Source organism: Hyla sarda, chromosome 1 (assembly GCF_029499605.1).
Source record: "Hyla sarda isolate aHylSar1 chromosome 1, aHylSar1.hap1, whole genome shotgun sequence".
Lineage (NCBI taxonomy): Eukaryota > Metazoa > Chordata > Amphibia > Anura > Hylidae > Hyla > Hyla sarda.
The window spans coordinates 298,950,799-299,014,497 of NC_079189.1; the positions used below are offsets into that span (position 1 = coordinate 298,950,799).

At 43.2% G+C, this 63,699-nt stretch overlaps 1 protein-coding gene across 4 annotated transcripts; it reads left to right on the plus strand.

Annotated features, from left to right (window-relative positions):
* Nucleotides 1–6,349: 6,349 nt before the first annotated feature.
* Nucleotides 6,350–39,083, plus strand: S1PR4 (sphingosine-1-phosphate receptor 4). Of its 4 annotated transcripts, none has more exons than XM_056552025.1 (3): nt 6,350–6,405; nt 36,846–37,074; nt 37,952–39,083. In XM_056552025.1, exons 2-3 carry the CDS (start codon nt 36,869–36,871, stop codon nt 38,871–38,873), a joined length of 1,128 nt encoding a protein of 375 aa, XP_056408000.1. In that variant the 5' UTR covers nt 6,350–6,405; nt 36,846–36,868; the 3' UTR covers nt 38,874–39,083. The 4 variants fall into 4 exon arrangements, with proteins under 4 accessions (XP_056408000.1, XP_056408001.1, XP_056408002.1 ...); XM_056552026.1 differs by lacking the exon at nt 6,350–6,405 and adding an exon at nt 23,883–24,304; XM_056552027.1 differs by lacking the exon at nt 6,350–6,405 and adding an exon at nt 24,312–24,394.
* Nucleotides 39,084–63,699: the final 24,616 nt, after the last annotated feature.

Below are 63,699 nucleotides of genomic sequence, written 5' to 3' on the forward strand. Positions count from 1 at the left end.
TGCAGGAGCTGGACAAGGTGAGTGACGGGCCAGGATATGCATGCGGGTGCGACCCGCTATGCGAATCCCGGCCCCGCCGGCGGTCGGGGACACAGCGCTCACAGCCGGTGCTTGCGGCCGGAGTGCAGTGTGTAACAGTACCCCCCCCCCCTTTGGTCTCCCCCTCTTTTTATGGCTCAAGAACCTTTTGAGAAGATCCTGATCTAGGATGTTATCCTGTGGTTCCCAAGACCTCTCCTCTGGTCCGAACCCCTCCCAATCTACAAGAAAGAAAAATTTTTCCTCTGATGAGTTTGGAGTCCAGAATTTCTTTGACCGAATATACATCTGTGGTACCCGAGATGGGAGTAGGAGAGACGTCCTTTTTGAAGAAGCGGTTATAGATGACGAGTTTCAAGAGGGGGACGTGAAAATAATTTGGGATCCGAAGGGAGGAAGGGAGATGAAGAGAATAAGTCACTGGATTTAGGCATTTCTTGACTTTGTAAGGACCCAAATAGGGTGGACCCAGTTTGAAACAGGGTACTTTGAAGCGGATGTATTTAGATGATATCTACACTTTGTCCCCGGGTGAGTATTCGGGAGGAGGACGCCTTTTCTTATCCACTTAAAATTTCATACAGGTCATGGCACGAAGAAGGGAGAGACGAGTCTTGCTCCAGATGGAGGAGAAGTTCCGTACAAGTTCATCAGCCATAGAGACACCGGAGGGAGAGGACAAGGGCAAAGGTGGATGAGGATGAAGTCCATAGACTACAAAGAAGGGTGAAGTTCCTGTGGATTCGGTATCCTTATGGTTGTGCGAAAACTCTGCCCAGGGTAGTAGAGCGAACCAGTCATCGTGGCGGGCAGAAACAAAGTGGTGAAGGTAATCTCCCAAGACCTGATTCACCCTCTCAGCTTGACCGTTAGATTGGGGATGATAGGCAGAGGAGAAATTCAGCTTTACTTGAAGATGTGAGCAGAGTGCCCTCCAGAATTTAGAAACGACCTTGACTCCCCGGTCAGAAACAATATGTGTTGGTAATCCAAAGAGATGGAAGATATGGGAAAGGAACTGTTTAGCAAGTTGAGGTGCAGATGGTAAACCAGGCAAGGGCACAAAGTGAGCCATCTTAGAAAATCGGTCCACAACTACCCAGATGACCGCATTGCCGCTAGAAGGAGGAAGGTCTGTAATAAAGTCCATTGCAATGTTAGTCCAGGGCAGGTCAGGAGCAGGTAAAGGATGTAGATCGGCTGGCTTGGCATGTGGTGTTTTGTCCCGGGCACAGATTGAGCAGGAACGAACAAAGTCTATGACATCCCGTTTTAGAGTGGGCCACTAATATTGTCAGGATATTAGTTGCAAGGATTTACGAATACCGGCATGATCAGCCAACAGAGAGGAATGACCCCATTTCAAGATTTGGAGTCTCAGACGAGGAGATACATAAGTCTTCCCAGGGAGTAGATGCTGAATACTTGCTGGTGCTACGGAAATAAGACGATCAGGAGGAACAATATGTGATTCCAGGTCTTGTACTTTAGAAGATTCTTCTCTGCTGGATGGAAATGAATAAAAAAAAGTTAAACCTGGAGAAGAATAGGGACCAGCGAGCCTGTCGAGGGTTGAGGCAATGAGCAGACTGAAGATAGAGTAAATTCTTGTGATCCGTGTAGATGGTTATTGGATGCACTGAGCCCTCTAAGAGATGTCGCCATTCTCCCAAGGCCAACTTAATAGCCAGAAGCTCACGATCTCCTATAGTATAATTTCTCTCCACTGGAGAGAAAGTCTTAGAGAAAAATTTGCAAGTCACAGTCCTGCCCTTGGAAGAGCTTTGTGTCAAGACTTCGCCTGCACCAACTGAAGATAAATCCACCTCCAAAGTAAACGGATCCGGTCTTGACAACACCGAAGCAGAAGCGAAGGCAGACTTTAAGTGCTTGAAGGCTTCTTCGGCCTCTGGAGTCCAGACCTTCGGATTGGCAGTTTTCTTGGTAAGAGACACGATGGGAGCAACCAAGGTGGAATAGTGGGGAATAAACTGCTGGTAATAATTGGCAAAGCCAAGGAAGCGCTGAATTGCTTTCAGACCAGAAGGTTGAGGCCACTCCAGTAAAGCGGATAATTTGTTAGTATGCATTTGAAGTCCTTGACTGGTAACAATATACCCCAGAAACAGTAGACTGGTTTTTTCAAAAGTACACTTTTCAAGTTTTGCATAGAGTTGGTTGTCTCGGAGACGCTGTAAAACTTGACGGAGATGGAGACAATGAGTGTGGAGATTGGGCGAATAGATGAGAATGTCATCCAAATAGACCACACAGGAGTAGAGAAGGTCCCGAAAAATGTCATTGACAAACTCCTGGAAGACTGCTGGACCATTACAAAGTCCGAATGGCATTACAAGGTACTCAAAATGTCTGTCTCGAGTATTAAACGCAGTCTTCCACTCGTCCCCTTCTCTTATACGAATCAAATTATAGGCACCATGAAGATCCAGTTTGGAGAAAATCCTGGCACCTCGCAGCCGATCAAACAACTCTGAGATTAAAGGAAGGGGATAATGATTTTTTACTGTAATTTTATTCAGTCCCCGGTAGTCCATGCAAGGATGCAACGACCAATCTTTTCTTTCCATGAAGAAGAACCCGGCTCCAGTAGAAGAAGAGGATTTCTTGATGAACCCCTTCTGAAGATTCTCCTGGATTTAAGTTGACATGGCCTGGGTTTCAGGAACTGACAAGGGGTAGATTTGGGCCCTGGGAGGTGTGGGGTCAGGCAGTAAATCAATAGGACAATCGTAAGGACAATGTGGAGGCAAGACTTCAGCTTGCTTTTCACTGAAGACATCAGCAAAGTCCTGGAGGAATGAAGGTAACCCTGGCAGAGGACTAGACAAAGATTTCAACTTGGTCACACGTATATGTATATAGTGGTGGTTGCAGTATGGGCCCCAGCGAAGAACTTCTCCAGTTTTCCAATCAAGCTGCGGAGCATGGAGTTGCAAACATGGTAGGCCAAGCAATAGAGGAGAAGTACAATGTGGGAGAACGTAGAAAGACAAGTTCTCCCTATGGGAGACTCCAACTTGCATAGATAATGGTTCTGTGCGATATAGCACGGTACAGTCCAGTCTTTCTCCATTGACCGTAGAGATATACAGTGGTTTTAAGAGGCGGGACACCGGCAGATGATACCTATGGACTAGGGAGGCATCAATAAAGTTTCCTGCTGAGCCAGAGTCAAGGAAAGCCAGAACAGAGATGATCTCTTTAGAAGGCAGAAGAAGCTGGACCGTCATATTTAAGTGTGGAGAGGTGGAACTCATACCTAGGGAGGCCTCTCCCACGAACACTAGGTGCGAGCGTTTTCCTGTGGCTGTGGACGCAGAGGACAATCCTTAAGGAAGTGGTCTGCACTGGCGCAGTATAGGCATAGATTTTGGTTCGTTGGCGAGTTCTTTCCTGCAGGGTCAGGCAAGACCGATCCCCCTGCATAGCCTCCACTGCGGGAGGCAACATAGAAGGTTACGGTGGTTGGTGGAGAACTGGTGCCAGATGAGGAAAGCGCCAAGGTCGTGCAGATACCCTTTCTTGTCGCAGTTCCTCTCGTCACTCAGAGAAACGGATATCAATCCGGGATGCCAATTGTATAAGTTCATTCAGGTTACATGGAAATTCCCGGGCAGTGAGGACATCCTTAATTTGACTTGATAATCCTCTCTTGAAAGTAGCTCAGAGAGCTTCATTATTCCAAGACAACTCCGACGCCAGGGTTCAGAACCGGATGGCATACTCGCCCACAGTGAAGTTGCCCTGGGAAAGACTCAGCAAAGCCGTCTCAGCGAAGGAAGCTCGGGCAGGCAAGAGAGTGCGAAATTCCATAAGGAATGCCTGGAGATTGGTAGTGATAGCATCACTGCGATCCCACCGCGGAGTTGCCAAGGCCCTACCTAATAGGAGACTGATGACGAAGGCTACCTTTGCTTGCTCCGTGGAGAACTGGTCCGCCATGAGTTCAATGTGCATGGAGCACTGCGTCACGAAACCCCAACAGGACTTGGGTTCCCCCTCAAACTTCTCTGGAAGTGACAAACGGAGTTTGGTTCCGGAGGAGACTGCAGCAGCGGGAGGCTGTACTGGAGCTGGAGGAGGCTGTGGCTGTGGGGTTTGCTGCAGAGCAGATAGCAACTGCTGCATCATGGCGGATAGCTGGTTAAGCTGCTGTGCTTGCTGGGCCAACTGCTGTGACTGAAGCACCACGATAGTAGCAAGATCCGTGTTGTCAGCCAGAGGAAACCCAGTGGGATCCATGGCCAGATCTTACTGTAACGGAACTGTATATGGATCCTCTACCTGTGTGGCTGATGACTCGGTCCGTATCGGGGAGCGGAGTCTAAGGTGGCGCTGGTCTTCACCACCCGCTGCAAAGCAGGATGGGCAACCCAGGTCGCTACCCCCGACACAGCTCGACCACACAGGTAACTGGACAAGGAGAGGTACCGAAGGACGAGGCTGTAGCGTAGTCAACGTAGCAGAAGGTCAAGGCAGGCGGCAAAGGTTCGTAGTCAAAAAACTTAGCAGGAAGGTCTGGATACACGGGTATGGCAAAACAGACAATAGGGAATGCTTTCTCTCAGGCAAAAGGCACTGAAGATCGGGCAGGGGGGTGTGGGAAGTGCAACAACTTATAATGTGCTGTCAGGTGCTGTTACTAATTATGGGCGTACTGGCCCTTTAAATTTCAAAGCTCCGGTGCGCACATGCCCTAAGGGACGGGGACGCGCGTGCCGGGGCTGAGAGAGTGAGAGAGCTGCAGGAGCGGGATGAGGTGAGTGACGGGCCGGGATTCGCATACGGGCGCGACCCGCAATGCGAATCCCGGCCCCGCCGGTGGTCGGGGACACTGCGCTCACAGCCGGTGCTTGCAGCCGGAGTGCAGTGTGTAACAGTTTACATACAGCTACATAGCCTTTTTTTTTTTTTTAATAGAAGACCACAGGTCTTCTTTAAGAACAGACAACATGTCAGTGCTCAGTTCTATCCACACAGGAAGGGCTGTAAATTTTTGCACAAGCATAACAGACAGGAATGTTTATATTGAGCTATCTACAGAATATTATAATCTAAACATTAGCTCAATAGCCTTTAAAGGGAATCTGTCAGCTGTATTTGCTCCTAGGAGCTACAGACACCATTGGGTAGCTATTAGATTAAAAAAGCAATCTCTACCTTTCCTGGAGCTGATGGTGGTTGCCAAACCTATAAAACTGCTTTTTATTCCTCAGCAAAGTGTCAAGGAGGCATGGGAAAGCTTTCAAGTGTCCTAGCCTGCCATGACTTCTTGCTCATCCACACCTCCCAACCACTTCTTCACTGACATACAGAGCCCTCTACAGCACTCAAGAAGGGTCTGGAAGGAGGGCAAGTGAAGAGACATGCCAAGCTGTGGCACTAAAGCAGCTAAACTCCACCTCCTTGACACTTAGCTGAGAAATAAAAAGGAAAGCTTATAAGTTTGACAAACACCATCAGTTCCAAAGGTGTGGTTTGCCTGTATAGTAACAGCTATTCAATGGTGTCTGCAGCTCTTAGCAGCACATACAACTGACAGATTCCTTTTAAGGGGTTCACACATAGCATTTTGGTAAGTATTTTTAAAGTAAAACCAGGAGTGGAACCAACAGAGAAAAACTATAAGGGAAAGTCAAGCATCTTTCTGGTCAGTGTTGTATATAGTCTCAACCCCATGGTATAATGTTATGATACATTGAGGGACATGTCGACCACCAATTTTTGCTGTGGTCAACACTAAGCCGTGCATGGAGTGGAGGTTGCTCCGTGCATAAGGAGAGACGGGATGCTGAGCAGAAGATTGCAGGAGTTCCCAACCGATGAACACACAGCGATCAGATACTTATCCCCTATTATGTGGATAGAAGAACTTATGTACAGGAGTTCCCCTTTAACTTCTGATATATTATAGTTAGTTTTATTTATTGGCCACATGTATACAAATATTCAGTTTTGGCCTTGGCATTAGTTTACCAAAGGTAAAGGTAACAGTACCCCTACTAACAATCTATTGATTCATTGTTACAATAAGACTTGTGCATATTGTTAATGCTATTGTTGTTCTTGGGTTTACAATACTTGTATATCTTCACTGTGTTTCCAAAACTTAAAATTACAATACAATCTGAATAATATGTAAAATAAAATGATTTAACATATCAAGCAAAACTTACAGTTGGTTGAGGCAGCTACCAGTACCCCTGCCTTTCCCCTGGGTGGGGTCCATCCTGAAACCTGTGGTAGAGGTTACAATATTTCCTGTCAATAGTGCGAGATGTCAATTAGCTGTCACTTCTTCAGACATCACCTGCATACATGCACACAGTGACCGTCAGATCCCAGGTGAGCAGGGGATTTAGTGGATGTTTATGGGAAGGCTCCTGCAGCCCATCCTGTTCTATAATAACCACTAGATATACAATGGGATGGAGCAAAAACAAATGAATGTATGGCTTGGAAGAACGATCGATAGATAGAGCAGAATATGCAGAATATTTGTATGTATCATAATATGGTGCAAATTTTTATACTTTCTGAGCATTTAGTCTATTGTTGCTAAAGCAAGGATTTGGGTTTTGTGTGCCTCTTATCTTATGATCCATTCCAGGTTTTTCCTTATTGGAACACTTATTAGAAAAGAGACATATACACAAATATTTGGAATAAACTATTTTTTTTCATGGACACATTTTCTCATTTGCAGATAATGTTCTAGTGCATTCTAGTACATGTATTTTCTCAGCTGGACTCTTAGATTGTCTGGGGTTCCCCCATAAATTCTCATGGTACTCTGCTGATAAAGATCAGCACTGGGGAAGAAGTTTATCTCTGAGCAGTTGCAGTTTAGTGTTACCTACTGTCTCAAATTTTGTATATATATTTAGCTTGGGGCAAAATTTATGGTGTTACTCCATGCCTATGAGACTGCTTTTGTGGGAAAACTCTGGCTTTAGACGGTCACTCTTTAACCATCACATTTAACAGGAAAAGTTTGTGCCTGAAATTATTTATGGTAGTTCTTGCAAGCAATGTTTATGAGGGCAGTTTATGCCTGAAACTGTGTATGGGTACATACTAGCAATGTTTTTAGGGGTACTTTGGCTGGTTATGCTTAGGGAGACATAATTAAACTGTTAATGGGGGTAAACTGGCTTTGGTAGTGAGGCACAATCAGGTTGTAATCATGGAAGCATGGCCAGTATTTAAAGTGTACCTGTCATTAAATTTTTTATATAATGAAGATAATACCATTAGTTGTATATTTTTATTATGTATTGGTTAGAAATGTGTATATTTTTGGGTGAAAAAATTCTGTCTTTCAGCTAGGGGAGGGCAGGACAAGCAGGGCTCTATGCAGACTCCTGGCTTGTCAATCAGCCTGCTGCGTGAGCTGGAGGCATGTCACAGAGCCCCACTGCATAGAACCCTGCTTGTCCTCATTGCACAGAGCCCTGCTTGTCCTCAGTGTACACAGCCCTGCTTGTCCTCAGTGTACAGAGCCCTGATTGTCCTCAGTGCACAGAGCCATGCTTGTCCTCATTGCACAGAGCCCTGCTTGTCCTCAGTGTACACAGCCCTGCTTGTCCTCAGTGTACAGAGCCCTGCTTCTCCTCAGTGCACAGAGCCCTGCTTGTCCTCATTGCACAGAGCCCTGCTTGTCCTCAGTGTACATAGCCCTGCTTGTCCTCAGTGTACAGAGCCCTGCTTGTCCTCAGTGCACAGAGCCCTGCTTGTCCTCATTGCACAGAACCCTGCTTGTCCTCAGTGTACACAGCCCTGCTTGTCCTCATTGCACAGAGCCCTGCTTGTCCTCAGTGTATAGAGCCCTGCTTGTCCTCAGTGTACAGAGCCCTTCTTGTCCTCAGTGTACAGAGCCCTGCTTGTCCTCAGTACACAGAGCACTATTTGTCCTCAGTGTACAGAGCCCTGCTTGTCCTCAGTGTATAGAGCCCTGCTTGTCCTCAGTGTACAGGGCCCTGATTGTCCTCAGTGTACAGAGCTCTGCTTGTCCTCAGTGTACAGAGCCCTGCTTGTGCTCACTGCATAGAGCCCTGATTGTCCTCAGTGTACAGAGCCCTGCTTGTCCTCAGTGTACAGAGCTCTGCTTGTCCTCAGTGTACAGAGCCCTGCTTGTCCTCACTGCATAGAGCCCTGATTGTCCTCAGTGTACAGAGCCCTGCTTGTCCTCAGTGTACAGAGCTCGGCTTGTCCTCAGTGTACAGAGCCCTGCTTGTCCTCACTGCATAGAGCCCTGATTGTCCTCAGTGTACAGAGCCCTGCTTCTCCTCAGTGTACAGAGCCCTGCTTGTCCTCACTGCATAGAGCCCTGATTGTCCTCAGTGTACAGAGCCCTGCTTGTCCTCCCTGCACAGAGCCCTGCTTGTCCTCAGTGTACAGAGACCTGCTTGTCCTCCGTGTACAGTGCCCTGCTTGTCCTCAGTGCACAGAGCCCTACTTGTCCTCAGTGTACAGAGCCCTGCTTGTCCTCACTGCACAGAGCCCTGCTTGTCCTCAGTGTACAGAGTCCTGCTTATCCTCACTGCATAGAGCCCTGATTGTCCTCACTGCACAGAGCCCTGCTTGTCCTCAGTGTACATAGCCCTGCTTGTCCTCAGTGTACAGAGCCCTGCTTGTCCTCAGTGCACAGAGCCCTGCTTGTCCTCATTGCACAGAACCCTGCTTGTCCTCAGTGTACACAGCCCTGCTTGTCCTCATTGCACAGAGCCCTGCTTGTCCTCAGTGTATAGAGCCCTGCTTGTCCTCAGTGTACAGAGCCCTTCTTGTCCTCAGTGTACAGAGCCCTGCTTGTCCTCAGTACACAGAGCACTATTTGTCCTCAGTGTACAGAGCCCTGCTTGTCCTCAGTGTATAGAGCCCTGCTTGTCCTCAGTGTACAGGGCCCTGATTGTCCTCAGTGTACAGAGCTCTGCTTGTCCTCAGTGTACAGAGCCCTGCTTGTGCTCACTGCATAGAGCCCTGATTGTCCTCAGTGTACAGAGCCCTGCTTGTCCTCAGTGTACAGAGCTCTGCTTGTCCTCAGTGTACAGAGCCCTGCTTGTCCTCACTGCATAGAGCCCTGATTGTCCTCAGTGTACAGAGCCCTGCTTGTCCTCAGTGTACAGAGCTCGGCTTGTCCTCAGTGTACAGAGCCCTGCTTGTCCTCACTGCATAGAGCCCTGATTGTCCTCAGTGTACAGAGCCCTGCTTCTCCTCAGTGTACAGAGCCCTGCTTGTCCTCACTGCATAGAGCCCTGATTGTCCTCAGTGTACAGAGCCCTGCTTGTCCTCCCTGCACAGAGCCCTGCTTGTCCTCAGTGTACAGAGACCTGCTTGTCCTCCGTGTACAGTGCCCTGCTTGTCCTCAGTGCACAGAGCCCTACTTGTCCTCAGTGTACAGAGCCCTGCTTGTCCTCACTGCACAGAGCCCTGCTTGTCCTCAGTGTACAGAGCCCTGCTTGTCCTCAGTACACAGAGCACTATTTGTCCTCAGTGTACAGAGCCCTGCTTGTCCTCAGTGTATAGAGCCCTGCTTGTCCTCAGTGTACAGGGCCCTGATTGTCCTCAGTGTACAGAGCTCTGCTTGTCCTCAGTGTACAGAGCCCTGCTTGTGCTCACTGCATAGAGCCCTGATTGTCCTCAGTGTACAGAGCCCTGCTTGTCCTCAGTGTACAGAGCTCTGCTTGTCCTCAGTGTACAGAGCCCTGCTTGTCCTCACTGCATAGAGCCCTGATTGTCCTCAGTGTACAGAGCCCTGCTTGTCCTCAGTGTACAGAGCTCGGCTTGTCCTCAGTGTACAGAGCCCTGCTTGTCCTCACTGCATAGAGCCCTGATTGTCCTCAGTGTACAGAGCCCTGCTTCTCCTCAGTGTACAGAGCCCTGCTTGTCCTCACTGCATAGAGCCCTGATTGTCCTCAGTGTACAGAGCCCTGCTTGTCCTCCCTGCACAGAGCCCTGCTTGTCCTCAGTGTACAGAGACCTGCTTGTCCTCCGTGTACAGTGCCCTGCTTGTCCTCAGTGCACAGAGCCCTACTTGTCCTCAGTGTACAGAGCCCTGCTTGTCCTCACTGCACAGAGCCCTGCTTGTCCTCAGTGTACAGAGTCCTGCTTATCCTCACTGCATAGAGCCCTGATTGTCCTCAGTGTACAGAGCCCTGCTTGTCCTCACTGCACAGAGCCCTGCTTGTCCACAGTGTACGGAGCCCTGCTTGTCCTCAGTGTACAGAGCCCTGCTTGTCTTCAGTGACAGAGTCCTTCTTGTCCTCACTGCACAGAGCCCTGCTTGTCCTCACTGCACAGATCCCTTCTTATCCTCAATGTACAGAGACCTGCTTGTCCTCCGTGTACAGTGCCCTGCTTGTCCTCAGTGCACAGAGCCCTACTTGTCCTCAGTGTACAGAGCCCTGCTTGTCCTCAGTGTACAGAGCTCCGCTTGTCCTCAGTGTACAGAGCCCTGCTTGTCCTCACTGCATAGAGCCCTGATTGTTCTCAGTGTACAGAGCCCTGCTTCTCCTCAGTGTACAGAGCCCTGCTTGTCCTCACTGCATAGAGCCCTGATTGTCCTCAGTGTACAGAGCCCTGCTTGTCCTCACTGCCCAGAGCCCTGCTTGTCCTCAGTGTACAGAGACATGCTTGTCCTGACTGCACAGATCCCTTCTTATCCTCAGTGTACAGAGCCCTGCTTGTCCTCCGTGTACAGTGCTCTGCTTGTCCTCAGTGCACAGAGCCCTGCTTGTCCTCACTGCACAGAGCCCTGCTTGTCCTCACTGCATAGAGCCCTGATTGTCCTCAGTGTACAGAGCCCTGCTTGTCCTCACTGCACAGGACCCTGCTTGTCCTCAGCGTACAAAGCCCTGCTTATCCTCAGTATACAGAGCCCTGCTTGTCCTCACTGCATAGAGCCCTGATTGTCCTCAATGTACAGAGCCCTGCTTCTGCTCAGTGTACAGAGCCCTGCTTGTCCTCACGGCATAGAGCCCTGATTGTCCTCAGTGTACAGAGCCCTAATTGTCCTCACTGCACAGATCCCTGCTTGTCCTCACTGCACAGAGCCCTGCTTGTCCTCAGTGTACAGAGTCCTGCTTGTCCTCACTGCACAGAGCCCTGTTTGTCCTCAGTGTACAGAGCCCTGCTTGTCCTCAGTGTACAGATCCCTGCTTGTCTTAAGTGCACAGAACCCTGCTTGTCCTCACTTCACAGAGCTCTGCTTGTCCTCAGTGTACAGAGCCCTGCTTGTCCTCACTTCATAGAGCTCTGCTTGTCCTCAGTGTACAGAGCCCTGCTTGTCCTCAGTGTACAGAGCCCTGCTTGTTCTCAGTGCATAGAGCCCTGCTTATCCTCAGTGCACAGAGCCCTGCTAGTCCTCAGTGTACAGAGCCATGCTTGTCCTCAGTGACAGAGCCCTGCTTATCCTCAGTGCATAGAGCCCTGCTTATCCTCAGTGCATAGAGCCCTGCTTGTCCTCAGTGTACAGAGCCCTGTTTTTCCTCACTGCATAGAGCCCTGATTGTCCTCAGTGTACAGAGCCCTGCTTGTCCTCACTGCACAGAACCCTGCTTGTCCTCAGTGTACAGAGCCCTGCTTGTCCTCAGTGTACAGAGCTCTGCTTGTCCTCAGTGTACAGAGCCCTGCTTGTCCTCACTGCATAGAGCCCTGATTGTCCTCAGTGTACAAAGCCCTGCTTGTCCTCACTGCACAGAGCCCTGCTTGTCCTCAGTGTACAGAGCCGTGCTTGTCCTCAGTGTACAGAGCCCTGCTTGTCCTCAGTGTACAGAGCCCTGCTTGTCTTCAGTGACAGAGTCCTGCTTGTCCTCACTGCACAGAGCCCTGCTTGTCCTCACTGCACAGAGCCCTCTTTGTCCTCACTGTACAGAGCCCTGCTTGTCCTCACTGCACAGAGCCCTGTTTGTCCTCAGTGTACAGAGCCCTGCTTATCCTCAGTGTGCAGAGCACTGCTTGTCCTCAGTGTACAGAGCCCTGCTTGTCCTCAGTGACAGAGCCCTGCTTGTCCTCATTGCACAGAGCCCTGCTTGTCCTCAGTGTACAGAGCCCTGCTTGTCCGCACTGCACAGAGCCCTGCTTGTCCTCAGTATACATAGCCCCTCTTGTCCTCAGTGTACAGAGTCCTGCTTATTCTCAGTGCACAGAGCCCTGCTTGTCCTCAGTGTACAGATCCCTGCTTGTCCTCAGTGTACAGAGCCCTTCTTGTTCTCAGTGCACAGAGCCCTGCTTTTCCTCAGTGCACAGAGCCCTGCTTGTCCTCAGTGCACAGAGCCCTGATTGTCCTCAGTGCACAGAGCCCTGATTGTCCTCACTGCAAAGAGCCCTGCTTGTCCTCTGTTCAGAGCCCAGCTTGTCCACCCACACTTCTAGTAGTTGGACTCCTCACAGAGACACACAGGCAATAGCTGCAGGGACACAAATATACAAATAGTTTTAGCCGATTACATATTACAAATGTACAACATTTTATTTTCTACATTATATAAAATGTTTTTGCTAATGACAGGTACACTATAAAGGCATACATCTATGCCCACATAGATCATTGAAGTGTAGACTCTGATAGTGTCATACTCTAATTTAATATGTTTTTTATGTTCATATGTAGACATGAGCGAATAAAACAAAATTGATTTGGCAGATTCGCCGAATTTTCCGAAAAAATCGGTAAGATCCGAATAAATTTGCGTTGAATCGCTATTAAAAACAGCTATTTCCAGGCTACAGAGAGCCTCTATAGGGGTGTAGAACACTTTGTCTTGTAACACGCATAGGGAGTGTGCTGGGGTAGTGAAACAATACTGTTATTTAGTATGACATGCCAATTACAGGCGTCGCTATTAGAATCACTGCCGCAGAGCGTCTGAATGTGGCAGCAGGGTCTAGAGACCATATGGCGTCAAAACTGAAGACATTAAAGAGATTTTTGAGATGTCAATTGAAGAGTTTAAAGAGATTAACAAGTTTAATGTACCACCAGCAGCATGAGTTCATATGGCGGCACAATCACAGAGCCTGGAGGTGGCAGCAGCATGACGAGACCATATGGCGGCAGAATGACACACCCTGGAGGTGGTGGCAGCCTATGTAGGCCGCAGAGCGGCACAATGACAGAGCCTGGAGGTGGCATTAGCATGTGGAGACCATATGGAGGGAGAATGACACAGCCTAGAGGTGGCGGCAGCATGAGGAGACCATATGGAAGCAGAATAACAGAGCCTGGAGGTGGCGGCAGCCAATTTAGGCCACAGAGCAGCACAATGACAGAGCCTGAAGGTGGCAGCAGCATGAGGAGATCATATGGCGGCACAGTGACAGAGCCGGGAGGTAACAGCAGCATGAAGAGACTATAGGGCGGCAGAATGACAGAGCTTGGAGGTGGAAGCAGCATGAGGAGACTATACGGCGGGACAATCACACAACTTGGAGTTGGCAGCAGAAGCATCAGGAGTCTTGAAAGTGACCCAGTGACAGAGTGGGGCGGTGGGTGGCAAAACCAATACTCGCTGACGAAGGTGGGTGAAAGAAGGAGCACTTGGCATCAGATGTGTGGCATCAGGCGGGTGGCAGGATCAGAATAGTAGCTGAGGCAGGAAGGCAGAAGAAACCGGTCTCTTTTGTCAAAGTGTTGGTGTGCACAAGTAAGTATTGAGGATATGCATTAGCTAAAACTTAACTTTTAATAATATTCTTATGATAAAATAAATAGACCCAAATTTTTTTTTACATCTAACAAAAGGAAAGGTGTGCGAAAAACACCATGTGCCACCTACACCACCAACTATTGATGTGATGCAAAGACCTCTAAAAGGTGGAAGGGAAAAACGTCCATTGTAACAGGTGGGGTTAAAAATTGACGCTGTATGGCCCTACTCTAGCCCTATTAATTCCCTTCTTGGCAAGTGTTACACGCCCTAAAAAAATGCGGCCCCACACAGGAACCTCTCCCTATTTCCACCTAAAAACCCTGGGAAATAGCAAGGTTTTAGGTGGAAATAGGGAGAGATTTCTGTGTGGGGCCGCCCTTTTTAGGGCGAGTAACACTTGCCAAGAAGGGAATTAATAGGGCGAAAGTTAGTTTCTACTTGTTTTTTTTTTGTGGCCCAAAAAAAGCCCAAAAAAAAGTTGCCAGAAAAAACGCCACAGCATTTTCCTGTGTTTTTTGTCTTTGAGTGGAAATTGCATTTTTGGCCTCTTTGACATTTTTTCAAAATTTGTTGGGTACTTAAAAAAAAAACAAATAAAAAAGGTTGCAATCGTGATGGAAAAAAACATATGAAAAAAATTTATATTTTTTTTACAATTTTAATTAATTGTTAATAAAGTGTGTGGTGTTTCACTTTTTTCTCTCTATTTTTTTAATTTTTTAGGTAGTACTACAACTGACTGTTCCATGATGGGAGTAGTAGTACCTGTATTAATATAATAAACATATTGCCCTGGGTGTCACTCCTGACACCCGATGCGATTGTCCATAATATAGCAGAGATGTAGAGCGGCTCTATACAGCGCTCGCATCTCTGCTCTTTACTCCGGCCAGTGATGTGAATAGAACATTACTCATTCATGAGTGGTCAGTGGCCAGATAGTTGCAGCCAATCCCCACTCTAAGAGGGAAATATGAATGAGCGATGTTCTATTCATATGACTGGCCAGCTGAAGTATAGTGCAGAGATGCGAGCACTGTAGAGAGCCGCTCCGTATCTCTGCAATAGATGGGACAATCGCATCGGGTATCTGGAGTGACACCCGCTGTTATCTGTCCTTAACTGCAGGTACTACTACTCCCGACATGCTGGGAGCTGTAGTACCTGCATTAATAGACAGACCGCAGTGAGTGTAACTTCTGATACCTGTTGCGATCTGTCTATTAATGCAGGTACTACAGCTCCCAGCATGGAGCAGAGTGTGCTCCATGTTGGGAGCAGTAGTAACTGCAGTTAAGGGAAGATTACAGCGGATGTCACTTCTGACACCTGCTGGGATCCTCCTGTATAATGTATAGATGCGGCTGGCTGCTCTTCTATGGTCCCCTGCACTGACGTATATATATACCTATTCATATTTCCCACAGAAAGTTGTGATTGGCTGGAACCAAGGCAGTGCAGGGGACAATAGAAGAGCAGCTGGCCGCATCTATCAATTATACAGAAGGATCGCAATGGACCCAGGGCGATCTGTCAATTAGTACAGGTACTACTACTCCCATCATGGAACAGTGTGTTCCCTGCTGGGAGTAGTAGTACTACCTAAAAAATTTAATAAAAAAAGAACATTGTTATTATTGTCAGCTACATTTTTAGTGCCCTGCCTGCCCACATAAATTGATCCCTGTTTTAAAAATTTCTAAAAATTTCGTTATAAAAAAGGTAAATTTCGTTAGATCCATTTTTTTCCATCACTACTGTATCTTTTTTTATTAGATTTTTTTAATGGTACCCTACAAAATATTATTAAAAAAGGTATCTCAATCACTTTTTTGAATCTCAAAAGTCCAAATACGAATAAAACCATCTGCAAAAATGCCAAAGTTAAAACCCACATGTCGTTTTTCTTGGCGTTTTTTTATTCCCATAGACTTCTATGGGAGAAAAATGCCATGATTTCAGGGGGAAAAAATGCCATAGGCTCAAAATGTTGCGACTTTGCGAAACCGCCAAGGAGCTGAAAAACACCAACAAAGAGTGAAAAAATGCCAAAAGGATTTTAAAAATGGCAACTGAAAAACGCAAAGGGGAAAAAGAATTTTGCGATTTCTCATTGATTTACAGCTAACATCTGGCTGCAGTATTTTTTTCAATGAAAAAACGCCATGGGGGCGGTTTTTGAGTTTTTTTTTTGGGGGGGGGGGGGGGGACAAACAAACAAAAAAAAAACAAGTAGAAACTTAGCCTTACAGGGTCAGTTTTTTACCCCCACCTGTTACAATGGACAATACCTTGTTCCCTTCCACCTTTTAGAGGTCTTTGCATCACATCAATACTTGGTGGTGTAGGTGGCACATGGTGTTTTTTGCACACCTTTCCTTTTGTTTCATTTTAAAAACATTTTGGGTCCATATATTTTATCCTCAGAATATTATTAAAAGTTAAGTTTTAGTTAATGCATATCCTCAATACTTACTTGTGGTCTGATGTGGAGGAATTTCTGTATCTGGAGAGCAGCACCTTAAATATTTTTTGCTGCATCCATATTTGTAAAGTGTTGGTGTGGCACCATTGTTAGTCTAGTCTGATGCATCAGGCATTGGTGGGTGGAAATCCTGGCTGATCCACGCCTGATTCCTCTTGACAAAGGTCAGTCTCTCCACAGGCGAGTTCTCCTTGGGGTTACTATGGCCCCCGCAGCACTAAACACCTGCTCTGATGGCACACTGCTGGCTGAGCAGGACAGCTTTTCCAGTGCAAACTCTGCTAGTTGCAGCCACAAATGCAGTTTGGCTGCCCAGAAGTCCAGCGGATTTCTGGGCAGCCAAATGGGGGTTGGTGGGGTCATGCCCAAGTATGCTACCACCTGCTGGTTCAGGTTCTGCTCCAGGTCTACCTACTGTTGAGGAGTTGCTTGACTATGTGGGTGAAGAAAGCTACTCATCAGGGACTGTAGACTCAGGCTGCTTCTGATGGAGCTGGTACTGCTCCTGCCACCCCACCCCTCCCCAGCAGCCATGGCAGTGGAACGTGAGCACAGAGGGCCCCCCCAGTCAGACCTGTGAGAGGATGGATGATGACGCAGATAGGCATTGGCCAACTGACTACATAGGATGTCTCTGTAGTAGGTCAGTTTGACTTCCCTCTCAGTGGGTGTAGAAAAAGGCCCCTATTTTGTGCCGGTAGCGAGGGTCCAACAAGGTGGAGAGCCAAAAGTCATCCCGCTGCCGAATGGTGACAATTTGGCAGTCACTACGCAAGCAAGTGAGCATGCATCGTGCCATTTGTGCAAGTGAATCGGAGGGACTCCCTGCCTCCATCTCATCTGCATACTGCCACAGTGTGTCTGGGTCCTCTGTCTCGCCTTCCTCATCGGCTTTTCTGGCTGCTCCTGCTCCCCCTCTCCTGTCAGATGAGTATAAAAACCACCCAATTCACTACACATTGCTTGTGCTCCACTGTCCCCCTCCTCCTCCTCTTCCAGTTCAGCCCCCACTGGGCTCATGTGGCTGTGAGATGTAGGCACCATGTCTCCAGTGCCCTAGCCAGCCATTGTTTCCACCATCTGTTGTAGGAAACTAAGCAGTGGAGTAACATTGTTCATCCCGTAATCCTGGCAGCTGATAAATTATGTAACTTCCTCAAAGGGCCTCAGCAAACGGCAAGTGTCACATATGAGCTGCCACTGGTTGACATTGAAGTTACACAGGTGAGTACCCCTATCCGCTTGGATCATCAAGAAATTGTTGATGGCCTTTCTGTCTTCGTATAGTCAGTCCAACACATGGAGGGTGGAATTCCAACGGATGGAAACGTCGCATATCAGACTATGTTGGGGGATGCCGTTCTGACGCTGCAACTCACGGAGGGTGTTCTTTGCGGTGTACGAGTGGCTGAAGTGTATGCAAAGTTTCGTTGCCATTGTTAGGAAATGCTTGAACATGTGTGTCATGCAGAGCACATGGCTCAGACTTCTTTGATGCAGCACAGACAAGATGTTCTTCCCTTTGTCGGTCACTATGGTTCCTATTTCCAGTTGTCGCGGAGATAGCCATAATTCGATTTCTTGACGAATCACTTTAAGCAGTTCCACTCCTGTGTTCGCAAAGGCAAAGCAGGTAAAAAAACTGCGTGAAACATCCGTGCCCTGCACACATGGTATACTGGAGGAGCACTGTGACTTGTCCGTGCAGTGGAGGCTGAGGACATGGTGGAGGATGAGGAGGCAGAGTTGGACATTGTTGCAGGACCAACGTCATGACAGTGTGAAGGAGGAAGCAGCGTGATCTGGTGTGGCTGTGCAGGAACCACATTCACCCAGTAGCTGTAAAAGACATGTATTTTTCCTGACCGTAGTTACAGCTCCACGCGTCGGCGCTGCCTAGCACTTTGGTACACACCGACAGGTTCAAGGACTGGCCCACTTTCTGTTCTACATATTTGTGCAGGGCTGGTACTCCACATCACTGATGTCATCCTCAAGTTCCTCGACGGTGTCTGTTTTAGGAGCCTGAACTCTCGCAACACCAACACTCTCGCAAGTTGATCATCCTCGATGTATAGTGGAGCTGAGCCCACAGCATACAATACTTCTCTGGAGGAGGGAACAGCATAGAACAGAGGCAGTTGGAGGACAGGGACTGCTCCTGGGCCATGCCAACTGAGGGTTGAGTCTGAGGAACCCACCGACTGTTGACTGGGGGTGTCAGATATCACTTGTGATGAAGTGGATGACCGAGTTAATCAATCAATGACGGCAAATGGATTGCTGGTCGAAACATGACCGCTAGCTGAGGCGAGCTCAGGCCTTCTCTCTGTGACTCCTGCTGCTACGCGCCAATACTCTGCTGCGACCTCTACCTGTGCCTGATGAATTTAGGCCTCTGTCATTCTGTCACATTTAGGACTGGCACTTCTCTGCTTGTAGAACAGTGGTGTGTACATGTATTTTACTTTTTATAGAGCAATACGCCCCTATACGGCTACAACAGAAACTTGCAGAACACTCAATGTGTGTGTATATATCCCTGCTTTTACACTAACAGGCCACTATACGCTTGAAACAGAAAGCACGTACAACTGCTGGGTGCATATATATTTCACTTATTTTAGGATAATACGCCCCAGTACAGTTGCGCCAGAAATAAGCGTAACAATCTAGTGCGTAAGTCTTTTAGTGCTTTTACACTAACTGCCCTTTTTAGCTTTAACTAGAAAAAATTTAGAACTGCTGAGTGCATATAAATTTCACTTATTTTAGGATAATACGCCTCGTACGGTTGCACCAGAAATAAGCGTAACAATCTAGTGCGTAAAAACGTAGAACTGCTGAGTGCGTATAGATATATATTTCACTTATTTTAGGATAATACGCCCCAGTACGATTGCACTAGAAATAAGCGTAACAATCTTGTGCGTAAGTCTTTAGTGCTTTTACACTAACTGCCCCTATTAGCTTTAAACAGAATAATGTAGAACTGGTGAGTGCAAATATATTTCACTTATTTTAGGATGATACGTCCCAGTACGGTTGCCCCAGAAATAAGCGTAACAATCTAGTGCGTAAGCAAAGACAAAAGGGAAAAAAGAGGGAACGCGCCCCTAGTGTGATATGTTTATAGACAGTGAATAAGTGCAATAAAGGTCACACTTACCACAATGTGTTGCGCTAAGGGCACAACACCATACAGCGTATTAATCAGGTTAGGTTGTCAGCAGCCACGATCCTCCGGTCTATCCTGGTTCACCGGTCCAAATAGCATCAATGAAAAATAGCAAACATGGATCTTTGCAGGCGCATGGACAGCAGTGGATAAAAGTTCATGGAGTCTTCAATTAATATGTTTATTTTACGCACATAAAAGCAACGCGTTTCCTGCCCGTAGCGGGCACTTCATCAGGCAGGTGTGCATGTATACAGGTATCAGAGAAAGCACATTTAAATAGACGGTCCCTACATACAATCAAAAGGTCAAATCAATTAAGCTATTCTGGACAGGATTACGGAGTCCAGGTGAACACAGTTACGTAACAAAAACACCATACAAATGTCTAAACAAACTTATCACAGATAGAGGTATTATAGTCTCTAGTGGATACAGAGACACAGAAAGTTATAAAATCAAGAAAAAAGGAAAATATGATAGCCGCAGAATCTCCAAGCACTGGCTAGCGGACGGGTTTAGGTTCCGGCTGCCCAGTACTAGAGTAGTCTGATTTTATGAATGAGCGACGCTACAGATACTGTAGCGAGGCTGAGAGTGGGCGGGGCCAGTGCATGCACTGGCTGAATATGGATTCATGAATGAACGGCGCTATAGATCCTGTGGCGAAGCCAGTGGTAGGTGGAATAGAAAACACACACTGGCTGGATAGAGAGCAGTGATCATGCGCTAATATTATGTAATAGACTGGAGGAGCACCGCTCACAAGACTGATGATTGGTATTGTTAAATTCAAAACACATGCATCAAACATAAAAACAATAAAGCTGAGAAAAAGATGCTAGCGTGCCATAGGTAGTAGACACAGGGATATTGGTACGTATGTATATGTCTCACTCCATATATATTATATTTCATACCTAATATATATGGAGTGAGACATATACATACGTACCAATATCCCTGTGTCTACTACCCATGGCACCCTAGCATCTTTTTCTCAGCTTTATTGTTTTTATTCTGGTTTATTATTGTTGCCTATGGTTGATGCATGTGTTTTGAATTTAACAGTACCAATCATCAGTCTTGTGAGCTGTGCTCCTCCAGTCTATTACATTAGGCTATAGACTATATTAGATTTTACCACATTAGACCCGATTTTAGATTTTCAATTACCATTACCTGGTTGCTAGGGGTTACTACCCTTTTTATTCATCGGGGTTTGTCTCCGTGTTTCTCACCTGCAACTCTCAGCTTTCTGCCGGCTCCCCTATTACTAGCGGAGCACATGTTTTTTCCATCTATATTTCTCTAATTAATATTAGCGCATGATCACTGCTCTCTATCCAGCCAGTGTGTGTTTTCTATTCCACCTACCACTGGCTTCGCCACAGGATCTATAGCGCCGTTCATTCATGAATCCATATTCAGCCAGTGCATGCACTGCCCCCCCCACTCTCAGCCTCGCTACAGTATCTGTAGCGTCGCTCATTCATAAAATCAGACTACTCTAGTACTGGGCAGCCGGAACCTAAACCCGTCCGCTAGCCAGTGCTTGGAGATTCTGCGGCTATCATATTTTCCTTTTTTCTTGATTTTATAACTTTCTGTGTCTCTGTATCCACTAGAGACTATAATACCTCTATCTGTGATAAGTTTGTTTAGACATTTGTATGGTGTTTTTGTTACGTAACTGTGTTCACCTGGACTCCGTAATCCTGTCCAGAATAGCTTAATTGATTTGACCTTTTGATTGTATGTAGGGACCGTCTATTTAAATGTGCTTTCTCTGATACCTGTATACATGCACACTTGCCTGATGAAGTGCCCGCTACGGGCAGGAAACGCGTTGCTTTTATGTGCGTAAAATAAACATCTATATGTATTGAAGACTCCATGAACTTTTATCCACTGCTGTCCATGCGCCTACAAAGATCCATGTTTGCTATTTTTCATTGATGCAATCTAGTGCGTAAGTCTTTTAGTGCTTTTACATTAACTGCCCCCTATTAGCTTTAACCAGAAAAAAATGTAGAACTGCATTTCTAGTCCGTATATTTTTAACTTTTTTTGTAGAGTAATACACCCCAGTGCGGTTGCCACAGAAAAAAGCGTACTCTCTCTCTCTCGCTCTCTGAACTGTCCCTGCCTGTCTGCCTACCTGCAGTGGTGCGGGCTTGAGGTAAATGGATTCACCCCTGTAAAGATCTGTATTGTCAGTAAAACACAGTGTCTGCTTTCCCAGCAAAAAGTCCCAGAAATTAATATCTTCAGCAATGGCTGCCAAATATATACAGTGGGGATCAAAAGTTTGGGCACCCCAGATAAAAATTTGTATTAATGGAAATAAAGAAGCCAAGGAAAGATGGAAAAATCTCCAAAAGGAATCAAATGACAGATTAGACATTCTTATAATATGTCAACAAAAGTTAGATTTTATTTCCATCATTTACACTTTCAAAATAACAGAAAACAAAAAAATGGCGTCTGCAAAAGTTTGGGCACCCTGCAGAATTTATAGCATGCACTTCCCCCTTTGCAAAGCTGAGACCTGCCAGTGTCATGGATTGTTCCCCATCATCATCTGGGAAGACCAGGGGATGTCAATCTCAAAGGTTTCAAATGCCCAGACTCATCTGACCTTGCCCCAACAATCAGCACCATGGGTTCTTCTAAGCAGTTTGCAAAGCACAAAGGACAAAAAGATGGGGGAAAGAACCTATGTTCTGCACGAATAGTGCTATTCATATTATCATGGTATGGGCCGTGTAGCTATGAATTCCAAACTATAGTATCAAAAACCAAGAGAACACAAAGGAGTAATTTGTTTAAAAAAAAAGTCTGTGTCCAAGAGACACCAATTTTTATTATTTATCAAAAATCAGGAAAAATAACCAATAATCACTCATGATACTTTCCATCCTGTGAATTACTGGAGGAATTCCATTTACTGCTGTTTCTTCATTCAAATATAATTACATTTATCATTGCTATTGTTATGAAACTAGTTTTTAAACCTTTTTTATTTGGTTACCAGGCATGTGATAAATGTGGTTCTAGTGGGGTATTTCATTTCCTTTAGTGGTGAAGGTGGTGGTACTGTGTTCCCCACCATTTAGCATTTTTTCTATGATTTGCACTTTAGCGACTTTTCTCAAAAAGTTGCTAATGATATGTATGTTATCACAGCATAGGTGATTTCATGTTAGTCTACAATGGCACCATTTTTGTATGAATGCATCAAAGTAATGATAAAATCCCCCCACTGTATCTCTCTTCCCTGTACACTCAAGTTCGTCTGCACTGCCATGCACATTTTTGGAAGTCATGCTTGATTAAACGGAAACTGTCATCAGTTTCACACACACTAACCTGTTGGTACAAATATGTAGTGCAGGTGACACTGATGATAATGATACTTACCTGCTCCCAATCCATGGTCCTGTTCCCCCATTATCCTACTTAATCTGGTGGCAGGCTTGGTACGCAGGAGGAGCTTCAGGATCACACTTATGTAATCCCTGCTGTTTCCCCAAGGCTGCTTGCAGACATACCGAGTAAAGAAGCAGCAGCCATGACATCAGAGGGCTCCTGAAGCTCCGCCGTGCACCAAGCCTGCCACCGAAATAAGGAGGATAACAGGTAAACAGGACATCGGATCGGGGGACAGATTCCCTTTAAGGAGAAGGCAAACTTGGGTATGCTGGAAAGAAGGACACAGCACTCCTCCATGTGAATTCATATAATTATAGTACAGTCATAAACAAAGTTTTTCATTAAAGCAATATGGGAAGCATATTTAGAAAAGAAGAAATGTATCTTCAGTACACATCATACTTGACTAAGGCTACGTTTCCAGCAGCAACTAAAGGTATGAGTCCTTCCTTTATATTTCCCATCCCTTTTGGATCCACATCTGGGTTTGGCTCAAAAACTGCTGTGGCACATTTAGGTTAGGTTTCCACACAGGTTTTTTTACTGGCATGTTTTGTAAAACTTCTACTGTAGTTTTTGAACCAAAGACAGAGGTGGATCCATGATGAATATAAATCCTTCCTTTATATTTTCCATGTCTTTGGAATACACTTCTGGCTTTGTTTAAAAAACTACAGTGGCAGTTTTACAAAAAATGCCAGAAAAAAACCTGGAAACCTAGCCTTAAAGAAAAAGTGGAAACACAGCCTAAATCTATTAAGGTAAGCTAGATCATTGTATGGTAACCTTGGGGGATAAAGCCTTGTGGGGTGTAGGGTAGTTAGGGTGTTGCTGTTCAGAATAATAAAGGGAGCTGTTAACCCTTGTCACTCGTGATGCCAGGGTGAGGGTTACATTCTGTAATCTTGATAGGCCTCTTACCACCCTTCCCAAGAGCAATAGGTGAATGCAGAATAAAGGATTGTCCACAACCACTGTTAACTGAAAACTTGCAGGAACTTTTACTGAAGAATTTCTGTACATGCAGCAATAGTAACAGTCCAGATAACAGAGTCTCTATAGATATAGCTGAGCAGCGATTGACAGTTGGTTGGGATCAGATAAGCTCAATTCAGCTTCTCAGAGATTTTGTAGTATAGATCCGCTGGATTTAAGGGTGCGTTTAGGTCCAGTGATCTTGCGGGGAGTAGCGGGGAATTGCTTAGTATAACCGCTTTTTTATAGGCCGAGGCCGCAAGGCTTTGGCCTAGTAAATTGTCTTGTAAGCTGCGGAGGTCCTACCTCATCCAGAATCAGCAACCCAAGAGAGCGAGTAATGGCCGCGGCTCCCTTATATGGGAAGGGGCTGGCCATTTTGGATTGGTCCATAACAACTGTCACTCACCGTTACATTGCATTGTAGGTGAACATGTCCTGAGAACCACCAAAGGTCCTTTAGCAAAACCATAGAGTTCTGACCCTAATCACATGACCCGCAGGTCCTGCTACGCTGAACAGGTAGGCATTTTGATACATACATATTTATACTACTATAGAAGAGGGACCCCGACATTCCTAGGGACTCTGACTATGGGCACCTCTACAAAGGTACAGTATGAAATACGGTATCGGGACACAACAATTGCTTTATAACAGTTATCCAGCTAGACCATATCTGATGGAAATCACTAACACACCAACCTTTGGAATTTTTTTCACACATAAGAGAAAATTGAAAGACTTTGGGGGAGATTTATTAAAATCTGTGCAGAGGAAAAGTTGACCAGTTGCCCATAGCGACCAATCAGATCGCTTCTCTCATTTTTAAAAAGTCTTCTGAAAAATTAAAGAAGAGATTTGATTGGTCACTATGGCAACTGGTCAACTTTTGTTCTGCACAGGTTTTGATAAATCTCCCTCTTTGTTCTAAAAATCCTTCATTACTAGGCAGTCCCACCATATAGGGTGAATGGAACCACTGGAAGACTGGCAGTGCCAACATATCTTGGAAGTTAGATAAAAGAGCTTATATAGGGTAGAAGGACAACTATGCCACCTCATTACTAATTTGAAGTAATTATCCTGTATGAAACATGCATTCAACATCATGTTGGTCAGAAGAATAGCCTTTATTCACTTTTCACCTCATTGTAGGAAAGGAGAAATTTTTAAGAAAAAAGCTCAGTGCAGCAATGTGAATCCCTTAGTGCAGCAGAGGTGCAGTCACTCGATATCTCAAACAATTTACCTTAAAACATTGCTAAATTGACTATATATATATATATATATATATATATATATATATATATATATATTGTTATATTGGTTTAAGGAGGGAAAAGTGGTCTGGGGGTTGGAAATAAAGATAGCAAACCAATCTGAGGATCCAGGTTGATACAGGCCACATTTAAATACTTCATCACATGGCTATACAACAAAGGGGACTGGGTACACATACCCATGTACACACCCATGCCATAGACATTTTTTCCTTATTATTTATCACAGAGATGAAGACCAACACTTACCAGCTCAAAAGTGCCTTTCAAGAAAGCCATGTAAACCTAGTCAAATGCCTTTTTGGCCTCGATTCACACCAGACAAACCTCCATTCCTGTGGTTATGACTTTAAATGCAGTGTTTGCCATTGCCTCCCTATGCCTAATGAATTCCAACTGATCCTTGATGAGCACAGAAGAATTCACTGAGGATAGCAAAGAGCTTGATATCAATAATAATGAAGACTGAGATGACATTAGGGTGTGATATTGGTTTCCTCTCCAGTTTCAGTAGAAAAAAATAAGCATTTTTGAGATTTAGATGCAAAGTGGCAAGTTACGAAAAGACCTTTGACAGGGAAAGGGAAGAGATGAAAGTTTGATAAAACCTATGACTGAACCCATAAGGACCTAGATAGTGCCAAGTATAAAGCCCTAGATAGTACCTTCTCAGTAACTGTCTTCACTTCTCGCTACATGAAATCCTCTTTCAGTGCTCTTTACTTAGAATAATTAGTTAAAATAGCAAACTACACTGAAACAATGCTACAATGAAAAATCATAAATAAATACCGGGATATATATATGTCCCTGGTGGATTGGTATGTAATAGGAATCAGCTAGATTAGGGCTTCATACATGACCTCCTACACACAATGTATAGGCCCCCAGGACCAAGGACAGTACCGAAACGTACGTTGGGGTGGCGTCACTCCTGCTTCACTTCCTTGTATTTTTCACATTTTCTGAAACTTTTTCATTGGGCTTGTATTTTATGCTCGCTCTTTTACATGTTTAGAGACTAGTGTCTGTTTACCTATATGCAATTCATATTTCTGCCCTTGATTTGCACATGGTGTACTATGTTTACATGTGACAGGAGGTAGTGATGCCATTTTGTTCCAGTTCCCCCCTGTGGGAGTTTCTTCCCATGTGTTTTTCATGTCTTATTTTGTAATGAATACAATAAAATTTTAATATTTTTTTTTTTTTTTTATAGTAAATGACTCCAAATGTTCTTTTTGATTATATCTTTACTGAGCATATAGAGTAAACATCCACATAGCAGAGAGCAAAAGTAATCAACTCCTTAACGTTAATAACCTGTAAATTCCACCTTTAGTGGCAATCACCTCTACCAGACATTTCCTCTAATGGAAAATACGATTTTCACACCATTCCTTTCCTGCAAACAGGCTTCAGTTAACCAATATTTCAGAGATGCTTTGTGTGCACAGCCTTCTTCGGTCTTGCCACACCATCTCAATTGGGTTAAAATTATGACTCTGACTTAGCAATGTGCTAAATCTGCTTGCTTTCTTAACTATTTTTTAGTTGATCTACTTCTACACTTTGGGTCATTGTCCAGTGATGCACACAACATATCTTCAGCTTCAGCATTGACTCTTAGCCTTATATTGTCCTGTAAAATGTCTTCCCAGTAGTCTCTAATGTGTGGGCCATAGACCCACACATTGTTCCTGTTGTTTTTATGATTACTTGTAGTCAAACATGTTAATCTGTGTATATTGAGTGACTGTAGCAGTTTGGGTAGTTTGTTGCACAGAGGTAGTCTGAACCTTGCTTTCAACTGCTAGCTGATAGTAGTGAGAAATTGTGTCTTCATCTTGTAAAGGACCTGCACACTTTGGATGTAGCTTCTATCTAAGTGGATATAGAAACCAGATGCAATTTGAGGTCTCTGAGATACTCCTGCCCTGATATTGCTTGTGCGCCTTCATGTTGCAGGTACCTGCTTGAGGCACCTGCAACATGGTAAGGCCATATTACAAAGTCGGGAAAAAAAATTCCTCATACCACCAAGTACTGAAGATCTTGTATGGCTAGCAAAGTGTATGACACTGTCAGGCATGAACAAGCTATCGCGATAGATGTTCAAATGCAGCTAGACTACCTACTGTGGCACCAACTACCTGTATGATAAATATAGCTGGTCCGGTAGTGCATCTCTCCTTGGCAAAAAAAATTTATCTGGATGGTCTGTTACCACTGCAGTGATAAGCAAAATGCCTGAAGGTGTCACATTCATGGGATTCTCTGCCACATCAGAAAACAATGATTAAGATAGACTGGGGATCTAGCTGTGTGATAAGTCACAGTAGGTGATTTAACATAAAAGGCAATTAAAGTAGGACTGGTCAACTGTCTAATGTGTATGGAGTCTATATGACTCTAGTGCAGTAGTCTCCAAACTGTAGTCATCCAGATGTTGCAAAACTACAACTCCCAGCATACTGCAGCATGGACCTTGTGCAGCCCTAAGAAGACATCCAAAAAACTTTGGCACTCCTTTTCCTAAATAAGAAATTCATACAATAAGTATCAGGATAAACATAAAAAAAAACAAAGCAAAAACAGGTCCATACTAAGCTTAACCTCTTAAGGACCCATGACGTACCGGTACGCCATGAGTCCGCTCCCATTCTATCTAACAACGGCCGGGACCCGTGGCTAATAGCACGCACCACTGAACACGGTGCAGCGCGCTATTAACCCTTTAGACGCGGCGTTCAAAGTTGAACGCCGTGTCTAAAGTGGAAGTAAAACTATGCCGGTTAGCTCAGGGGGCTGTTAGGGATCGCCACGGCGAAATCGCGGCATCCCGAACAGCTTACATGACAGCCGGAGGATCCCTACTTGCCTCCATGCTGTCCAATCGCCAAATGACTGCTCAGTGCCAGAGATCCAGGCATGAGCAGTCAAGCGGCAGAATCATTGATCAGTGGTTTCTTATGAGAAACCACTGATCAATGTAAAAGATCAGTGTGTGCAGTGTTATAGGTCCCTATGGGAGCTATAACATTGCAAAAAAAAAAGTGAATAAAGATCATTTAACACCTCCCCTAATAAAAGTTTGAATCACCCCCCTTTTCCCATAAAAAAAAAAAAAACAGTGTAAATAAAAATAAACATATATGGTATCGCCGCGTGCGGAAATGTCCAAATGATAAAAATATATTGTTAATTAAACTGCACGGTCAATGGCGTATGCGCAAAAAAATTCTTGGTCACTTTTTATATAATGAAAAAATGAATAAAAAGCGATCAATAAGTCCTATCTAGAGATGAGCGAACTTACAGTAAATTCGATTGGTCACGAACTTCTCGGCTCGACAGTTGATGACTTATCCCGCGTAAATTAGTTCAGCCTTTAGGTGCTCCGGTGGGCTGGAAAAGGTGGATACAGTCCTAGGAAAGAGTCTCCTAGGACTGTATCCACCTTTTCCAGCCCACCGGAGCACCTGAAAGCTGAACTAATTTATGCAGGAAAAGTCATCAACTGCCGAGCCGAGAAGTTTGTGATGAATCGAATTTACTGTAAGTTCGCTCATCTCTAGTCCTATCAATACAAAAATGGTACCGCTAAAAATTTCAGATCACGGCGCAAAAAATGAGCCCTCATACCGCCCCATACGTGGTAAAATAAAAAAGTTATAGGGGTCAGAATATGACAATTTTAAACATATAAATTTTCCTGCATGTAGTTATGATTTTTTCCAGAAGTACAACAAAATCAAACCTATATAAGTAGGGTATCATTTTAATCGTATGAACCTACAGAATAAAGATAAGGTGTCATTTTTACCGAAAAATGTACTGCGTAGAAACGGAAGCCCCCAAAAGTTACAAAATTGCATTTTTTTAATATTTTGTCTCACAATGATTTTTTTTTCTGTTTTGCCATAGATTGTTGTGTAAAATGACTGATGTCATTACAAAGTAGAATTGGTGGTGCAAAAAATAAGCCATCATATGGATTTTTAGGTGCACAATTGAAAGAGTTATGATTTTTTAAAGGTAAGGAGGAAAAAACGAAAATGCAAAAACGGAAAAACCCTGGGTCCTTAAGGGGTTAATATCAAAACTATACCATGTCTAAATAATTAAATAATACATACAATCCTTAAAGGGGTTATCCCTAAATCTAAAATTGTACCGTACTGTTCTAATAGTGGATAACTAGCTGATTGGCGGGAGTCCTACCACTGGCACCTGCACCTATCATGAGAACCAAGATTAAATACTTACGGAATGAATGAAGTACACCGAGTACTTATGGCAAGTGCTTCATTCATTCTCAATGGGGCTTAGAAAAACCATTAAAAGTAAATAAGATGAGTTTTCCCATCAAAGTTGGCGATAGCATGTTCTGTAATCCTTAAATGGGCAGCAGTTCTGGTTAAACATTGCCACTTCTTCACAATTTTGTCCTGTACAGAAACTTGGCATCTTTTCTTCACTCATCCTGGTTTTCCATTTTTTTTTTTTTCGAAACTCGTTTTTATAAATTTTTCAAGTTTTTAACAAAGAAAAGAAGGGTAGACAAAAGGGACAAAAAAGCATAAAGAATATAACACTGGCATAGGTAATGCACCAAACGTGTGTCAACAATCATAAATCCTTAAGCATTGAATTCGGCTTTGCTCAGAGCAGGTTACTTAAACATCCTGGTTTTCCTTTATCCCCTTTCTGTGTATCGATTTTTGGCACCAGCATTTTATTTTATCTCACCTTTCACGAGTCATTATTTCTTTATTTTTCCATTGACATAACTACATGAGAGCTTAAAGGGGTTATTCGTTAGGGGGATTAATACTATGCCCATTGTGTAGGATATAAAAAAATATACCTCTTCTCACCTCAAGCCAAGCAGCTTGTCCGCTGCAGGTTACCCTTATTAGGAGTTATCACACAGTCCCAGTGGAACCCAGAGCTACTTACCTGCAAGCTTATCATGTACCTAGCCTAAACTAATTTCGAGGCAGTTCACACTACACACTGCAAGTAACCCATAACCAGCATTTTTCAGCCCCTAGACAATAGAAACGGTCACCACCAGCAAGCTGTTTGCTCTACCATGTCACAGGCAGCACTACTGCTTGTCCAGTAAGGGATCAACACTTTAGCACAGGTGAGACCCCTTTGTTCAACTCCACCCAAATCTGTATCTTAAATCTTGACCTTCACTGAGCACAACATAGTACAAAATAGCTATTTCATATGACAGGCTGTAATTTGCATAGTCTGAGAACTGTGAGAACTGTTCATTCACCCCCATACAGACTCTCCAAACCTGCTGTGCAAGGAACTGTAACACTGCTCCATTCTCCTAAATAAGTTGCGTTGTAATTTCTTGCATAGCAGATGGCTGGAGGAACCACTGAGCAAGTAAAGAGCTGACCGGCCATTGATCCCTGCATTCTCCTAAAGGTCAGACTATCACCAATTGTAAATTATGGCATAAACTAGGGATATATCACAACATTATTAGAAACGGACATTCCTTTAACTCATAAATTCTATTCAAGTAGACTGCACAATAATAGTTTCACTATATAAAAGTACAAAATGAAATAATAGTAATACCAGTAATGCGCGATCAGTCATTTGAAGGCTTTGGGAGTAATCTTTGCCATGCTCAGTGAAACTTTACACACTCCACCCTTCCTGTAAGTCTGTCAGTGCAACGCCGAAACCACAAAATAGAGAACTTAAGTTCCACGTGTAGATTAGTGTAATTCTTAAAAAAAAAAAAACTTGACTTTCTGCATAACATAACATGTATTCATAAAGTCTTTATCAATCCATAGCAAGCAGTGGCCTGATGCAGATTACATTTGCAGTAACTAACCTTTACAGCTTAAGTTACTATGTATACTATTTCTATTCTGTACATGCAGAGTGCACAATACACATATTTTCCACCACTTAGCTTAAAGAGGTTTTTTGTGATGTCTGTTATGATATAACAGTTTTATCATTTGGACCCTCTCATTCCTATATCTTCTTTGCAGGTTTTTATAATTCCCAGTGACTTGAATGTGCATATACAGGGTGGGCCATTTGCATGGATACACCTTAATAAAATGGGAATGGTTGGTGATATTAACTTCCTGTTTGTGGCACATTAGTATATGTGAGGGGGGAACTTTTCAAGATGGGTAGTGACCATGGTGGCCATTTTGAAGTCGGCCATTTTGAATCCAACTTTTGTTTTTTCAATAGGAAGAGGGTCATGTGACACATAAAACTTATTGGGAATTTCACAAAGAAAACAACGATGCACTTGGTTTTAACGTAACTTTATTCTTTCATGAGTTACTTACAAGTTTCTGACCACGTATAAAATGTGTTCAATGTGCTGCCCATTGTGTTGGATTGTCAATGCAACCCTCTTCTCCCACTCTTCACACACTGATAGCAACACCGCAGGAGAAATGCTAGCACAGGCTTCCAGTATCCGTAGTTTCAGGTGCTGCAGAATGGGCAAAACAAAAACAAAAAATTTTATGCACTGAAGCTGGCACGTTCCCTGAGTTTTTCCAGCAAGATGGTGCACCACCACATTATGGGTGTCAGGTCCGAGCATTCCTAGATTAACAGTTTCCTGGAAAGTGGATTGGTCGTCGTGGGCCAGTTGAATGGCCCCTAAGGTCTCCCGATCTGACCCCCTTAGACTTTTATCTTTGGGGTCATCTGAAGGCAATTGTCTATGCTGTGAAGATACGAGATGTGCAGCACCTGAAACTACGGATACTGGAAGCCTGTGCTAGCAATTCTCCTGCGGTGTATATAGTAGTATATATAGCAGTGTATACGGATACTGGAAGCCTGTGCTAGCATTTCTCCTTGGTGTTGCTATCAGTGTGTGAAGAGTGGGAGAAGAGGGTTGCATTGACAATCCAACACAATGGGCAGCACATTGAACACATTTTATAAGTGGTCAGAAACTTGTAAATAACTCATGAAAGAATAAAGTTATGTTATACCCAAGCACATCATTGTTTTTCTTGTGAAATTCCCAATAAGATTGATGTGTCACATGACCCTCTTCCTATTGAAAAAACTAAAGTTTGATTCAAAATGGCTGACTTCAAAATGGGCGCCATGGTCACCACCCATCTTGAAAAGTTTCCCCCCTCACCTATACTAATGTGCCACAAACAGGAAGTTAATATCACCAACCATTCCCATTTTATTAAGGTGTATCCATATAAATGGCCCACCCTGTATAACTCTTCTTCTCTGAAAACTGGAACATATTCCACACTGCTGAGTTCTCATATACATGTCATAAAAACAGTTCTTAGAATACCTAGAGGGTTTATATACAAGGCATTATCAATTTCTCACATTCTTCCGGATCTCTCCTCCGTAGCTCCGTTTACCGGGATTGTCTTTACATAGGTCACAAAGTGATTCCTGCTATTGTGCAGACCAACCAATAAGAAATGGCATATTAGAAGCTGCTACTTCTCAACAACACTGAACACATTAGGCTATGTTCACACAAAAGATTTATGGCAGAAATCCAAGCTAGGGCACCTAAGGTGGGCCTTTCAAGAGGAAATAAAATGAACACCAGAGTGTGTCATAAGTGTCATAAGTGTGAAAAAGCAATGGCCCTGATTTACTAAAACTGTATTATTTTTAGACAGTGTAAACTTAGACAGTCTGGGAATGTGCCAGATTTATAAAGGTAGTTGTTTGATAAATTTGTGATATTCTTAGTTCTGCTATTAGTTTTTCTTTTAACTATGGCCATTGTCTGGAAAATGAAAACTAACCTCTACTTACCTCTTGTGTTCCCGCGGTGCCATCAGTGTCCTGCTCCAGTCTCCAAATGCAATCATCTTCCTGGGGTGCAGCGTGACTGGAAGTCTATGCAAGCACCCGGGGCCATTATGTCATCCTGTAGCTCAGCGGATTGCTGGCCGAGGCCCAGGTGCTTCCAGAAACGACAGTCATGCTGCAGCTCAGAAAGAGGGTTCCTGTAGGGACCGGAGCAGGACACCGATCCTGCAGGAGCGCTGGAGGTAAGTAAAGGTTTATTTTCTATATACCACACAATGGCCATAGTTAGAAAAAGAAACACTCCCGCTGAAGTTTCCCTTTAAAGCGCAACTGTCATGTCATGTATAGTAATCCAGCATTACCGTATTTATCGGCATATAACATGCATTTTTTAGGCTAAAATTTTTAGCGGGCGCTTTAAATCAATGAACTGCAGCGGCTTTTGCAGGTCCAGAGACCTGCCGTCGCTGCCCGCTTCTCTGCCCCTGCCAATCCTGGGGTCCAGAGACTGCCGGCTCCGCTGCCCCATTGCCTCCCCCATCCCCCTCGGTTTTTCTGACCTGCAGAAGACCCCAGGAAAGGCAGGGGGAGAGAGGCTGTCGCTGCCCGCTTCTCTCCCCCTGCCTTACCTGGGGTCTAGAGCCCTGCTGCTGCCGCCGCTTTTCTCCCCCTAGCTATTGGCACCGCTGCCCCGTTGCCTGCGCAGCTGCCCCATTGCCTCCCCATCCCCGGTTTTATGATAACCTGTTGCCGGGGCCGGGTCTGCGCTGCTTTTGGCTCCAGTGTGGCGTCTATGCGTCGTTGCTATGCCCTGCGAGGCGCAATGACGAGTGACGCTACGTCACTCGTCATTGCGCCTCGCTGGGCATAGCAACGACGCATAGACGCCACACTGGAGCCAAAAGCAGCGCAGACCCGACCCCGGCAACAGGTAATCATAAAACCAGGGATGGGGGAGGCAATGGGGCAGCGGCGCCGGCAATGGGGCAGTGGCACCGATAGCTGGGGGGAGAGAAGCGGCGGCAGCAGGGCTCTAGACCCCAGGAAAGGCAGGGGGAGAGAAGCGGGCAGCAACGGCCTCTCTCCCCCTGCTTTTCCTGGGGTCTTCTGGGGGGTCATAAAAACCGAGGGGGAGGGGGGAAGCAATGGGGCAGCGGTGCAGGCAATGGGGCAGCAGCGCCGATAGCCAGGGGGAGAGAAGCGGTGGCAGCAGGGCTCTAGACCCCAGGAAAGGCAGGGGGAGAGAAGCGGGCAGCAACGGCCTCTCTCCCCCTGCCTTTCCTGGGGGCTTCTGCAGGGTCAGAAACAGTGTATCGGGGTATACACATGCACACACACGCACCCTCATTTTACCAAGGATCTTTGGGTAAAAAACTTTTTTTACCCAAATATCCTTGGTAAAATGAGGGTGCTTGTTATACTCTGATAAATACGGTACTTTTACCTTCTTTATTCCAGCTGCAATCACCACAAAAAAGTTTTTGCAGCCACTGACAATCGGATAGGCATGGCCAGGGGTTCACTATGCCCTGCTGCCACCATGCAAGGGGTTAGGCATGGCCAGGGGTTCACTATGCCCTGCTGCCACTATCCCCTTTACATCAGCACTGGGACTGCTGTGTGATTGACACACAGGTCCCAACGTATGTGCCTCTTCTGATCTCTATGTGTGCGCCGACCGACAGAAATTTACACAGCAAGTGCTGGCTCCCCTGGCCAGCACTCACTCCTGCTGTCTGAAATCACCACCGGTACAGTGCTAGAGGCAGGGAGTGAGCGAGCCCTCTACCTCTAGTGAATGGTGGCACACACAGAGAAGAAAAGGGGAGAACGGGCACTGTTATCACTTCCCCATCAAGCGCCGGCTCCTGCTGTTTGATATCTCCGTGCGCCTGAGCAATGCTAGAGAGCTCGTTCCCTGCCTCTAGCATTGTACCAGCGGTGAGGTCAGACAGCAGGAGCGAGTGCTGGCCGGGGGAGCCAGTGCTTGCTGTGTAAATTCCTGTCGGTCGGCGCACACATAGAGATCAGAAGGGGCGCATGTGCTGGGACCTGTGTGTCAATCAAACAGCATTCCCAGTACTGAGGTATAGGGGATAGGCGTGGCAGCAGGGTATAGTGAACCCCTGGCCACACCTATCCCACTGTCAGTGGCTACAAATAAAAGTGTTTTTTGTGGGGATTACAGCTGGAATAAAGAAGGTAAAAGTAATGCTGGATTACTAGTCTACACACAATACACAGACTATGGTTAGCTTATATGCCCTAAACTTCATGGCAGGTGCGCTTTAAGCCATGCCCTTTTGTTGAAAGCAACACCCCTTTTGCAAAGGCCATGTCCCTTTTTCAGTCATGACTGAAAAGTGTCTAAAACGCAACAAAATGTGGCACGAGTCATGTAAGACCACAAATAATCGCAACAACTATAAAAATGTTGCATTTTACTGTCATTTGCATAAATTCAAAGATGCATGCAGTAATTATTTGTGATGTGTGAACACAGCCTCAATTTTATGTTTATATAGTGTCTGGGGTGTTGCAATGTTGTAGCAGGGTCTGGTGGTATTAACCCTGTGGGGTAAGGTATTATTAACCCCTGATTTGTCGTGACACCAGGATGTGGTTGTTTTCTGTTTAAGGCCCTGCCGACAACCAACCCAGAAACGGCAGGCAATAAAGGAATGTCCACAGCAGGAATTGTGCAAATAACTGGAACTTTTACTTAAACCTTTTATGAAACAGTCTTTACAGTTATGCAGTTTCTCTAGAGGCAACCGGGATGCAGGATACCTCACAGGCTTGCTGGGACTTGTAGTATTGAGATTTATGCAGGCCACTGTGCTACTAATTGTATACTTGAGTTGAGTAGTAGTCACTGGAATTGTGGATAGAGCTTGATAACTCACGTTTTTAGTGGCTGCAGGTTCCTTAGGCTTTGGCCTAGATGAGATGAATTTAGTAGTATATGCTGAATATTGCTTTAGATCCAGGACATAAGAGAAAAGACGGAGAATTTAGAGACTACAGCCCCTTATATACTAAGGAGGCTGGAGTAAATCCCATTGGTTGCAAAGCCTGCAGGTTCTGTACCCAGGGAACTCTGGGTACATCACATGACAGTATCACATGACCCAGGAAGGTCCTATACATTTGTACAACTTTATATAGACTAGACAATATGTACAATACATTTACAATGCATTTATATAAGGTGTAGCTTATAAGAAAAGGAGGAAAGTCCTGCAGGAGAGCCCTATGGACTGCAGGGACTCTTCCTGAGGGGACTTAGGACAGGAACAGGACAAGGTTCCGTACCGGGACACCACATTTAAATACTAAATTGCACCTTTGTTCCTCACTTCAAGGCTGTTTATTGCACTTTTACATTTTTTCACAGCAAAAACAGTGATGCATCCTATGTTATTCTCTCAATAGTACAAAAGTACAGATAAGACCTTTAGTGTGAATACAATATATGCAAAGCTTTGCTCTCATTACAATTTGACAGTATGTTGCACATATATGTCAGTAACCTGTTAAAATGGGATGCTAACATATGTGCACATGGACTGCCACTTTATGACTTTATTGGCCCAAAAGTGGTCATCCATTGACTATGTTTTGGTTATTTCCCAAACATATATCTGTATTTTCTGCATCTCAGAAGCGTAGTACACAACCTTTTATAGTCCTGGAATATAAACATATACTGAACATTCAGGGAATTACCTGAACTTAGTTACTATTGGAATAAGTTGGGGCTGTTAAAGCCAATGAGCATTGTGCCAGTACGTGCATGTATACATCGGCGTGCAATTTTGACAGATCGTTGATGTATCCATGCAACGTGCTGTCAAATACTAATATAAATCCAGCCTAGGTAACACAATACTTTCATTGTAATTGTAGAGATCAGGAAAATACTGCAGGCTTTGCGCAATTAAATCAATAATTTTATTTTGCAGACTCCAGACTCTTAAATGCCAACATGAACGTGATATCTAACCTGACATCTAACCATTGCCTAGAACTGGTGGGCAAGCAAAACGTCAACATTATATTGTTACATTATAAAGTGACTGGACGTCTAATTGGTCGATCAAGTGAAAATGCCATTTATCTGAAGATATTCAGCATTCTTATGAGCCTGTTCATCATACTGGAGAACTTATGTGTGCTGGTGGCCCTGCTGAGGTGAGAAGCAGAAGCAGGCTTACAGAAAGCCTTCACCAAAAATGAAAAATATTCTTAATACATTAGGACTAGTATTCTTACATAAATGATAATATATATATATATATATATATATATATATATATATTGATATATATGCATAGGAGAAGTACAGGTTAGCAAAACGTATCCCCTATCCTAAGCATAGGGGATAAGTGTCAGATCGTGAAGGGTCCGACCGTTGGGACCCTCCGTGATCTCCGGGGCTCTCTCCGGCTCTTCACCTGAATTCGACCACTGCACGAAGCGGCTCCCGACATGTCCCCTCAATGCAGTTCTATGGGAGAGCCGGAGATAGCCAAGTGCAGCCCTCCAGCTCTCCCATAGAGATGCATTGAGGGGGCGTGTCAGCTGCTGCTTTGTGCAGTGTTGGGAATGCCCCATTCAGGAGGAGATTGCGTAGGGCCACAGCGGTTGTACCCCTCGCGATCCACTATCCTTAGGACAAGGGATAAGTTTTGCTATCCTGGAGTTCTTCTTTAAGTGAGAAGATATAATGTAAAAGAGAACACGGAGAATGCCGTCGGCTAACACATTGGAGGCATTTTTATACAAAGAAGGACATCCCTGGCAATCCGTTGTTATAATCAGGGCCAGACCCTTATTTCCCATACAGTGGTTGCTGTAGATATAATGTAGCATTACATCATGGGCATATCAATAGATGGCTGTCCCAAAAGAAAATGGATGGACCAGGTCTGTCAAAATGCTTTCTGCTCATACAGAGAACCCCTTATATAAGATCAACATGAATGTGTCCTGATCAGATAACCCCTTTAACTATAAAATAAATAAGAAATTGGTATTATACTTAACAATGTTTTTGTTTTCTTTTTAGATTCCTTCGTTTGAGGCGTTGGGTACACTGCTGTTTGGCAAACATTGCATTTAGTGATCTACTGGCTGGCATTTCCTACCTGCTAAATATATGTCTCTCAGGCGAAATAACTTTTCGATTGAACCCACAACAATGGTTTCTGAGAGAGGGCCTTCTCTTTACCACTCTAGCTGCCTCTACTTTCAGCCTGTTCATAACCGCAGTGGAGCGATATTGTACCATGGTAGCGCTAGTCTCAGAGAACCGCTCTAGAAAAGTGGTGCGTGCCCAGGGGTTGATTATTTTATGTTGGCTGCTGGCTGCTATTGTTGGGTCTTTGCCTTTGTTTGGGTGGAACTGCCTATGCCACATTGAAACTTGCTCCAGCCTTCTACCTCTTTACTCAAGGGAATATATTTTATTTAGCCTTGGACTTCTGTCCATTAGCTTGATTGGGATTATTGGTTTTTACTGCACTATTTATTACTTAGTGTGTTGCAATGCCAGACGGACTGTAGTCACAACTCAAAGTCGTCGTGCTTTACACTTACTTAAAACCGTTATCATTATCCTTGGCTCATTTGTGGTCTGTTGGACTCCCCTGTTTGTCTATCTTTTGGTAGATTCCTCATGCACTCCTCCTTCCTGTAAATCCCCAGTAGGACTGGAATGGGTTCTTGCCTTAGCTGTTTTGAACTCAGCCTTTAACCCATTAATCTACTCTCTTAGGAGTTCAGAAGTACGTAGAGCAATGTTGGCATTACTCTGCTGTGCTTGCACTATGGCTGGACTTAACATACCAGCATGTCACCAACAAGGCCCGGATGTCACCTCTGGTTCATCAAATGAAAGTTCACTCAGAAGAATAAGCAGTGTGCGTCTTTCACAAGCATTTAGTTTTAGGAGTCCAGTTACCAGCATTTCTAGTGTGCCCAGTCAGTAATACATATCTGGGCTAATCTAAGTGGCTAACATTCTTTATATTATGCCCAAAGAGCTTTGTCTTAGATATGTCCAATGAATGTGTCTACATACCTTGATAACAACCTAAAAACAGAAAAGAAAACATAAATAAGAGTAATACTATGGATTATCTTCCATTAAGTCAGCTTTATTTTATTAACTAAATAAACAAAAATTTGTTGACCGATAAGCATTGTATATACACAACATAATATTATATACACAAGTCTAGGAAACTTATCTTATGTCAACATGTTACATAAATTGTTTATAGCAGCAGGTGATAAGCTTTGGAAAGGATATGAATTGCCTGCTTACTGGACAGTGCTGCATGTAGTAAAAACAATGGCACATATATTTTCTGTACATTATACCATAAGCTTAAAAACGGACAATGATTTAGTCTTATATACTGGTCCTAAACAATAATGTTTACAGTAGACAGGTGGTGACTTGGAAGAAACTGAGTTCTTGGACATGACACAGCTACAGTAATGGAGGGTATAGAAACAGCAGAGCTGGGAAGAAACAAATGACACTGCAGGATTCTGGCAGTGAGTTAGCACTATGTGGTAACATATAAATAAAAAACTAGACTGCTTTTTAAATGTGACCCAACTGTAGTATGTTTCATATCATTTTCTGGTTGTCAAACTTGAGACCACATGACCTAGCTGCAGTGCTAAATGTATATATTCAGCTGAGATAGGATGAAACAGATGACACTGCAGGAATACTGGGGATAACTTAGCATTACATAGGCAAAAAACTAGGTTTCAGCACAGCTTAATAGATACACTATATGGTCAAAAGTATTAGGATCTGCACTTACAAGAACTTTTAGGACATCCCATTTAAAAGCCATAGGTATTGATATGGAATTAATCTTACTCTCCTAAGAAGACTTTCTACAAGATTTTGAAGTGTGTCTGTGGACATTTTTACCCATTCATTAAAAAGTGCATTCTTAACAGATGCTGATGTTGGATGAGAGGGCCTTGCTCACAATCTCTGTTCTAGTTCATCACAAAGGTATTTGATGGAGTTGATGTCTGGGCTCTGTGTGGGCCGGTAAAGTTCTTCCATGTCAAACCCACCTAGCCCTGCCATTTTGCATCTAGCTTTGTGCACTGGGGCACAGTCATGCTGAAACAAAAAAGAATATTTCTCAAACTCTTCCCCACAAACTTGGAAGCATACAATTGTCCAAATTGTCTTAGAATGCTGAAGCATTAAAATCTATTTTTAATGGGCATAGGTCAACCTCTGACAAACAACCTCACAGCATTATTTCTCCTCTACAAAGCATTACTGGACAGTGCTGCATATAGTAAAAACAATTGCACATATGTTTTCTGTACATTATATCATATGCTTAAAAACTTACAATGATTTAGTCTTAGATACTGGTCTTAAACAATAATGTTTAAAGTAGGCAGGTGGTGACTTGAAGAAACTGAGTTATTGGACATGACACAGCTACAGTAATGGAGTGTATATATACAGCAGAGTTGGGAGGAAACAAATGACACTGAAGGATTCTGGCAGTGAGTTAGCATTATGTGGTAAAATAAAAATAAAAACTAGACTGCTTTTTAAATGTGACCCAACTGTAGTATGTTTCATATGATTTTCTGGTTTCAAACTTGAGACCACATGACCTAGCTGCAGTGCTAAATGTATATATGCAGCTGAGCTAGGATGAAACAGATGAAACTGCAGCGATACTGGGGATGACATAACATTACAGGCAAAAAAACTAGAGTGCTTCTTTCGGTTTCAGCACAGCTTAAAATATACACTATATGGTCAAAAGTATTAGGATTCTGCACTAACAAGAACTTTTAGGACATCCCATTTAAAAGCCATAGGCATTGATATGGAATTAATCTTTCTCTCCAAGGAAGACTTTCTACAAGATTTTGGAGTGTGTCTGTGGAGATTTTTACCCATTCATTCAAAAGTGCATTTTTAACAGATACTGATGTTGAATGATAGGACCTGGCTCACAATCACTGTTCTAGTCCATTGCAAAGGTATTTGATGGAGTTGATGTCTGGGCTCTGTGGGGGCCAGTAAAGTTCTTCCATGACAAACTCACCTAGCCCTGCTATTTTGCACCTGGCTTTATGCACTGGGGCACAGCCATGCTGAAAAAAAAAATTATCTTTCTCAAACTGTTCTCACAATTGCATACAGCATACAATTGTCCAAATTGTCCGAGAATGCTGAAGCATTCCGATTTATTTTTAATCGGCCTAGGTCAACCTCTGACAAATAACCTCATAGCATTATCTCTCCTGTTGGCACAATAATGTCAAGCAGGCAACGTACTCCTGCCACTCGCCAAATCCAGACTTGTCAAGCACACAGATAGAGACGCATGATTCATAACTGTAAAGAAAACATTTTCAGTGCTCCCGGGTCCAGTCCAAAATTATTTATACCATAAGATGCTTGGCATTGTGCTTGGTGATAAGTGTAGTTTCTTGACATTGTGCTTGACATTTTGACATTGACATTGATTTTAATACCAGATGTGGTTTGGAGTTCTGCAGTTATCGAGTCATACAGAATGTTGGCAATGTTTATGTGCCTCAGCACTCTGGGACTCTGCTCTGTAAGTGAACGTGGTCTGGCATTGCTGTTTTCTACTTCAACTTTACAATACCACTTATAGTTGACTATGGAAGACCTTGGATGTGAAAAAATATCCTGAATTAACTTATTGGAGTGGTGGCAACTTATTTCCAAGCTTCAATTCAGTGAGTTCTTTAAAACAACCTATTCTTGCCTAAATGGTTCTAATGGCAGGTTGCATTGGTACCGGAGTTGCTTTATTTTACACTGCTCAAAAAAATAAAGGGAACACTACGATAACACATCCTAGATCTGAATGAATGAACTTATCGTATGAAATACTTTCATCTTAACATGTGCTGACAACAAAATCACACAAAAATGATCAATGGAAATCAAATTGATCAACCCATGGAGGTCTGGATATGGAGTCACACTCAAAAGTGGAAAAACACACTACAGGCTGATGCAACTTTGATGTAATGTCTTTAAAACAAGTCAAAATGAGGCTCAGCAGTGTGTGTGGCCTACACGTGCTTGTATGACCTCCCTACAACATCTGGGCATGCTACTGATGAGGTGGCGGATGGTCTCCTGAGGGATGTCTTCCCAGACCTGGACTAAAGCATCCACCAACTCCTGGAAAGTCTGTGACATGGCGTTGGTGGAGGGAGCGAGACATGATGTCCCAGATGTGCTCAATCGGATTCAGGTCTGGGGAACAGGTGGGCCAGTCCATTGCATCAATGCCTTCCTCTTGCAGGAACTGCTGACATACTCCAGCCACATGAGGTCTAGCATTGTCTTGCATTAGGAGGAACCCAGGGCCAACCGCACCAGCATATGGTCTCACAAGGGGTCTGAGGATCTCATCTCGGTACCTAATAGCAGTCAGGCTACCTCTGGCAAGCACATGGAGGGCTGTGCGGCCCCCCAAAGAAATGCCACCCCACATCATTACTGACCCACAACCAAACTGGTCATGCTGGAGGATGTTGCAGACAGCAGAACGTTCTCCATGGCGTCTCCGGACTCAGTCATGTCTGTCACATGTGCTCAGTGTGAACCTGCTTTGATCTGTGAAGAGCACATGGTGCCAGTGGTGAATTTGCAATCTTGGTGTTCTCTGGCAAATGCCAAACATCCTGCACTGTGCTGGGACGTCGGGCCCTCATACCACCCTCATGGAGTCTGTTTCTGACCGTTTGACACATGCACATTTGTGGACTGCTGGAAGTCATTTTGCTGAGCTCTGGTAGTACTCCTCCTTGCAAAAAGACGGAGGTAGCGGTCCTGCTGCTGGGTTGTTGCCCTCCTACGGCATCCTCCACGTCGTGGATACAGCAAACCTTCTTGCCACAGCTCACATTGATGTGCCATCCTGGATGAGCTCCACTACCTGAGTCACTTGTGTGGGTTGTAGACTCAGTCTCATGCTACCACTAGAGTGAAAGCACAGCCAGCATTCAAAAGTGATCAAAACATCAGCCAGGAAGCATAGGAACTGAGAAGTGGTCTGTGGTCACCAGCTGCAGAACCACTCCTTTATTGGGGTGTCTAACTAATTGCCTATAATTTCCACCTGTTGTCTGTTCCATTTGCACAACAGCATGTGAAATTGATTGTCAATCAGTGTTGCTTCCTGAGTGGACAGTGTGATTTCACAGAAGTGTGATTGACTATGAGTTACATTGTGTTGTTTAAGTGTTCCCTTTATTTTTTTGAGCAGTGTATCTACATATGGCAAAGAAACGGAATACAACCCCTGAATTCAATGATCAAGAAGTGTATCCTATTACTTTTGTCTATATAGGGGACACAACGCTTTGGTACGTAATTATGTAATGTGAAGAATTCTGTTTGCATTTAGCAAACTAGGTTGGTTTGTTGTGTAACGCTAGAGGGCGCTATGTTCTGTGTAAAACAAAACAGCTTGAGATCCATGCTGTGTATATAGTGGTAGCTCATAAGTTTTTTTATCTACATATATGTTACAGTATATATGCACTGGTAGTGCAAAAGTTTATATTTGATTTGTGTAAACTGTACCTTTTGAAGCTTTTATATTGATACAGAGATGCTTAGAAAAAAGCATCTAAAATGAAAAATAATAATGTAGTGATTTGTATGCATTTAAATGTGTATATGACATCTATGAGTATTTTTTTATGCATGAATACATTTTACAACTTGAAGTAATGCCAAATAAATCTGGTTTTAAAGGTTTTTATTTTCAGTTTGATAAATATATTGTATGTGCTCAAGCTTTACAAAACAGATTCAAGATTGAGGAAATTTAAGTTTGTAGGTAGAAAATGGAAATAGTTAAATGTTGTGTTCACTTTTCAATCTCTCCAAACACAAAAGCAGAAAGTTAAACCTCTACACAGTCATCAACAGAGCAATCTTCAAGTAATTTTCCAATTTTATGAACTACCTGCTCCTAAAACTGTGATCCCCAGACTGCAAATCTACAAATCCTATTAAAAACTGACAGCCTTCAATATTGTCACCAGTCATTGATATTTCTGGTCCCAACCTGTGTCTTTCCAGCTTCTACAAAACTACAACTCCTGTATGCGATACATGTATCCCCGGTTGTACATAGCAATTCTTTTGGTGGTACACGTAAAACATTCTGTAATGGCAGCTACAGGCGCAGTCAAAGGTATTAAAGTGGCGGTGCCAGGCCGATACCCTGGGAACACTCTAGCCACGTACAGGAATATCTTATTGAACGGACCCCTCACTGTCCAGAGCAGGAGAGATTTGATCCTGCTGTGATGGGCATTTGATCCTGCTGTGTACAGTTCCTAACAGGTGGCAACAGAGAGCACTATGGTAAGACTGGTAAGTATGAGCAGCTGATAAGTACTGGAAGGATTAAGATGTTTAAATAGAAGTCATTTACAAATCTGTTTAACTGTCTGGTACCAGTTGATTTAAAAACATTTATTTTTCTGCAAAGTACCCTTTCAAGGCCGTTTATACAGCCTTTTATTATTGTTGCATATCCCTTGTTTATACCAGGCGATGTGTGGCTGATTACCCCGCTTGCACTGAAATTCGCATTCATGAGAATTCAACAGGGCTTAGCACTGGAATGTGAGCCCTGTCTATCTATCAAACAGGCAGAAGGCAGGGAATTGGAGAAGAGAGGCATTGAACCCTTGGGTCCCACCTCTTTGACAATACAAGGCTAAAGATTTGCAGTAGATCAACGTCAACTAGTCAGCCTAAAAGAAGGTATTACTTGTTTTTTCATCCAATGAGGAGAAACAATCTAATGTCGGCACTGCCACTAGGATTCAAAAGACACACTGTAGTTGCACAACAACCACTACTCACTGACCCTCCCCCGATTCCCCGGTGCTAATCCAGAATAGCAGAGCCGAAATCACTAAAGAAGATACGGAGGCACTCGAATCTTCAGCGGTATATTTATTCAGGAATAGGTCATACAACAATGCCCGGGCGAGGCATACCTCTGAAGATTCGAGTGCCTCCGTATCTTCTTTTGTGATTACTTGTACTTTCATTGAGAACTGTAAGATTGCCCTGTGTGATGTACCCACACTGGCAGCCCAATGGTAGGGCTAGATGGGAAAGTAGCAACACAGTGGGGCACAGAGCTCATTCTTTCATGAAAAGTCATGTCTGTTCAGAAATCATAACTGTTGAAAAACTAGAAATAGAAAAGTGTGTCAAGTTTAGCAATATGAATTGATGTGCCTTATTAATGTCAGGTAGTTTGTAACCTAATGACATAGCAGTAATTGATAGAAGCAATTGTGGTAAGCCTTGGGGGGTGTAGGGTAGTTGGGATATTGTAATAGATAAGGGGTTAATGTTAACTCTATAGTTCGTGACGCCAGGCTGAGGGCTAGTATGCTGAGGTAATTCTCCGGCCTATCGTCGCCCTTCCCAGAAACGATAGGTGCATGTAATAAAATGACTGAAGGTCCACAAGGTACTTGAACTTGAACTGGAAAAAGCTTTACTTAAGTGCTTGCAGTACATCCAATGAACAATGACAGTCTCAGGCAAACAGTCTCTATATATCTCAATGACTGACAATTGTTGAGGACCTTGAATGATATTAAAAGTCTCTCACTACTCACTGACCCTCCCTCGATTCCCCAGTGCTCATCCAGAATAGCAGAGCCGAAATCACTAAAGAAGATACGGAGGCACTCAAATCTTCAGCGGTATATTTATTCAGGAATAGGTCATACAACAATGCCCGGGCGAGGCATACCTCTGAAGATTTGAGTGCCTCCATATCTTCTTTTGTGATTACTTGTACTTTCATTGAGAACTGTAAGATTGCCCTGTGTGATGTACCCACACTGGCAGCCCAATGGTAGGGCTAGATGGGTAAGTAGCAACACAGTGGGGCACAGAGCTCATTCTTTCATGAAAAGTCATGTCTGTTCAGAAATCATAACTGTCGAAAAACTAGAAATAGAAAAGTGTGTTAAGTTTAGCAATATGAATTGATGTGCCTTATTAATGTCAGGTAGTTTGTAACCTAATGACATAGCAGTAATTGATAGAAGCAATTGTGGTAAGCCTTGGGGGGTGTAGGGTAGTTGGGATATTGTAATAGATAAGGGGTTAATGTTAACCCTATAGTTCGTGACGCCAGGCTGAGGGTTAGTATGCTGAGGTAATTCTCCGGCCTATCGTCGCCCTTCCCAGAAACGATAGGTGCATGTAATAAAATGACTGAAGGTCCACAAGGTACTTGAACTTGAACTGGAAAAAACTTTACTTAAGTGCTTGCAGTACATCCAATGAACAATGACAGTCTCAGGCAAACAGTCTCTATATATCTCAATGACTGACAATTGTTGAGGACCTTGAATGATATTAAAAGTCTCTCACTACTCACTGACCCTCCCTCGATTCCCCAGTGCTCATCCAGAATAGCAGAGCCGAAATCACTAAAGAAGATACGGAGGCACTCAAATCTTCAGCGGTATATTTATTCAGGAATAGGTCATACAACAATGCCCGGGCGAGGCATACCTCTGAAGATTTGAGTGCCTCCATATCTTCTTTTGTGATTACTTGTACTTTCATTGAGAACTGTAAGATTGCCCTGTGTGATGTACCCACACTGGCAGCCCAATGGTAGGGCTAGATGGGTAAGTAGCAACACAGTGGGGCACAGAGCTCATTCTTTCATGAAAAGTCATGTCTGTTCAGAAATCATAACTGTCGAAAAACTAGAAATAGAAAAGTGTGTTAAGTTTAGCAATATGAATTGATGTGCCTTATTAATGTCAGGTAGTTTGTAACCTAATGACATAGCAGTAATTGATAGAAGCAATTGTGGTAAGCCTTGGGGGGTGTAGGGTAGTTGGGATATTGTAATAGATAAGGGGTTAATGTTAACCCTATAGTTCGTGACGCCAGGCTGAGGGTTAGTATGCTGAGGTAATTCTCCGGCCTATCGTCGCCCTTCCCAGAAACGATAGGTGCATGTAATAAAATGACTGAAGGTCCACAAGGTACTTGAACTTGAACTGGAAAAAACTTTACTTAAGTGCTTGCAGTACATCCAATGAACAATGACAGTCTCAGGCAAACAGTCTCTATATATCTCAATGACTGACAATTGTTGCGGACCTTGAATGATATTAAAAGTCTCTGAATATAGGGTAGTTATTAAAGATCCGTCCGGATTTAGGGGATACATAAGGTCCGGTGATCCTGCAGAGTGCGTGGGGATTGATACACTCAGAATTTAGAAGTTATCAGCAGTCGCCGCAAGGTTCAGGCCTAGACTCACTGATTTCAGCAACGCAGATGCTTCTTGCTTGCTTGCACAGGAACAAGAGAGCGAGAACATGGCCGCCGCTCCCTTATATGGGCAGGGGCAGGGCTAATCTGATTGGTCCGAACATCCGTCCATCACTGTTACACAGTGTGATGGGATTGACTATGTCACAGGGACCTCCAAAGGTCCTCAAGCAGAAATACCATAGAGTTCATCTGACCACGTGACCCGCAGATCCTGCTACGCTATGGGCAGGTAATTAACTATTTATTTACATTTATACAATCTTATACATCCAAATCCTAAGTGGTTACTGGACAATTACCAACTGGATGGGAGGTGACTAGGGGTGAACTAGACAATTGGGACCCCGACGTCCTAGGGACTCTGCCTATGGGGACCCACAATAAAAAGTACCGGATAGGATACGGTACCGGGACACCACACAATTATTTGGTAAATTTATTAGTGACCATAAAGTGTAAAGTCTCCAAAGATCAATAGCCACCATGCAAGGTTTCTAGATATGCCACATATCTCCCGGTGAATCACATCTTATAAAACAGCTGTTAGAATAATTATGGTGGGCTTTGTTTTTATGCAGTCCACTTTATGGTAAAAATGTTCTCTTTATTCTGTAGCTCAATGTGATTAAAACAATACACAATTTATATATTTTTTCTATTATTGTACTACTTTAAAGCACAACTGTCATGAGTTTTTAGCCCCCCAGACTACTACAATGTTGTTACAGATGTCCATAACGTTAGCGTAACCATACCTTTATCGCTTTTCCTCCTTCTTTTATAACTTATAAAATACATTTATCCAGAGGTCAGGCACAGTTGGATAGGTGTGGCTTGGGGTTCGCAAAGCCCTGCCGCCGCCACGCCTATCCTCTCCTTTCAGCGCTGGGACAACTATGTAGTAAGATGCAGCGCATGCGCCCCTCCCCTCCTCTAGTACTGCATCTGTGCAGTGAGAGCATAGGCAGCGGGAGCGAGCACTCGCTCTGTCAATGCAGGGCGGTGGTGCGCGCACATCAGGAGGGACACATGCGCTGTGGATGTGCTGTCTCTTACTACACAGTAATCCCAGCGCTGAAAGGAGAGGATAGGCGTGGCGGCGGCGGGGCTTTGCAAACCTATCAGAATGTGCCTGACCGCTAGATAAATGTATTTTTTTAGTTATAAAAGAAGGAGGAAACGCGATAAAGGTATGGTTACACTCATGTTAAGGACATCTGTAACAGCATTGTAGTAGTCTGGGGGGCTAAAAACTCATGACAGTTGCGCTTTAATAAGGAATCAAATTTTATTGAATAAAATTAGTATTTTTTAAATTAAATTAGTTATTATAAATGATTCCATTTATAACTTTTTTATTTTTCTGTAGACAGGGCTGTATGAGGGCTCAATTTTTACCCCATGATCGGTAGTTTTTATGGGTACCATTTTTATTTTGATGGCTCTTTTTGATCGATTTTTATTCATTTTTTTTCTGAAATATGATGTGATTAAAAATCTGTATTTTTGGACTTTGGTATTTTTTTTTTACATTGATGCCGTTTACTGAATGGGATCATTAATATAATATTTTAATGGATTGGACATTTCCGCAGGTGGCGATACCAAGTATGTTGATTTATTTTTATTTTTTACTCTTGGCGCTGATGTCTGCCATTATGGGCCAGTACCTGGCTACTAATAGCGCAGCTCCTTGCTTTATAGACGCGGCGGGACACAGGACATACATGTAGGTTCTGGTGTGCTAAATCCCAGGTACCTATACGCCCTGTGTCCTCTAGACATTAAATGTACAAAATGCTGACTATAACCAATAAGAATAACTGACATTTGTAATGTGCTTTCCTCACAAGCAACTCAAAGTCCAATAAAGAAAATGGATTCATTTATTATAGTATTCCGGGTAGAGTGGGCTTGTTTTTTGCCCTGAAATTCCAAAAATAACAGATGCAATAATTTAGTTGTTTTAATGTGTCCAATAAACTTTAAATTAAAAATGTTATCTGTATCTAGTTTTAGACTAGTTTTTGAAAATCCGCCACTGCAGTTTTTGATCCATGAGGAAAGAGAAGTATAAGGTCTTTCTTTTTTATTTCCCATTCCTTTTGAAGCCACTTCTGGTACGGGGTCATAAACTACAGACACAGTTTTCCCCCAAAAAAGCATATAACTCCCAGTATATTCTGTACAAAATCTTAATAATTAGAAATAGACATGTGCATTAACTCACTGGATGTCATCAAGTTGGAAAATGGTTTCAAATGCGCTCATGTATACCAATATACTCATCCCAAAACCAAGTTTTTCTCACATTCCCAGGTCTTTATTTTACTGGTCTGTAGATAACTGTAGATAGTTTAGAAAGGTATGAATGCCAGTTTAACATTTTTGCCTCTCATTTTGCTCAAAGATTTACAACTTTTCAGTGTTTTGTCACTTTGGCAACTCCTCCGAAGTGTAATTTTAATAGGAAAGAGGTGTGGTTTAAGTGTAATGAGCCTTTAATCGCATTTATAACATGTGACTTTTTAAAAAGTTGAACCATTTTTGTGCAACTCCACTCAAGAGATAGCGTACAAGTCAGACATCAAAAATGTGTATTGAAAAAACTTTGCTAGTTTATCATGCATCAGGAGACAATCAGGAAAAATATTCAGGTAGGGAGCATTGCAGATCTGAACTTGCCTCAACCACCTTCTTGGCACTCTGCTTTAAATAGTGGCCCCCAACAGGGCCCATTTAATGATCCCACTTCTAATAGGCTGTGCTGTCAACATAATACAGTGATACACAGCCGTGTGCTGTGCAGGGCTGGTCCCCAGGATGACAAAAGACGTTACCTGGTGAGGACCTGCGGCGCCACTGGAACTGGGCCAGGTAAGTTTATTACAAGCATAAAGGAGAGAGTGTGAGCTTGAAAAGTGCAAATTACACTGAAGTAGCCCTTGTATGTAAATAAGATCCTTAAGGTAGTTGTCCAGCAAAAGCTAACTTATCCTGTGGATAGTGGATAAATGGCTGATTTGGGGGGGGGGGGGGGGGGGTCTGACCATTGGGACCTCTCTCCGCCTTCTCTGGAATGGGATCTTGGCTTTCTGTAAGAAGCACATTTGGTAGCTGGAGATGCCTGAGTGCTGGTCTCTTTAGCGCTCCACTAAAAATGAATGTAGTGCGTGCCATCTACCACACATGCTCCCTACTGAAAGCCAGGGTCCTGTTCTGGAGATTTCAGGGGGGTCTCAGGGGTCGGACCCTCCACGATCAGCTACTTATCCTCTATCCTGTGAATAGGTGATTAGTTTGTTTTCACTGGACAACCCCTATAAAGTACTAATGTTACTTATATAAATGTCACCCAGACATGTCAAAGTTTTATATTCTACTGGGTCTTAGTCCTGAGACTCACTGCGGTGGTAAGCTATAACTGGCTACGGCATGCAGTAGCTTGCATCACTCCACGGCCAACCAATTTTACGGATACACTTCATAGACTATAACACTTACCTGGCTATAACTTATTATACGATCTCAGCTTGTGAACAGCTCAGCTCATCCCACTGCTCATCTTGACATCTTGCTCACGTAGACGTTTTTTCACTTTTCCCTTTCCAGTGCACCCTGATTTATCCACTGCGACTGTGCAGATCTAGGTGCATCTGATTAAAAAGATCCAGGAATCTACACCAGCTTGAACCTTGCTTATGTTTCTGCTTTTCTGAGTACCTGATCACGGATCACACTGATTTACATCCCCACCTTGTCTCCCACCCGCCCGTGCCGCACGTCTCCCATCTGTCTGCTACCTGTTGCAAGACTACAACTCCCAGCATGCCCTTACAGTGAGGAGGTAGCGGGCAGGTAGCGGGCGGGAGATGTGCGGCGTGGGTGGGTAGGAAACAAGGGGGGGATGTAAATCAGTGCCCTGTCAATAAGTTAGGGTAGCGGGCATAGAATCATATGGAGCCTGGGCGGCTGCAGAGTGATGCCAGCCCGGGATCCTTTAACATACCTTGGATCCGCAGAGTTTTTGGAGTCCCTAATGCAACTTCACATTCCCAGCTGGGTCCCTTGATTGGCTGGGACCGAGCAGCCGATTACGAGACCCGGCGGGAAATTTGATCTCACAGTAGGGACTAAAACTCTGCGGCTCCGTTATATGTTAAAAGGAGCCCGGGGTGGCATCCCTCTGCAGCCGCCCGGGACTCCTGCAGACGGGCTGGGCGATGTGGAGGAGCCATCCCTGACATCACTCAGCCCTGTGATACATGCATAGGGATGGCAGGGATGGCTTCTGCACATCTCCTGGCCCAGCTGCGGGAGTCCCGGGCGGCTGCAGTGTTATGTCAGCCCGGGCTCCCACTACAGCGTCGGGGGGGGCTTGTCACTGTCATTTGCCCGCCCATCTCCCGCACCACATGACTACAACTTCCAGCATGTCCTTACTGTAAGGGTATGCTGGGAGTTGTAGTCGTGCGGCACTGGAGGTGTGCGGGCAGGTGACAATAAATATATTAACCTATTTTTCTTTCTTTTTTTTTCTCTTATAGACGGAGTCCATTACTAAGCCAGGGCTTAGCATTAGCCCCCAATTACAGCTAGAGCTAACCCCCAATTATTACCCCAGTACCCACCGCCACAGGGGTGCCGAGAAGAGCCGGTACCAACAGGCCCGGAGCGTCAAAAAATTGCACTCCAGGGCCTAGGCGGTAACAGGCTGGCGATATTTAGGCTGCAGAGGGCCAGTAACAATGGTCCTCGCCCACCCTGGTAACGTCAGGCTGTTGCTGCTTGGTTGGTATTTGGCTGAAAATAAAAATAGGGGGAACCCTATGAATTTTTTTTTATATATAATTAATTATGCAAAAGAAAAAGCACAAGGTTCCCCCTATTTTTATTCTCAGCCACATACCAACCAAGCAGCAACAACCTGACGTTACCAGAGTGGGTGAGGACCATTGTTACTGGCCCTCCCCAGCCTAAATAATGCCAGCCTGTTACAGTCTAGGTCCAGGAACGCAATTTTTGTCTGTTGGTACTGGCTCTTCCCGGCACCCCTGTGGAGGTGGGTACCGGGTAATAATTGGGGGTTAACGCTAGCTGTTTTTGTGGCTAACACTAAGCCCGGCTTAGTAATGAACTCCCTCTATAAGACGGCTTCCACTACTAAGCCTGTAAAGTAAATAATAAAACACAACACGTCACTGGTCACCATAGTCCTTCGAATCTAAAGTAATCCACAGGATACACAGATCTAAAAAAAAATAAATGAGTTCGTACATTAAGGGGAAAAAACTTTTTTTTAATAAACATTTTTAAACACGTAACTTTTTTTAATAAACACATATAACACATTTTTTTCAAAGCTGCAAATTGGTGTTCTGAAGTCATTTATTGGTTTTTGCTTATGTGTGCTAAAAAAATGGTATTCAAAAGTAATTTATTGTTTATTATAATAATAATATCAACCCCCCCTGTGACAGTATGATAAATGTGTCATACATAAGCAAAACTAAAGCAAAAAAAAATAAATAAATGACTACAGAACTCGCTTACCAAAGCAAAGATGATAAATGTCCCCATTGAGTTTTAGATATATAGATTGTTAGTGTATAGGTGTCTATCAATGGGATATTTAATCCTCTCACACCTGGTACACATGAGTAAGGGGGCACGCCTTGAAACAAGTTGCTACCAAGGTGTTGAGCAGGAGGAACATCTCAGCTCTAACGTGTTTGTTACGTGCTATTATGCTCCACTTTGCTTTGTATGGGAAGAAAAAATGAAGCAAGCCTCAAAATAAATGCAAAAAAATCTGGAACGCTAATGTGCCTGAATTGGGAGTTCATACCGTGATGGGTCTAAGCTAGTCTTTATCGTATGGACATAGTTGCTCTGCCCTGTATTATGCTTTATGATCAGATGTCTTTCAATCTACAGCATTCATACACCATTTTGAAATACAGTTCATGCCCATCTGACAATTCAGTGTAAAATACAGATGTCAAATAAAAAGTAAAATCCATACATCTCTGGAACCAGGGGACTTAGCAACTAAGTAAAGCATTGACCACAGTTTCACTTTAATCACTAGAGGGCATGCCGTGTATATGTAAGTTGCTGTGCTCTGGTACTAAGTGCATGGACCTTGCAGAGTCAAGATGGCAGACGGAAGTCATCTTACCTCCTCGATTCTGCTCTTTCAGGATCCATCTGTATGGTCTGTCTTCTGATAGGCTGTACAAATGGATCGAAGATAACACTAATCAGTAACAGCATGCTATGAACAGTCCAATGTGGGGGACTATTTATTTTAAAAAATTAGCCAAACCAAACAAGACATATTTGGTATCGCCATGTATGAAAATGTCTAAACTATGAAAATATAATGTTAATGTTCCTGTAGGATGAATGGAAATAGCATTACATGGATCTAGTATAAGAAATTGACTGAATGCTTATAGGCCAAACAACGGTCAACACTGTTAATTCCAAAATTAATCCAGACACCAAAATTGTGGATTTTTGGTCACATAACATCCTAGAAAAAAATGGAATAGGGCGTGATCAAAAAGTCAATACTTTGTAAAAGTGGTACCTGTAAGAACTACAGCTCACAGCACAAAAAAATTAGCCCTGGAAAAATGAAATAGTTGTGGCAATGCAAAAACTTTTGTGTTTCTTTTCAATTTTTTTTTATTAACTGTAAAAAAATGCCAAATTTGGTACTAATGGAACTGCACTGACTTAGAAAAAAGTCATAGAATAAAGTTTGCATGTCGGTTTTACAGTATGGTAAATGTTAAAAAAAATATTGCCCCACAAAATTGCACAATTCCATTTTTTTTATTTTGCCCTTTTTATTATTATATTATTATATGGTAAAAGGTGCCAGTGAAAAGTTCAATTTGTCCCACAAAAAATAAGCCCTGACATAACTTTTTCAGTGGAAAAATAAAAAAAAAGTTATGGTTCTTAGAAATCCCACAAATGGGTCCCACAAATAAAATATTCGAGGGGTCAGGAAGGGGTTAAAACAAACAGTGCCTATTTTTTTTGTCTCCAGAGGAAACTTTTACCTGTAATCTTTAGATTTCGGTGCTCTCTGATGCCACCTCTGTCTATGTCTCTAGAGAGGTTTTCTATGGGGATTTGCTCATACTCTGGACAATTCCTGACATGGACAGAGATGTCAGCAGAGAGCACTGTGGTCAGACAGAGAAGAACTATACAACTTCCTCTGGAGCATACATCAGCTGATAAGTACTGGAAGGATTAAGATTTTTAAATAGAAGTAATTTACAAATCTATAACTTTCTGGCACCATTTGATTTAAAAACATTAGGGGATATTTAGCAAAACCTGTACAGATGAAAAGTTACTGAGTTGCCCATAGCAATCAATCAGATCCCTTCTTAAATTTTTGAAAAGGCCTCTGAAAAATGAAAGGAGCAATCTGATTGGTTGCTATTGGCAACTCAGCAACTTTTCCTTTGGACGGGTTTTGATAAATCTCCGCCCATTGTTATTCCTCCGAAGTATACCTTTAACACCTTAAAGACTAAGGGTGTATGGGTTCGCCCTTAGTCTTTGGTACTTAAGGACCAAGGGCGTACCTGTACACCCTTGGCGTTTCCGATCACTGCCGGTAATCTGGCGGTGATTGAAAGGGGCTGACTGCTGATATCTATAAGCATCCATCCCGGGGTATCACCTAGGGGGGTCCCCAACTTATCGGCGATCGCAGTGATTTGCCAGTCAATTCTGACCGGTCAATTACGGCTTTTCTGGGCGAATTGGCTTACTGTTGACCCAGAAATGAAGAGTGATTGGTGCTGTCCGAGACAGCACCAATCACCCTGAAGGAGAGGAGTGAAGTGGCAGGGGTGCCACCCCCCTGCTATCCCTGCGATTGGCTGGTCGGGAGTGACCGACCAATCGCAGATCTGGGCGGAGGGTTTAAAGGGGTAGGAATCTTAATCCTTCCAGTACTTATTAGCTGCTGAATACAGAGGAAATTATTTTCTTTTTGGAACACAGAGCTCTCTGCTGAATCACAAACACAGTGCTCTCTGCTGACATCTCTGTCCATTTTAGGAACTGTCCAGAGTAGGAGAAAATCCCCATAGCAAACATATGCTGCTCTGGACAGTTCCTAAAATGGACAGAGATGTCAGCAGAGAGCACTGTGTTCCAAAAATAAAAGAATTCCCTCTGTAGTATTCAGCAGCTAATAACTACTGGAAGGATTAAGATTTTTTAATAGAAGTAATTTACAAATCTGTTTACCGTTCTGGCTTCAATTGATTTCCATTGGAGTACCTCTTTAACCCCTTGGGGACGGAGCCCATTATAGCCCTAAGGGCGGGAGCATTTTTAGTAAATCTGACCACTATCACTATGTATTAATAACTCTGGGATACTTTTACTTATAAATTTGATTCCGAGATAGTTTTTTCGTGACATATTCTACTTTATGTTAGAAGTAAATTTACATCGATACTTGCATAATTTCTTGGTGAAAAATTCCAAAATTTCAGGAAAAATTTGAAAATTTAGCATTTTCCTAACTTTGAAGCACTCTGCTTGGGAGGAAAAGGGACATTTCAAATAAATTACATATTGATTCACATATACAATATGTCTACTTTATGTTTGCATTATAAAGTTGACATGTTTTAACTTTTTGAAGGCATTAGAGGGCTTCAAAGTATAGCAGCAATTTTCCAATGTTTCCCGAAAATTTCTAAATCAGAATTTTTCATGGACCAGTTAAGTTCAGAAGTGAATTTGAGGGTCTTTATGTTGGAAATCCCCTATAATGGATCCCATTATGAAAACTGCACCCCCCCCCCAAAGTATTCAAAATGACATTCAAAAAGTTTGTTAACCCTTTAGGTGTTTCACAGGAATAGCAGCAAAATGGAGGAGAAAAATAAAAATCAAAATTTTTTACACTAAAATGTTATTGTAGCCCTATTTTTTCATTTTTACAAGGGGTAAAAGGTAAAAAGGCCCCCCAACACTTGTTATTCATTTTCTCTCGAGTAAGGAAATTCCTCATATGTGGATGTAAAGTGCTCTGTGGGTGCACTAGAGGGCTCAGAAGGGAAGGAGCGACATTGGGCTTTTGGAGAGCAAATTTTGCTGAAATGGTTTTTGGGGGGCATGTTGCATTTAGGAAGCCCCCATGATGCCAGAACAGTTAAAAAAAAAACAAAAAAAAACAAAAAAAAACACACGGCATACTATTTTGGAAACTACACCCCTTAAGGAATGTAACAAGGGGTATAGTGAGCCTTAACAAAATGCCCTAAGGCGACCCTTCTCTACTGAGCATTGTAGTGCACCCGCAGAGCACTTCATATCCACATATGGGGTATTCCTTTACTCAGAAAAAAATGGGGTTACAAATTTTAGGAGGCTTTTTTCCTATTACCCCTTTTGAAAATGAAAAAATTAGGGTAACACCGGCATTTCAGGGGAAAAAAAAAAATTTTTATTTTCATGTCCAACTTTAACGAAAATTTGTCAAAGAACTGTGCGGTGTTAAGGCTCACTATACCCCTTGTTATGTTCCGTGAGGGGTGCAGTTTCCAAAATGGGGTCACATGTGGGTGTTTTTTTTTGTGTTCATGTCAGAACCACTGTAACGATCAGCCACCCCTGTGCAAATCACCAATTTAGGCCTCAAATGTACTTGGCGCTCTCTCACTCCTGAGCCATGTAGTTCATCCGCAGAGCATTTTACGTCCACATATGGGGTATTTCCGTACTCTGAAGAAATTGTGTTAGAATTTTTGGGTGTCTTTTTTTACACTTACATGCTGGTGTAGCCCCCAACTTTACCTTTTCATAAGGGGCAAAAGGAGAAAAATCCCCCCAAAAATTTGTAACGTAATTTTTCCCGAGTACTGTACAGAAACACCCCATATGTGGCCCTAAACTGTTGCCTTGAAATAAAAAAGGGCTCTGAAGTGAGAGAGCTCCATGCGCATTTGAGGTCTAAATGAGGAATTTGCAATAGGGACGGACCCGGATACAAGGATGGGGCTTGTCTCCACCAAAACCCTACAGCAGTGTTTCCCAAACTGGGTGTATCCAGCTGTTGCAAGACACCCAGCCTGCCAGGACAGTCTATGGCTGTCCGGCAATACTGGGAGTTGTTGTTTTGCAACAGCCGGAGACTCCGTTTAGGAAACACTGCCGTATGAGACGTATTTTATTATTATTGGGGGGGGGGCGACAATGTAAGGGGGTGTATATGTAGTGTTTTACTTCTTATTATTTGTTAGGGTAGCGTAGTGTTTTCAGGGTACATTCACACAGGCGGGGGTTCACAGTGAGTTTTCCGCTAGGAGTTTGAGCTGCGGCAGAAAATTTGCTGCAGCTCAAACTTTTAGAAGGAAACCCACTGTAAACCCGCCTGTGTGAGTGTACCCTGTACAATCACATGGGGGGGGGGGCACCCCAAACCTTCAGCTGTTGCAAAACTATAACTCCCAGAATGCACTGACAGACCATACATGCTGGTAGTTGTAGTTTTGCAACAGCTGTAGGCACACTGGTGGGGAACCACTGAGTTAAGAAACAGACTCTAGCTCAGTGATTCCAACCCGTGTGCCTCCAGCTGTTGCAAAACTACAACTCCCAGCATGTACGGTCTGTCAGTGCATTCTGGGAGTTGTAGTTTTGCAACAGCTGGAGGCACACGGGTCCACTTTACATACATGTATGAGGTATTTCCATACTCGAGAGAAATGGGGTTACAAATTTTGGGGATGTTCCGGCCCCTTTATTGCCGTCATTATGCACAGAGCGAGCATGCTCTGTGCAGTAATGATAGCGGGGTGCCGCAGCTGAGATCCCGGGGATCCTCAGCAGCGGGACACCGGCGATGTGACATCTTATCCCCTATCCTTTGGATAGTGGATAAGATGTCTAGGGGCGGAGTACCCCTTCAACTTTGAAGCCCTCTAATGTCTAAGTGTAAAAACATGTCAACTTTATGATGCAAACATAAAGTTAACATATTGTACATGTGAATCAATATATCGTTTATTTGGCATGTCCATTTTCCTTACAAGCAGAGAGTTAGAAAGTTAGAAAAAATGCAAATATTTCTACTTTTTCATAATATTAAAGAAATTATGCAAGCACTGATAACAATGTTCTACTAACATAAAGTAGAATGTCAGGAAAAAACTGTCTCAGAATGATGAAAGAAAGCATCCCAGAGTTATTAATGCATAAAGTGACATGGGTCAGATTTGCAAAAATTGGGGTACTCTCGTGCAAAACATTTTTTTTTCAATCAACTGGCTCCAGAAAGTTAAACAGATTTGTAAATTACTTCTATTAAAAAATCTTAAGCCTTCCAGTACTTATCAGCTGCTGTATGCTCCACAATAAGTTCTGTTCTTTTTGAATTTCTTTTCTGGAGTGCTCTCTGCTGACACCTCTGTCCATGTCAGGAACTGTCCAGAGTAGGAGCAAATCCCCATAGGAAACCTATGCTGCTCTAGACAGTTCCTGACATGGACAAAGGTGTCAGCAGAGAGCACTGAGGTCAGGAAGAAAATAAATTAAAAAAGAAAAGAATTTGTCCCACAAAAAATAAATTATTTTCTTTTTGGAACACAGAGCTCTCTGCTGAATCACAAACACAGTGCTCTCTGCTGATATCTCTGTCCATTTTAGGAACTGTCCAGAGTAGGAGAAAATCCCCATAGCAAACATATGCTGCTCTGGACAGTTCCTAAAATGGACAGAGATGTCAGCAGAGAGCACTGTGTTCCAAAAATAAAAGAATTCCCTCTGTAGTATTCAGCAGCTAATAACTACTGGAAGGATTAAGATTTTTTAATAGAAGTAATTTACAAATCTGTTTACCGTTCTGGCTTCAATTGATTTCCATTGGAGTACCTCTTTAACCCCTTGGGGACGGAGCCCATTATAGCCCTAAGGACGGGAGCATTTTTAGTAAATCTGACCACTATCACTATGTATTAATAACTCTGGGATACTTTTACTTATAAATTTGATTCCGAGATAGTTTTTTCGTGACATATTCTACTTTATGTTAGAAGTAAATTTACATCGATACTTGCATAATTTCTTGGTGAAAAATTCCAAAATTTCAGGAAAAATTTGAAAATTTAGCATTTTCCTAACTTTGAAGCACTCTGCTTGTAAGGAAAATGGACATTTCAAATAAATTACATATTGATTCACATATACAATATGTCTACTTTATGTTTGCATTATAAAGTTGACATGTTTTAACTTTTTGAAGGCATTAGAGGGCTTCAAAGTATAGCAGCAATTTTCCAATGTTTCCCGAAAATTTCTAAATCAGAATTTTTCATGGACCAGTTAAGTTTAGAAGTGAATTTGAGGGTCTTTATGTTGGAAATCCCCTATAATGGACCCCATTATGAAAACTGCACCCCCCCCCCCCCCCCCCAAAGTATTGAAAATGACATTCAAAAAGTTTGTTAACCCTTTAGGTGTTTCACAGGATTAGCAGCAAAATGGAGGAGAAAAATAAAAATCTAAATTTTTTACACTAAAATGTTATTGTAGCCCTATTTTTTCATTTTTACAAGGGGTAAAAGGTAAAAAGGCCCCCCAACACTTGTTATTCATTTTCTCTCGAGTAAGGAAATTCCTCATATGTGGATGTAAAGTGCTCTGTGGGTGCACTAGAGGGCTCAGAAGGGAAGGAGTGACAATGGCATTTTGGAGAGCGAATTTTGCTGAAATGGTTTTTGGGCGGCATGTCCCATTTAGGAAGTCCCCATGATGCCAGAACAGTAAAAAAAAAAAAAAAAACACATGGCATACAATTTTGAAAACTACACCCCTCAAGGAACGTAACAAGGGGTACAGTGATCCTTAACACCCCACAGGTGACAAACGTTCGTTAAAGTGGGACGTGAAAATTAAAATTTAGATGTGTAACATTAAATTGCTGGTGTTACCCCAAACTTTTCATTTTCACAAGGAGTAATGGGAGAAAATGCCCCACAAAATTTGTAACCCCATTTCTCTCGTGTAAGGTAATACCTCATATGTGGATGTAAAGTGCTCTGTGGGTGCACTAGAGGGCTCAGAAGGGAAGGAGCGACATTGGGCTTTTGGAGAGCAAATTTTGCTGAAATGGTTTTTGGGGGGCATGTTGCATTTAGGAAGCCCCCATGATGCCAGAACAGTAAAAAAAAAAACAAGAGAGCACTGAGGTCAGGAAGAAAATAAATTCAAAAAGAAAAGAACTTCCTGTGGAGCATACAGCAGCTGATAAATACTGAAAGGATTAAGATTTTTTAATAGAAGTAATTTACAAATATGTTTTACTTTCTGGCACCAGTTGATTTAAAAAAAAATCCAGTGGAGTACTCCTTTAAGGTCAAAATGGGCTTCCACCTTAAGAAGTTTAAAAAAAAAAAAAAATCAATTGCATGGTTGTTTTAATTGCACTGCACCCATTTTTATTTGGTTTTTCAGTACATTGCATTACAATGGGTGTTATTAAAATGAGCAACTTCTTCAAACATACGGCTTTATATGGCTCTGTCCACGGAGAAATAAAAATGTTAAGGATCTTAGCAGTAAGAAAGGAGGAAAAAAGAAAGCAAAAAATAAAAAATAAAAGATGTACAGCAGCTCAGCAGTGCTCAAGTCCTATTTCCAGCCAATGGGGTATAAGATTATTCCTTTCAACTAGGAATACATGACATCTAGGAAGGGCATATAACACCCACTACACACTAACAACGTGAGTAATACATAGCAAAGAAAAAAATATAAAGAGGGAGGGAAATGTGTGCTGCTGACAGACAAAGGGAAAACAAATTAACTACTTAAATTTTAACTTCCCTATCTCAAAGGAAGCAAGAAGATCCTCTCTGGAGATACCAGAACAAATATCCTCCTGCAGATTATTAAAGGGGTATTGCAGGAATTTTTTTTATTTTGACTATGCTACAGGGGCTGTAAAGTTAGTGTTGTTCATAATATAGTGTCTCTACCTGTGTGTGACGGTTTTCTCACAATTCTTCTGTGATTTTCACTCCAATATTTATTTTTAACAGCATACAAAATGGCTGTTGTCTCAGATTTTTCCCAGGTTGCAATGCGGCCGAGACCTGACTCACTACTAATCTGATGACAGGGATCCTGTCTGCTTCAATGGGTGGAGGGATCGCTTGGTGGGAGAGAGATCAATCTGCAACTAATGCAACAGATGTAGGCACCCTGATTAAAAACTGCAGGTCTTTTGAATGGATGCAGCTCATTTATGTTTCAATGGGCGAGGTGGCTGATGAGAGGGAGGAAAATGGAATTATGGGATTTGTAGGCAAAGAAGGAAACTCAAAAAGGAAAAAAAACTGTTCACAAAAAGTTAGCCACAGTGTTATGGTAATCTCACAACATAGCCATTTAGCCCCAAGACAAGGGCAAATCATTACTAAGCATGTCCATTACTGTCTGGAAAGTACATACTTAAATCACCTTATGGTGGATAACCCCTTTAAGCCATTTCCTTAGGGATAAGGCAATGTTATTAGAGGTCATAGTCACCGAGCTCTGACTTGAACCAGATATATAGGTGCGTTTAAAAGCCACCTGCATCCTACGATTCATAGGATCACGAACATTAGAGCAGTCTTCAGAAGGAAGGATAGTACGTTTAGACTTCTTCGCAATCGTCATGTCGACTTTAGGTGGATTAGCCCAAGGCTTAGACTGAGACTCTTCAATGGGAAACACCATTTTGTATCTCTTAGAGGTATTTTCTTCTCTTTCCCACTCCACCGACGCAAGGGCGGAAAGAATATCCTCCATCTGGAAGGCTCTAAGCCCTCTAGATGTAGAAGGGGCATCTGCTTCAGAGCTTGGCTGGCTCTCAGCCTGCACAAATGTAATTCATTTTTGAGACTTGTCCTGGGCAAAATAAAATCTTGAAACATCCTCCACCTCGTCATACTCAGAAGAACCAGATTCAGAATCTCTATCTTCACGGTTATTATCCACCTCCATAGGATCTGGGGAAAGATGACTATAACGTGACTTATTTTTAGGTGTGCTCAGGGAATCCTTGAGATCTTTAATGGATCCAGTGACAAATTCCTTCACCAGGCATACATGTCTCTAATATTACGTTTTCCCGCAGAAAGAAGAGGAGAGAAAAGAGTGCGGCAAGGTAACAAGCGCTGTAAGGAAGGGGGGCAAGAAAAGAAATATATAATAAAACATCTAGAAGGAGATTTATCATTCTTTTCAAACATATGGCTTTCATATGACATTTTTTTTTTTTTTACTTTTGCTTACATGCGACCTATTTATCAAATAATCGGGAAGTAAAACCCGGGAAACCTGCTTACAAAAGCATTTTTTAAAGCAGAAAAGTTTTCCCTTATGTTAATGGACAAAGCTCTTTATCTACCCTTTATTACCAGTAGTGTTGCTAGAGAGTGACGGGGAGGGGGGGGGGGGGCATATCGCATCAGGTGACACCCTGACTGTCCTGCCTGGCACGAAATAGCTGCACTCCAACAATCCATCCACCCTCCTCAGAAATAAAAAAAATATTAAAAACATACTGTGCCGCACCATGAATATCCGTACTCTGGAGGCTTTTTTGTTTAATTTTGAGCCCGCATTTTGTGAAGGTGAGTGGAGTCTTGCGTCGCTGCGCTGAGGCCGGAGTTTACGTCAGGAAGGAAGACAGCGCAGCACCAACAGGCACATAAACAATAGTGAAGCCACAAAAATGTAAAATAAAAATAAAAAACTGCTCGGTACGTTACCCACCCTAAAATATGTATAAAGCTGTATTACTTTGGATGTTTCTTTTTTTTAAGGAAACATTTTAGTGCCACATATGGGGGTTATTTACGTAGTCTGTAAAAATTCTTACACAATTATTTTGTGCCTCTATGTAACACATTAATTTTCAAATTTAGTGGGTATGCCAGCATGTACGTGTCCTAAAATTAACCAGGTGTGTGTATTTTCAAACTTAAAATGAATAGTTATTAGTTGTATAATTAATTTTTTCTATAATTAACATTAATGTAGTAGCTTTGTTTCATGATGCAGAACAAGAACAGTTGTTATAGTGGGTGCAAATGTCCTATTCTGCAGACGTATGCACTTTCTGTAAGCCAGGTTGGACCTGGAATACGACTTTTACATGGAAATGCGACTTTTTTTTCTTCATAAATAGCGATATGTGATATCGCATGTGATAAATACATGACCACTGCAAAGTAGAAAAAAAATTATAATTATGTGAGCAGATTTCAGAAAAGTGCTTTGGAATAAGCAAAAATCAAAAAGTCGCAGCATGTATAGAAAATTCGCATGTGCGCAAGTACGTGCAACTTTTTTATGCAAAAAAAATCTACTACGGA

Coding starts and splice junctions, on each gene's coding strand:
- S1PR4 (XM_056552025.1), top strand. CDS start 36,869: ATGAACGTGATATCTAACCTGACATCTAACCATTGCCTAGAACTGGTG. Junction 37,075..37,951: donor GTGCTGGTGGCCCTGCTGAG/GTGAGAAGCAGA, acceptor TTTTCTTTTTAG/ATTCCTTCGTTTGAGGCGTT.